General features: G+C 41.5%; 5 protein-coding genes across 11 annotated transcripts in view; 3 read left to right on the forward strand and 2 right to left on the reverse strand.

Moving 5' to 3' along the window:
- Nucleotides 1-1525, reverse strand: part of LOC108936761 (PRELI domain-containing protein 2-like) — a 14589-nt gene extending 13064 nt beyond the window's left edge. Inside the window, exon 1 of the mRNA XM_018756325.1 lies at nt 1319-1525. Within this exon, the coding sequence (XP_018611841.1) occupies nt 1319-1393 (75 nt within the window). The 5' untranslated portion in view covers nt 1394-1525. The remainder of the gene's footprint in view (nt 1-1318) is intronic.
- Nucleotides 1526-5932: 4407 nt separating this feature from the next.
- Nucleotides 5933-27495, forward strand: sh3rf2 (SH3 domain containing ring finger 2). Of its 5 annotated transcripts, none has more exons than XM_018756440.2 (11): nt 5933-6543; nt 7470-7889; nt 13634-13903; nt 14822-14917; nt 16689-17018; nt 21357-21496; nt 23762-23932; nt 24783-25033; nt 25243-25559; nt 25710-25996; nt 26694-27495. In XM_018756440.2, the coding sequence occupies exons 2-11, from the start codon at nt 7503-7505 to the stop codon at nt 26851-26853; spliced, it is 2409 nt and encodes an 802-aa protein (XP_018611956.2). In that variant the 5' UTR covers nt 5933-6543; nt 7470-7502; the 3' UTR covers nt 26854-27495. The 5 variants fall into 5 exon arrangements, with proteins under 5 accessions (XP_018611956.2, XP_018611954.2, XP_018611955.2 ...); XM_018756438.2 differs by having other exon boundaries at nt 5933-6097; XM_018756439.2 differs by having other exon boundaries at nt 5933-6097; nt 24795-25033.
- A 2283-nt stretch (nt 27496-29778) lies between these two features.
- Nucleotides 29779-42998, reverse strand: lars1b (leucyl-tRNA synthetase 1b). Its single transcript, XM_018756436.2, has 32 exons — nt 42860-42998; nt 42558-42673; nt 41381-41468; nt 41173-41253; nt 40950-41087; nt 40698-40859; nt 40372-40484; nt 40201-40264; nt 40045-40112; nt 39708-39933; nt 39421-39508; nt 38959-39035; nt 38807-38860; nt 38560-38700; nt 38391-38468; nt 37945-38030; nt 37090-37155; nt 36781-36863; nt 36413-36551; nt 35980-36192; nt 35460-35517; nt 35287-35350; nt 34329-34512; nt 34127-34217; nt 33889-34029; nt 33339-33479; nt 32498-32608; nt 31906-32016; nt 31559-31663; nt 31204-31299; nt 30424-30556; nt 29779-30236 (listed from the first exon to the last, which is right to left on the reverse strand). The coding sequence occupies exons 1-32, from the start codon at nt 42863-42865 to the stop codon at nt 30031-30033; spliced, it is 3528 nt and encodes a 1175-aa protein (XP_018611952.2). The 5' UTR covers nt 42866-42998; the 3' UTR covers nt 29779-30030.
- A 649-nt stretch (nt 42999-43647) lies between these two features.
- On the forward strand, nt 43648-59607 carry LOC108936738 (RNA-binding protein 27). 3 transcript variants are annotated; one of them, XM_029257538.1, is made up of 21 exons: nt 43648-43830; nt 45576-45694; nt 45853-45989; nt 46150-46229; nt 46637-46854; nt 47443-47751; nt 48692-48916; nt 50550-50681; nt 51124-51276; nt 51589-51730; nt 51858-52011; nt 52154-52357; nt 52979-53101; nt 53849-53971; nt 54143-54217; nt 54446-54613; nt 54795-54899; nt 55445-55636; nt 55876-55959; nt 56407-56517; nt 57461-59607. In XM_029257538.1, exons 1-21 carry the CDS (start codon nt 43772-43774, stop codon nt 57548-57550), a joined length of 3003 nt encoding a protein of 1000 aa, XP_029113371.1. In that variant the 5' UTR covers nt 43648-43771; the 3' UTR covers nt 57551-59607. The 3 variants fall into 3 exon arrangements, with proteins under 3 accessions (XP_029113371.1, XP_018611801.1, XP_018611802.1); XM_018756285.2 differs by having other exon boundaries at nt 46637-46833; XM_018756286.2 differs by having other exon boundaries at nt 46637-46797.
- A 5394-nt stretch (nt 59608-65001) lies between these two features.
- LOC108936806 (POU domain, class 4, transcription factor 3) lies at nt 65002-66596 on the forward strand. Its single transcript, XM_018756383.2, has 2 exons — nt 65002-65261; nt 65650-66596. Exons 1-2 carry the CDS (start codon nt 65142-65144, stop codon nt 66535-66537), a joined length of 1008 nt encoding a protein of 335 aa, XP_018611899.1. The 5' UTR covers nt 65002-65141; the 3' UTR covers nt 66538-66596.
- The last annotated feature ends 3672 nt before the right edge of the window (nt 66597-70268 follow it).

Here is a 70268-nt window from a genome sequence, read left to right on the forward strand (position 1 = left end):
GAGGGAGAGGGGACACACCCAGGACGGGACGCCAGTCCGTCACAAGGCACCCCAAGCAGGACTCGAACCCCAGACCCACTGGAGAGTAGGACTGTGGTCCAACCCAGTGCGCCACCGCACCCCGGAGTTGAAACAATGCGGTGCCAAACTTTTATTTGTTTCCGTGCTTTTACTGACATCTACCGGCTGGCCGCATAAACACACGTTCTGTTTTCGTACACGTCTAAAAGAAATAACGCATTAGAATAAACAAAGTTGAAAATGTTTGTATTTCTGAAAACTGTAACTCAGCCGGCTTTTCACCTACTAATTATTTCGCACTGGTCCGGACTGACGACGTCTTCCATTGTTTCTTATGGGGTAAGAGGCTCCGCTCCCCTGCTATAAAGCGGCCGAACCCTCCGGATCATACTGGCCTCGCAGCTCGGGACTCTCCGCACGCAGGTCTCTCTGAGGTGCCCCCTAGCGGCAGAGCCCCCGCACGACCCGAGCGGGCGGACACCACCAGGGCTACGGGTAGCGCAGCTTGCACGCCGAGGGGGGGGGGGGGCGGGGTTCGGCGTTCGATCGGGCCGCGTAAATCCGTGCTGACGCGCGCGCGTGGACAAAACGGCTCGAGGATCCCGACAACGTTCACCCGCGCGTGCTCGACGTGCACGCGGACAAGCGCTGAGTTCATACTTTGTCAGCAGTGTCGACTTCGACCAGTCCCAGCCCAGTGTGAACACTTAATCTCATAAAGCGATCAGTTAAAAAAAAAGAAAAAATGTAACGAGCAACGTTTGTGCAATCGCAGTACAGCGCGTTGTACTAGTCTAAACCTACCAGCCCGAATTTTATTCACACCGCGTTAAAAAAAAAATACATTTGGAGTTAATATAGAGATTCTAATCCTATGACCGTGTTCATGATGATGGCACTTGACTAGTAGCCGATCATAACTGCTAGATGACTGAAAGTAGAACTTAAAGAGCAATATACCAGGCTGCAGGCAGTTCTTTTACAGTTTGTATTTAAAAAGGCTACAAAATGCAAACCCCATAAAAATAACATACATACCATTAAAAATTCGATCTATATTTTACGTGGACTGGAACACAGCTAAAAACAAGCCTCGGAATATTATTTTAACACAAAGGAAAGCACGTTATTTATCCTTATATATATGTATATCGTCGATTATACATGTTAAATTCTGTCCTGCTTTCTACTTTTAATTGTGCTTTCATGTAAAAATAATCAATCGCCAACAACAGTAAGTCTTAAGGAACCGTACAGTGCAAGATGAAAACCCAGGAGTCCTGCCACGGTACAGTACCTTGTTTAGATGCATGTCTACCACGCGGTCAAACGGATACTTGTATATCTTCCTTATTTCTATCGTGATAACCATCCTGACATGCTGACAGTAAGTAAAATGTGCACGCAGTAAGAGTGTTTGAGAGTAAGAAAGAAAGAAAGAAAAAAAAAACAACAACTCCAGCAACTTTCTCCTACAAGTGGCCACAGTGGGACCCTCTTGGGTTTTTCGTTCTCCAGTAATCTCGCGTAATCTCGTATAACCTCGCGTAATCTCACTGTGGCGGAAGCGAACGTGCGCGCGTGGGTGGTGGTCGAGGCCCTTCCACAGAAAATGGGCTAAATAGACCGGCGTGCGAACTTTGAAAATCCGAAGAACAATATGTACAATATAAGAAACACATTCCTGAAAAACTGTTTCGAGAAAAATACATCAAACATACGTGTTTTTTAACTCAAGGAAATGATGGGACACCTGACTGTTGCTGCACTTACATAAAATCATTAAAACACTAACCCATAGTCCTTAACCTAGGCAGCATACTCATACTGTACTCGCGGGCACTGCACACACTCCAAGTCTAATCTTCATGTTAAATTATTATTCGCCAAACTGACGAGCAGGACTAATGAAAACCTGGCAGGTGTTGAAACTGTCGATATCGTGTCTTTTTCACAGTCTAACCAGCAATATTACTATTTTAGTACTAATATTACATATGGAGAAGAGTGATAGAGGCACTAATTGGCCCCCTGAGCACCGGGACAGTGGAAGTAGAAAAGAGCTGAGTTGTGACAACTGGAGTTACTGCTCCGCTGGGACAGGAAGAGGGCGCGGACACGAGGATCTTCATTCAGCTGTACCTGCATGGCACGGCAGTATTAAAATATACGTATTTTTTGTCTTCCCTGTTAAAATATGTAGCCTTCTGTTTAAGGGGATAAAAACATTTCTTTTTTTTTTTTTTTTGCACTAAGAATAACCGTGACAGAAACGTCCACCTACGATTGCAGCTCTGCACTTTTATTTAACGAATTACGGCGGTGAAGGTGGTTCTGAGTGTGACCACTAGGGGGAGCAGGCACATTAATTTAGTTTGAACGCAGTCCTTTTTTTTAAATTTAACAATTCACTCACACACACACACACACACACACACACACACACACAATACAACAACATTAATCCAGAACAGTCAACCTAGCCAGGGGAAATGAACAAAAAAAAAAAACCCTAAAATTACAAAACACTCCAATAACCAGACATTACATCAACACCTTAAAAAAATACTAGAATAATAAACAGTCTTAATGGCCTTCTTATTATACTCCTCGATAGTGTTTATGTACTGCTCAACTTCTTTACGAAAAACAGAAAATATAGGTTTTTTGTTAGCAAATTTGGACCAGTGTATATGATATTTAGCTAAACCGATTAAGAAATTAGTGCTATATGCCTGTTTCTCTGTACATCTATCAAAATTAAAAATGCCAAACAATACATATTCATAGTGCAAAGCAAAATCCTTACATAGTTTATCAATAAGAAATTTAGAGATGTTAAGGGCCAAACTTCCAAACTGCCAGACTTCCTCCCATGGGATATTGTTAACAAAGGTATTCCAATAAGCAGCGACATAAATACCTGAACACGGTCATCCTCACTCACCTGTGAAGTCCCAGGTTAAACACCAGTTTTATGACACCTTTGGTGCAACAATGTCTTATTGCCAGATAAATTACTATTTATAGTATATTCATATTATTATATTGTTTATTGCTATGTAAAATGCCTCTTTCATCAATAAATATGCTAATATAAATGTTTACTGTGTTAAACATGTTGTTGAAACCAGTTGCTTTCTGATTTTGTATAAAATACAGACAAATTATTAGTCAAAAACTGCAGACATTCTTACTGCACTATTCTGAGCTGACATGTTGAGAAATGAATTTACTGGGAAAATATATAAATAGTACAAAGCATAAAATTGTTAAGATTCTTTTATGAAATATGAGGGAATAATACTATCCATCGCTTTAACCCTCTAATGTTTTGTGCAGCCGAAGTTGGACGGGGCTGACAGTTCTGATGCAGCGTTTTACTGTGAAAGAAAAAAAAAATAGTCCAAATGTGTGTCCACTCTAGAGGAAACATATTACTGTGTCCTCTAAAGTGTACATTCTACAACTGTGAGTCCTAATGCACCTTACTGACACCAGATTTACATTTACATTTATTCATTTAGCAGACGCTTTTGTCCAAAGCGACATAGATCTCAGCAAAAGTACAATTTATGCATTACATTAAGAGAAAGAGACACAGCTGCAGACATGTGACTCAAATAGACCTAGTTTGTTACCTGCCACTTGCTGCACCAAGGTTCATCGTTCAGGTAGGTGCATAAAACGCAGGATAGACAAATCCTGATATCCTCCCACCATTTTTTTAAAAAATATTCTAAGATACACAAATAAGCAACTGCAATGCTGGCGTAGTGGCTGAATAAAGGTTGTATCAGGGGATGCTCATGAAGTTACGATGCGTGAACAATTACACCATAAATGGGCTGCAGAGATCCTGGGCGAAGTCATTCTGGAAAAGGTGAGTTTTCAGACACTTCTTGAATGTAGACAGAGTTTCCGCAGTTCTGAGTGATGGGGGAAGGCCATTCCACCACAACGGAGCCAGAACCGAGAACCTCCGAGCTTTACCTTTCGTGCGCGGGATCACCAAGCGAACAGAAGTAGATGAGCGAAGGGGTCTGGCTGAGGTGTAGCGGCTGATCAAGTCCTGTAAATAGCCGGGAGCAGTTCTATTGATGCATTTGTAGACAATAACCAGGGTCTTAAATTTGATTCGGGCAGCTATAGGAAGCCAGTGCAAAGAAACGAGAAGAGGAGATACACGGGAGTGCTTTGGCAAATCAAACACAACTCATGCAGCAGCAGCGTTCTATACCAGTTGTTGAGGTTTGATGGCAGTAGCAGGAAGGCCACAGAGGAGAGAGCTGCAGTATCCAGACGGGATGTCACCATGGCCTGGACAAGTAGTTGGGCAGAGTCAGTTGTGAGGTACAATTCTGCTATCGTGCAACAAAAGGGCCGCGTCCAATATGGAAAATTAACCATTCGAGGACAGAACATGATACACAAACAAAAGAATCATTGCGACTACACTTGGTGATATGACCCATTATAACATTTTTACTATACTGGCTATTTTGCATATGTTAGATATGATTTCGTGGATATAAAGTATTAACATATCCGGTGAGCAGACTACTTTTTTCGAACTTTTTCTTCGTTTATTTTCTGAAACGCTAGCCCAAATTTTCCCTCACCTTCTTAACTGTGCAGCGCAGCCGCTAATCAGGTTTGCTCCCAACTTATCGCACCTTTGCGTTTATTTAACATTTTCTGTTGACACTGGCTCACATTAGTTAATAATTAAATGGATTGACACAAAGATATTGTTAGAAGTTAGGCAAACAAGAAAATTCAGATTTTTTTTTAAAAGAATAAAATGGAAACTATTCAAAATGCTTCATATATTAGTTTCGTTTGAACGACGTTTGATTCGCGTAAGGCGAACGTGCTTCGACCAGGTGTGCTGTGCGGGGGGGGGGTCGTCCCACCTCTTGGAACAGCCAGGGAGACGATGTCGCTAACTGTATCTGCGCCTTTGTCACCGATAGGGGGCGCAGTGACCAGGCGATGATGTCATGAAATCTTAAAAACGGCGTCTTAACATTTCGTTATATTAATTATTTAGAGTACATATCAAAAAACGTGTTACTTAATTTATTATTCCTATACTGCGTTCATTCTTTAGGCACTTTATAACAGTTTTGGAGTTTTTCTTTTTCCCGATATCGACGTCTACAAACCATTTGCAGTGTTAAAGTGATAGTTCAATGAATGAACGTGTGTTTTGCACCTTTTTCAAAGTTTTAATAAACTTCTGTACGCGCTATTATGTGGTGTCTAGAATAGCGCATAGCTAAATAACGCCTAAGAGAAAACGTAGTTAGAGATGGTGGTGATTTATTTCTTTTCGAACACATTTTTTTGCAGCGTTTGTCTCAGCAATATAAATAACTCGCGTTTCATCACCCAGTAAACTTTACCAAATGAGCTGGGTAGCAATGTTTTAGGGTTGTTACTGTCTATTCTAATGTATTCCAGTCGCGTAGTTATGTGCGCTTAAGATTGTAAGTGTTTTATTATGTTTTTCGTGTATTTACCGTGGGGGTGCAGTGGCGCAGTGGGTTGGGCCGCAGTCCTGCTGTCCGGTGGGTCTGGGGTTCGAGTCCCGCTTGGGGTACCTTGCGACGGACTGGCGTCCCGTCCTGGGTGTGTCCCCTCCCCCTCCGGCCTTACGCCCTGTGTTGCCGGGTAGGCTCCGGTTCCCCGTGACCCCGTATGGGACAAGCGGTTCTGAAAATGTGTGTGTGTGTGTGTGTATTTACCGTGTTTCGGGGTGTGCCAGCAGCAGCTGTGGTAATAATAATGTTTGTGTAATGCATTTAACCGTGTTCAAGGCAGTTTTTAAAAAATATTTACTCATATTTTAGCTCGTCTATCATTCATTAAACCGCGTTTTGGGCTGTGTTTAATGTATTTAGCTGTGTTAGACAGTTTTTAATGTGCTTCTTCGTGTTTAACGTATCTGACTCTGAGGTGAGCGTCGCTCTCTGCCGGCTTCTCAGGGGTTAAGCCTTAGGCTCTCTCTGTGTGTAAAGTGACACCGCTAATGGGAACACACACCTCGGAAACTTTTCACTATGGACCTGAGGTAAAATAACTGGCCATTCTTAGGAAGACGAGGTCGGTCATTGTACACACACACACACTGACTGAATGGTAATGGGTGCGTGTGTGTTTATGCTATTTCCGCGAGCCGCACTCCGCTCGCGGGCCTCGTACTGAGTTGCGCGCCGTTCCCGCGAAGCGCGCGCCCCACACACAGGTGTGACGACTCCGATCTCGTTCGGTCTCGGTTGTCGACGAAGCGTTCGCGGCGATACGGTTGTTTCTGACTCGACCCCCTGGATCTTCCAAGAAGCGCTTTCGCTCGAAAACTGCGAAATCGGTTTTCTCACGAGCTCAAACGTGTGTATTTAGTTAGTGTGTTTACTTCTTCCCACTTTCGGAGTTCACTTCCTATATAAGTGCGGTGCCGGGAAGCCTACCTGTGCCTGGCGAGCAAGGAAGGTGAACGCAGAACGTAGTCCAACCAAAGTAAGTTTTTTTTTCTTTTCTTTTTAATTTTTTTCTTAATTATTTTTAATGTAGCATTTAAACAGGCGTCGCACAAAACCGCAAGACGTGTTTAGCAAAAGTGGGAGTGAAGTTCTGTGCGTGTTCATGTTGTGCCTGTAGGCAAGATTTGTGCTTGGGCTCGACATGATCGAAGGGACGTTGTGCCGGGAGGTTTTGCCAGCTTATGGGGACTTTCTTTTTTTTTAATTTTTTTTTTTTTTTTTTTGAAACAAATACCCTGTTGTGGTGTTTATAGATATAAATACGTGCAACACACTTTTACGGCAGGTGTGTGTCAGACTGACTCGTCGTGCAGCACTGTCAAGGTTTCTAGCTGCTGTACAGGAGATTTACCTGGTGGTGAGAGTCTCCTGGGTTCAGTGTCAAAGATGGCTGTTTAATGTGAATACCCAGGGCAGGGTGCTTTTAATTTTCATCCGCTTGGAAGATTTGCATTTGATCTACGTGGAAATTTAAAGGAATTCTGGAATGTCTGGACACCCGGCCTTTGGAACCTATTAATTTAGTTCACTGTGAGCACACTTTGACCTTCTGCCCTTGCTTTTATGTATGTGCCGTTTCTCCATCGCGTTGCTGTGAAGCTGTGCTGTTCATGAACTAATGAAAGATGGATGTGAGATAGCAAAGTTTCAAAGTGTCGATTTGAAGCCATATAGTAGGTTAGATCACTACTTTAGGGGAAGCGTTATGATGTTGTAATTCATTTAGGTGACACCTTGGTCCAAGGCAACTAACAAAGGCTGTCTGTGAGGGATGTTTATTTAGTGTCTTTGTGAAAGAAAAGTGGGACAAACTCATTTACTAAAAAGGCTCCGATAATGATGTCTGAATAGATTTGGCATTATTTTTTTTTTAATATATATATATTTTAATAATTCCTTCAGCATGCTGAAGTCTGTGATTTGAGAGCTGCTTGGATGGAGATGCCAGGCACGATGAAGGACCTGGCTGTGCTGGATCTTCTGGAATGTCCTCTGTGCTTCGAGCCGCTGGACGTGAGTGCCCGGGTTTTGCCATGCCAGCACACCTTCTGTAAGCAGTGTTTGCTGAAACTTGCGGCGTCCGATGCTGAGTTGCATTGCCCAGAGTGCCGCACCCCCGTGACGGAACCTGTGGAGAAGCTGCCTGCCAACCTGCTCCTGGAGCATCTCCTGGAAGGGCTCCGCCGGGGGCCAGGGGGGACCGTGAGACACAGGACCCTCAGATACAGGATCCCCCCTGGTCAGCACCTCTCTGTAAGAAATAAGGACACACGCTACTCAACACTGAGACAAACACACAGTCGAAGGAAGCACCTTGATGGGGCAAGTATTCAGCTTTAACTCATCTTTGTCTGACTTTAATTTTCTTACTGGGCTAGACAAATTAAGCAAATGATTTTCTGGATCCAGATTAAGTTGGGGGCAATGATGAGTTGCCATGGAGCATCTTTTATGCAGAAATTCCAAATGATTGTCTTTATCTGAAAATTTTCCTGTGTTTAACATTTTTAGTTTGGAGAGGAGACACATCAGAAGATATCTGGGGATCCAACATGTTTACTATTATGGTCTCCTATTGCCCTTAACTCAGTTCTACCCTTGACACGTGGACACATTGGGCTCAGGGGGTGGATGTTAAAAGAGGTGATGTTTTACTTGGCTGTATTAGCGATAGCTCTTGACAGTCTAAATTAGTTTTGGCATATCTGATTGTCATTTCTATAAGTATCTGTAGCTCAGGCACTTCATTGTGATCCAAAATTATAAAGAGACTGCAGTTAGAGTTAATCAAAGTGGAGAAACATCTTATTTTCAAGTGTAAGAACTATATTTTATCTTAGCAATTATTACCTGTTATTTTGAAACTTTGAGATAGACATGGGATCATGACTCTGCCTTGTCTTCCAATTATGAAAACTGTCTTTCTTTCTCAAGTTTTCCCTGTCTGCACTTCTGTTAGTATCCAAAAAAAGGTGTGTCCCCTCCCCCTCCGGCCTTACGCCCTGTGTTATCGGGTAGGCTCCGGTTCCCTGTGACCCTGTATGGGACAAGCGGTTCTGAAAGTGTGTGTGTGTGTGTGTGTGTGTGTGTGTGTGTGTGTGTGTGTGTGTGTGTGTGTGTGTGTAGAATTTACTTCAGTCCACTGTGTCTTTGTTGGATGTTCCCAGGGGCATGTCACTTGTATGGAAGGGCAGTCCTGTGTTCATTGTTCATTCAGTTATTCAAAAGATCTTAATGGAGAAAAGTATTTATGTCCTATATATCTGTTAAACCAAAATGTTTCTGATGAAGATTCAGGACATAGATTACATATCTGGCAAGGAAATTATTTTATTGCTATGCTCTTCACCAAAAGCTCCATCTACAGTACATGGTTGACTCAAGTGTCTTACTTCCATTACAAAAGTAAGCATTCAATCTGCATTGTAACTTTCACAAATTCTGCAAGATTTATTTGCCTTTTTGCAACTTATTAGTGCTACGACTACCCCACTAAATATTATAACCTTCTGTCCTTGCACTGAATTTCCCAGCTTCTGTATGAGTTTACCGTTTTTGATATACTTATTCTCTACATTGTTTAGACAGTTCTGTTACCAGTTAAAAGTTGAGTAAAGTTAGTTTTTTAATGAGATGAGTTTAGAAGTACTGTACACTTTTGAAATACATAGATTTTTAGGAGAAAAGCTCATAAAATGTATATGTGTGGTTTTCACATACTGTACTTGTTTTACAAAAGCCATTCCCTTTGATTTTCATACAGCTGTGACCCTTACCCAGTTTTAAGCATCTCAGGTTCTCTGTGGTGCAACCTAATTGCATGAAATTAAAATCTTTGTGATGGAAGTAAAAGTAAATTTATGAAGCAGTAGAGAAAAACTCTTACCCTTTGTGACCAAGAGTACCTCCAGGGCCTTCAATCAGACTGGATTAAGCTGCAGTCTAAAACAAGCATATGCATTGCTTTGCTGGCAGCTGAAAGCAGTTCTTAATTTCACCTGGAGCCTGCTAGTTTTTGTACAGCTACACAAATGACTATTATTGTGCAGCCTTGACCTACTTTTGTTTTGTAAGTAATATTGTGGGCTCCTTGCAGTTTTGCACGCAATTGTTTATTCATTCACCCATTATTGTTTCAAGTGCCTGGAGAGTGTGATTGCAGTTGATTGTGCTTTATATGCAACACCCACCTGTATTTGTGGATCATAGATCATAGGTAATTTTTTGTGTGTGCTATAAACAGAAGACCCCTTGAGGTGTTTGCATACCCTGTCTGTTTTTATTTTAAAAGAAGGCATTTATGAGATGGTCTCTTTACATCAGCATTCATGGACTGCAGATCACTCACGCAGTGCTACAGGACCAGGCATTTTTATGGTTATTGTAACAATTCCATCCACTGTTAGTCTTTGTTAAACAAATCTGTAACTGAGATGCCAACGTTTGCAAAGACAGGATTCTCATGGCCTGCAGTGAAGCAGTAGGATTTCTGATGTCAAAAATTGTTTTAGCCTTTTTTTCTGAAGAGAGGAAGGAGCCATTTAGTCATTAATTTGCATCTACCTGCTTTCAATAAAGGTACTTTTTTTGATGCTGTCTCAGATCTTGATAAATAAACATTTTAATACCACTTTATTATTAAATTTTGTTTTGAAGGTATATAATTTTCAGCTAATTTTATGGAAGTTATTGTCATGTTGCATTTTCAATTAAATAGGTATACTATTCCTGTTAAAATACCAACTATTCAATTATTTTTTGGGCCAAAAGTTCTCTTAATTAGTTTTGTATATCTCTACATTCATTGATTGAGTTGGTTTTTGTTCTTGGCTGCCTTGATTTTTTACAAAAAAAAAAAAAAAAAAAAAAACACCACCCCCACATGGATCCTTAGGAGGCAAGATAAAAACACTTAACTTTCTGTGATTGAAGCCTGCCATGGCCAGGGTTTGGCCATGTTTTGGTTGTTTAAGATGAAAACTTGCATAGGTTAAAAGGCTTTTTTGCTTCATATTTTTTTTTAAATTTTTTGGATAAAATTAAGAAGGCATGCAGATGAGATTTTCATTCTGGGCTGTTGCCTAAGGTCTCTGCATCAAATGCATTGTCATTGGGACCAACAGGATCAGACTCTTGCAGGCAGCTGTAAGCAAGTTATAAATAGTGGGGTTTTTTTTATGTTTTGTTAGGGCTGCAGGTTGTTTCACAGTTAAGGTGATGGACTTCCAATTGGAAAATGATTGGTTTAAACCCTACTCTCTGCTACTGCTATAATGCAGTTAAGCAAGAAACATGCTCTGAATCTAAAATATTGTAAAATAAGCAACTAATTTGTTTTGGAAGCAGCATGAACTTGCCATGAACAGGTGGCAAGTCTTATTTAGAGGTGTAACAAGGCATTGTTGAAAGTTTTGACATACATGGAATTTATTGTTTACTTTGGGAGAACAAAGACCTGCCCTGGCTGGACACAGAGGGTAAGATAGCTAGTCCTTCTTGGACATGTAAAAATATGTTAACTCTATCAGAAGGAGAGGCCACAGTTTCTTCATTAATGATTAAATATGTATATAACAGAGTGATGGTATTAAGGTGTAACCCAAACTCGCACATATTGAGTGTTCAACTATGGCACATATTGTCTTAACACTGAACTTTAAAGGGGGGGTTGAAGTCGTCATCATCGTCATAAGCTGAAACCACCTGTCTCATACGGGGTTGCAGGATGCCGGAGCCTAACCCGGCAACACAGGGCGAAAGGCTGGAGGGGACACACCCAGGATGGGATGCCAGTCTGTCACAAGGCACCCCAAGCGGGACTGGAACCCCAGGCCCACCGGAGAACAGGACCCGGTCCAACCTCCTTTAACCATGGGGTTAAAGAAAAAACAGCAAAAATCTGTAAAACTGACAAAAGCTCAGCCATTAAAACCAAACAGTTCTGTATTGTTCATTGAGCAATTTGTCTAAACACGTGGTTCAACACCATTTTTTACAACAGTTAAATTGAAAGCACTTTCGTTTTCATTCATCCTGGAATTTAATTAAATGCTAGGCTTTTCAGGACAAAGCACTTTAAATCATGACATCTTAATAGTAAAATAGCATCTCTGACATCGAATAACAATGTTAAGAAATGAAGGTGTCGAGTCTTCACTGATCTAAGGAAGAGACTTTCAGTAAGGCTATTGCAGGATGGGAGCACTTAATTCCTGTCCACTGACCTGAGCAGGAATGTGGCTCGGTGACTACACTGTGGAATTGGTAGTCAATAATACCTATTTGTCTTCAAGAACACTTTCCATGTACCTCACAAGGGACACAGTATTTTAAAATTTACTCCACACAAAAAATCCATGTTTATCTAAGCAACCAGAATGAGATATGAATGTCATGCACAACCCAAATGGAAATAAGCATTCACTGGATAATCGTAGGATCGTATCTTTTATTTCACAGAAGGAAAAAAAAAGAGACATTACTGGAGTGTAATTCAGGTCTTTGAGTTTTATTTTATTTTATTTTTATTTTTATAGAGTGCTCTTCTCACGCAGTGACCCAGAGCGCTTTAACACAGCCATAAAGCAAGAAAAATTGATACAAACAAAGAAGATAGTCAGCTAATGGTTACCATAATGAAGAGCTTTTGTAGAGCTATAAGTTTTCTTTTTTATGGATTAGCTAGAGTTGGGGAAAATTTATTAAATTTTTGTGCCTCTTATAATGGGATATAAATAAATAAACTGCTCATTAAAATATTCAGAAGACTGACTACTTGTTTCTTAGAAATTCTTCCTTGTAAATTTAAGCTTCTATATTAAATAAGATGGGTAACCAAACAAGAAACAAACTCAACAATCTTTTTTTCATGTGTCTTAAACTTTGCAGAATGAATGTTTTGAATTTGCCGATTTACTCAAAGGCCCTAGTTGCTAAAGCCAAATATGAAGTTCAATCTTAAAAGAAATAATAGTGTTGATGGACACCTGTCTAAAGACTGCAAAAGCATAATCATAGATGACCTGCTGGCATCAGTAGAATCTCTTCATATGCCTCTTTAGTCAGTTTAAATGGTGAAATTGCTTTCGGTTGCATCATATTATAGTCTGTTGCTGAGTGGCCAAAACAGATCAACTGCCTGTCCTCATGTGTTGCACCTCCGATGTTCACTGGTCATCATGCTGCTGTTGAAATTAAGTTTATCACAACTTTAAATCTGGTGAATAGATTTTGCTCAAACCTGAGGGCAGGCGGTCTCATCAAAAGCAAGCACAAGTACTCAGTTTCCTGTGTTATCCTGGGCCCACCCTCCGTGAGGTTTCTATTTCCTTGGTCTCAGTATATGGCAAACCTAGAACTTACAGAACAGTAGCTATGCAGTCAAACACGTCTGTCATCATTATCCTAGCACGTAACAAGGGTGGTTGTTAGAAGCTGGTAATTCTGTACTGAGTACTGAGGTGACCTGCTGTTTTCTCTTCCACCCATTCTGTCATTGGGTGTGTTCTCCATGCAACAGTGCATTTGGGAGTGTTTTATTAATGAGCAAAACCTTCATTACTGTAATGCCACTTAATCTTATAACTTTCTCTGTTTAGACATATGTCAGTGGTGTCAGGGGACTAGACTGGTGGAAGGTTCTTGATCTATTCCTCATGTCTCTGATTCTCATTCTGGGAAGGCCGGTCGTCATGTATTCTAGTACGATGTGGCTCTTTGACCTGAATCCCAGAAAGATTTTATGTTTCAGGCCTGTTTCCTCAACTAGTATGAAAGCTGTAGAGTTATGTAAAAATTTGACATGTTTTGATTTGTATCAAACTTTCAGTATTTGTGTATGTGGATAATTTGCATTTCATATTTCACTTTATTTTGTTGTATTTGCTGGAAATGTGTATGGACAGTTTTGTTTCTTAAAGAATATCTTTAAGCTGCATAAGCAGCAGTGTATAACCATTTTTTTCATTGTTCCCAGGTTTTTCCTCAACATTTATAATTGAAATTGATATATATATATATATATATTTTTTTTTTAAATGTGCGTACATTCCTACTATGTATTGCAGGTTCCTTGGGCTAGAGCCTTGCATAACTACAAAGGCAACTTTCCGGGAGAACTCAACATTAAATCTGGGGATGTCATCATCCTGCGTCGGAAGGTGGATGAGAACTGGTACCATGGAGAGGCCAATGGCAACAGTGGGCTGGTCCCTGCCAGCATGGTGCAGGTAGTCAATGAGTTGCCCAAGCCACTGCCCTTGTGCCGTGCTCTTTATGACTTTGACATGAAGGACAGGGGTCAAGAGGACACCAGGGACTTCCTCACTTTCTTCAAGGTGGGTGTTTGTTCAAGTGTAACAAAACTACAGAACAAGGTCATTCAGGCGTGTGTGTTATTGTAGTTAACATTCATTCCACAGTGAAGAGGTGTCCTCTGTGAAATAGAGTTAGGCTGCCGCTTTATTGTATAGGATAATTGGAAGTATATCAGGAGGACACTGGCTCTTTTCACTGTTGATCCTGGCAGTGATGTTTTTATTATTCTTTTTTTACTATGTGTTCATATGAAAGTAGTGTTTTGATGGCATTATTTATTTTATTTATTTGTATTTTTTATTTGAATGACCACAGTCATTTTTCCTTATTTAAATTATGGAATGAAGTGGCTGTGACAATAACCATTTCCTAAATCAATGGGCTGGTTCTCTGCAGTGCAATGCCTGATTAAATTAGATTGTAAACCCGAAAGTCTAATGTATCTTACTGTGGGAGATTGATCCAGGGTGCCATGTTCAGACCTTTCGTGGACTTTTTCATCTGCTTAAAAGTTTTGAGTTCTTAAGTTCAGGTGTTAGCCAGTCCCCCCCTACTGATGACAGGACCTCTTTTTCTGCTCTTAATTGTCAAATCAGAATTGGGATTTGTGTTTTTTTCTTGTTTTTGCAAAGGTTTACCTTCTGAGAATGATCCTCATAAAAGTTGAAAGTACATTTCACTCATTGGACACAAAAGAGTTCTGGTGGAAATCTTATGTTTTGAAATGTGTCAGACTTACGTACTGTACAGTTCCATTATGGCACCCTCTGGCCCATATGTTGTAACAGTGTACGCAGTCAGAAAGGGGCACACACACGATAATGAGAGTCAGTGTCTCCTCTTAGATGCCGAGTGCACATGTTCAGGGAGCTTGTTGTTCGTTGAAGGTTTGACACCCATTTTTCACTCTTTGTTTTTTTAAAAATGTTGCTATGAAGGGAGACATCATCTCTGTAATACGGTGTGTGGATAAGAACTGGGTTGAAGGAAAGCTGGGACAGAAAGTTGGAATTTTTCCTCTGCAGTTCACAGAGGTAAGTCCAAGTAGGAAAATGCTTTAAAGATCTGTGAGGAATTTGGAAAACTTGTTCAGTTGATTGGTCCACCAAACTGTATTTGTAGGGGTAGCTGATGGCATAGTGCATAGAGGTGCTGCCTTCAGATCTGGTCACAGGTTTGGTGTGGTACCCTTGAGCAAGTTACTAATGGAGAAATGATCCAGTAAAAATTACTCAGCTTTATAACTGGATATATAATTGTGGGTGGCTTAACACTGTAAGTTGCTTTGAAGCAAAGCATCTGCTAAATGAATAAATGTTAGAGGGAAATTTTTCTTGTCCTTCATCTGCAGCTCCAACTGGAAAACAAGATAATTGGTATGTCCTTTTCGTTAAACCTCATGCAGCCTCAAGTGTAAGATTACTGTTAGTTTACCAGTGTTACGGGACTTTGCTCTTTCAGCCTGTGATCACAGGTGGCACCTACCTGATCTGACATTTTTGTGGTCGGTGTAAGAGGATGTAACATGACAGGTGTTTGTGCTCTGCAGAACCCTTTGTGTCTGCTGAGTGTTGAACCGTGGAATAATGTGCTGTCATAGGCTTTGACCAGCTGTGTTCTGCTGACTCTTGTGTACCTATGTGCTCTTCCACATCAGCATGTGGAAATTTAGTGCTGATGGACAAGAAAATAATATTTATCTTAGGGGACTTATCATGCAGTAGAAGTTGTATCTTATTTTGATAAAGTAAAAATTTTTGTAACAGATGAAGAGGCTAGTTCATAATGCTTTTGTAATTTAGGACTGCATTAATGTAAGAACAGTTTAAGAAAGTCAGAAGCAGTGCAGTAAACAAGAGGAGAATGGCTTACAGATTATGTAGAATGAGGCAGTTCTGCCAACCAGAATCTAAAGCTTCAGTCTCTGCATATAATTAAAGTGCATCTCAATGGGTTGCTCTGTCGACATGGGGAGAATCCATGCTATACGGGGCAGAAAGAGGGCTCTTCTTTTTCAAGTATATCAGTAGAAATATTCTTTACTTGTTCCAAAAAGGAGCTGTGGATTTGTTTTGAATGCTGCAAAGATGATCAGGCGTTTGGGCCTCATTTCATACTGCTTGCTGGTCTCTCCAGTATGCAATAGTGTGCAATAATGAGGTTTTGCCTAGGGCTATATAAACTGTCTGTCAGATAAATGGGATTAAAAAATTTGGACATTTGCGTTCTGCTGTTTTGTTGCTGTGCTCCCGGCGCGATACACCCATCAGCTGGACAGGTGAACTCGGGACACGGGTGAGTTTATTCTCTCACTTGGAACAGTGGCCACCAATTCTCAGCCAAGAGTGAATGCGCATTGCCTCTGTGTCGGTTCCACTGAAGCAGCCGGCTTCCCAGACTCACATGGAGCACCCAGGCGTTAAGACACAGGAACGCACTCTCTCTCCCTGCATGGCTCACGAAGCAGCGGTGCTCTGTGCCTCCGCCATCTCAGACACATCAGCTTGCCTCACTCAGCCGTAACCGACATGCCATAGAGCCAGGAGGGTGCTGCATGTTATGTAAAAAAAAAAAAAAAAGGCAACCAAAAAAGGCTACCGTTCTCTCTCTCTCTCTCTCTCTCTCTCTCTCACTCTCTCTCTGTGAGGGGGAAACACAAGGAGCACGGAGGCACTAGGTAAACTGGCTGGGGCGGAGCAGTGAAAGCGGTGCGTGTTGCCTTTTGATCCCTCCCTCTACATCCTTTGAAGAAACGCATCATCCGTTTTTTTTTTTTTTTCTTCCCCTCCTCCTTTTCTCCTGCAGCCGAACTCCGCGGCACTGAAGCTCCTGGGGAGACGGAGGCCAGGCGGCCCCCTGGACTCCCAGGCCCGGATTGCGGCGAGTGGCAGCGGTGGTACTGAGGGCACGGTGGATGCGGGTGGCCGCAGGCTTGCCTCCGGGGTCCCCTCCGGCCCTGCAGTGGCCCCCACCACCGGGACCCTCAGCCACGTTAGCCAGTCAGCTCAGGGCCCCCTGGGTGAGCGCCAGCCCTCCTCCATCAGCGGTTCCACCTTTTTGGTATCCAGCAGCTCTGCTGTAGCGGCCCAGCTGTCTGAGCGGCGTCCCGATGGGCTTGGCAGCAACACATCTCAGGTACAGGCACATGTGGAGCTGGAAGCCGGGTCATAGAGAAGGAGGGGGCAGTGGGAGGGGGGAAGAAGCCATCTGCATCTCTGCTGCCCAGCTCTTTTGCTCTGCCTTACACTACTTTGTCAGCTCACCAGCTGTGGGCTTAGTGAGAAATCCAGTGCTTGCTTGTTTATGAAATGCTGTTAGTTTATAACATGGCCTTGTGTGACAGTAGAGAATCCAAATAATTGTTTTGTTTTGGTGATATCCCCGTGTTCTCATTTTGAGAAGAGTCTCTGAACTAAGTGAGCTTAGCCTTTTTCCTCATCTGTTTACACGTGTCAGGTTACAGGCCTAAGGAAAAATAATGTGTGTGAAGTCAGTTTTCTACTGAAGGCTATTTGTTTTTGATATTGATTTCATGATCTTAAGGGCAGACGGCAGCGTGAGTCTGTCAGTGGAATTTAAGGAGTATGTGTAAATATCTCCAATCGGGCGGAGTGTTTTGTTTGCAACTCAGCTTCAAGCAGCGTCCTACTGAGAAGATATTTTGTTGTTGTACTCTACCTAGGCACCCTCTTTCAGTATTCAAACAATAGTGACTTGTCACATCCGCAGACTTTGAAGCAATGGATGGGAAGAGAGGCGGTAACAGGTTGGTATCTGTGCAGTGTAGAGTACGCACGTGTCAGAATTGGCATAATCCCTCACCTACACCTATCACCCTTAACCACCGTGCCCCCCCTTTAGCTGACACAAAGATGTCTTAGCTTGAAAAACACTCAGGAATTTGAAGAGCCTTGACATGCAATCTAAAGACTTTTGACCACTGCTTGTTGAAACCATTTAGGTGGTCTAGTTGGGTCAGCAGCAGTTGGAGGATATGATGAAATACACATGCAGACACTTTGCACTTTAGGAAGTAACTCAAAAGGAAGAGTCAATGGTTATGATTGGTCTTGAAGCGTGTGAAATGGTTTACGTCGTAAAACCGAACTTGTTCGTAACCCCTCCTGCACCTGTTCCACCTACTCCAGAGCCCCCCCACCACCATTTGTTTTTCCTTGTTCCAAAAGCTGCTAGCTACAACAGGTTTTTCCAGTTAGATTTAAAGAAACAGTAACGTAATTACTGCTTTTAACTCTGTGTAATATGTGTAATATTCAGTTAGGCTTTTTTTTGCTTTCCTGAATCACACTGTTAAATTATTAAGGTGGTACTCAAATGAGTGGTTCCTTTTATTCATAGGGAGCATTATCTACAGAGAAAGGAAGAAAACCAAGAACAGGAACATCTCGAATAAGACTCAACCTATGAACAAGCACTTGAGAATGAGACTCCTTTTCCACATGGGAACTATTTGTGGAAGTGTTTGAGCCAGTGATGCGTGTCGTGCTGAAAGGGGAAGGTACATTTAGACTATGAAGTCAAATTGGACCCATGTGACCATCCGTGATTACAGATCTTGAAATAACTTGTAAAATGGTTCAATATTACTGAAAATTAGTCAGCGAGATTACATTTTCTTCCTCTTTTTGAGTCTGATGCATGTACATTGTCACGTGTCCCAGGATTTTGCATTTTTCTCATAGTTACTTATTTTTAGGATGTTGTGGTGAAACCTGTGTTACCTAAGAAAAACAGAATGACTCGTAAATGTAGCAGGAGAATACAGGCATACTCTTTGCCCTTCTTTTGAGCCCTCCTGGACCCGTGACTCACTGTTGTTACGTAACTGTCATCTTCTTATCCGTTCTGAAGCTCATTCCTCTTGGCTGAGCAGTTGACATCCCCGCAAATCAGCCTCTTCCATTATAGACGAGGTAGCCTGGCTCCAGTGGCTGCTCTGCCCATGGGCTCGCTCTTAATCATTCATGGATTTTACTTTCCATTTATGATTCTCACAACAGTCCAGGTCAAGGAGACTTCTCTGCATCCATTTTGTTATGCGTCTGCTGCAATAATCCAAATGTTGTTTGATGTTCTTTCTTTCCTCCCAAGTAAAGAAGTGTCAGCTATGAGGTTCTGTTGTAGTTTTTTTCAAGTTGACACAGTTAATTTGGTAGGACTATCTGATATCCCAAACTGCAGGTGGTTTGGGAAGAGCAGGGCCAGGTGATCTTTTGAGTAAACACCAGACATTTCTGTCTTTTGTGTCTGAAGGGATGTTATTTTCTCTCAGTGAAAGCTGCTAGCTTTGCCAGGTTAAAATCCCCTTGTTATCTATCATTAAAGGTGGCTTCAGATAGTTTATGTAGTTTCAGCGGTGTTGAAAGGAACTGGAAACTAAACTCTATTTTCCTTTTATTACCTAAAACGTTTTTAATGGAGTCAAATGCAATAAATGAAATTACAATGGAGTGTGTGGCTTTAAACCAGGCTAAAGTGGAACGACACTGTAACCCTGTTTGCGGAGGTACAGCTTTGCTGGGAACTTTAGAAAGCTGTGCTTCTCAAATGCTCTTCCTCAACTGTCCCAGCTCTGTCCCCTCCTCCAGACAGTTACAACAAGAATGCATCTGAGACTGGCATTGCCGAATTTGTCCTGGATTAGTGCAGGTTTACAGCATTTTTTTTTAGGCATGCTGCTGCTGAGACAAGCAGGGGAGTTCAAAGTGTGCATCCTCTGAAAGCAGTGTGACATAAATGCAAAAAGCAAGTTGCTGTGCATGTGAATCATCCCAAGCAGCTTCATAAGAGAATTTTTCTTGTTTATATAACCATTTTATGTAACTCTGTACTTTTTTTAGCAGTAGATCGTGTCAGTTGAAATATTGGTGCTCCCAGGCTCTTAACCTCGCAGATGTGACCCGCTACAGGAGGGCTACTGAAACGGACGGTCTTTTCAGACATGGGCATCTGTCTGTTTGCCTTGAGTGGGCTCCCTCTCCCTTCAGGGACCCATGTTCGGGAATGGATAAAGTGAGATGTGTCATGCAAAAGTGAGGTTGCCAGTGCAGACAGACTGTAACCAGATTCACCCAGTTCCACAGTTAACTGTCTGACCTGTTGGTCCTCGCAGCTGTTTCTCCTCTATAATCCCACTGTGGTGCTTGGAACCGATAGGAGGAGAGGCGTGGTACAGACGGTTCTGCTCTAGTAGCTCATATAAATAGCAATGTCCAGCCAGCTCTGTGTGGTCCCTTCCTATCACATGTTGCCCCCACTGTGATTCGTTCATGGTCTGGCTTTGCTGCACCATGCTGACATTGTTCATGTTAGATCAGCCAAAGAGCTCAGGATCCTCTATTTTTAGCACTTGGTATGTTTACTTTTCCTTCAGAGAAGAAAGGTAGATTTTCATTTATCTCATTTTTAATGTAAAAGGGGGGATAAGGAAGCTGATTTGTTGGAATACTTGGCCCAAGTTGGCGCAGACCATTCTCCTTACGTAGTCATCCTGATCCCTGGAAACACAGCACTAGTCACTTAACATTGTTAGCCTGTGCAGTTTAAGTGCTTTTCGGCAAGGTACTTACCCTGAATTTGTCCAGAGAAAAAATTACCCAGCTCTGTAAATGGATAAGTAATTGTAAGATGCTTACAGTTGTTAAATAATGTTTGACTAGTTTTATCTGAGCTGATATTTCCTATAGATCATGATAGGAGATTTGTCTTAAGAAGAGGTTCCAGTCCGTACCTAATATAAACAATAATTCAGAAACAGAAAAACTACTCTGAATATAGATGCTGTGTTTTAAACTGCAAAATGATTGCATGTAGTGAAGCCTCCAGTTTTTTTTTTTCTCCCCCCCTCTCTTCACACTGACTAAAACAGCATTATTTCAGGACCCTATAGTATGAGGTTGGCTACCAGATGTTTTGCTACACTATGGGGAAAACGGGTACTTCTGTGCATTTTGCGAGAGAACCTTTTGAAAGATAAAATCTCATTGCTGCAGAAAGATAACAATAAGTGTGCATTTTATGAGCACACATGGAGTTTGAGATACGGGTCATTCGGAGTACAGTATATGCTTTCAACTGTGTGAAAAGCCTAGGTCAGAGATTTTGTTAAGTAAGCCATGTGCAACTAAACACCCTGTCAGGCTTTTAACTTGGAACATACTCATCTCTGAAGTCAGTGTAAAATCCTGAGACATTTGAGGGATGGTTCAATTATTTAAGGGTGTGCAGTACTAATTGACTGAAGAGCAATTACAGAGCATAGTCTGTGAACTTCTTTGCTTTTGGCAGCGATTCCCAAAAGGTGGGGGGTGTCGAGACGGGCATTTTGGGGCATCGAAGTAATGAAGTGTTTCTGCAGAGCCAAAATTGTTATAGTGAGATAAACCGGAGGCAGCTGGAGCACTGAGTCTATCTGTGCCACAGCCAAACAGTCTGTCCTTGTGCTGTGTCTAGGGTCCCAACTCAGCGCCCAGTGAATGGAGGACCAGCTACGAGTCACCACCCATCATCACCATGGCACTCGTGAACCCCCAGTCCCTCTCGGGCTCCTCTGAGAGCAAGCAGTCTTCCACTCAGCAGCTCTCCATCAGCGTGTGAGTGTGTCACCATGCTCTGGTATTGTGCGGCGATGTTGTGGTGCTCTCTTCTGCTCTGAGGTGCTGCATCTTGTCTGGTACATGCAGTCTTTTTTTTTTTTTTACATTTTTTCATATAGCCAACATTACTTAAAATGTTAAGCTACTTACAATAATTTACCCATTTATACAGCTCAAGGGTACAACAGCTGGAGGTGGGATTTGAACCCCTGACCTTTGTGTCCAAAGGCAGCAGCTCTGACCACTATACTACCCACTGCCCAATGTTTCTTTTCTTATTTTTTATATTTCTTAAATGGATCTTCATATGAAACATAAAGAAGCATTTTGAAAAAGACTGAGTGAACATTTAAAGTTGTTTTTTTTTTTTTTTTTTTTAAATGTCGGCCATTGTTATGACTGGTCTTCGTCCATGTTTGTTATTGTTCGGTCTGTATTTTGATGTGGTGTTCCCTGTTCTGGTTGTGTTCTGGGACTGGTGATCATGTGTCAGAATGCATTGTTTCAATGTTCTGAGTGAGTACCTTGTGCTTGCTTCTCAATAAAAAGGGAGGAAGGACTCTGAAAAAGAGCCAAGGAAGCACATGGTAGCAGATATAAAACTGATATAGCGCTCTCTTTGAGTACATTATCATCCACGCTTTCATAACTGATTGTCCCATATATGGTTGTGGTGTTCTAGAGCCTGCCCTGGAAGTGTAGCACTTGATGCAAAGGAAACTATGGACTGAATGCCAGTTTGTCGTCATAATAATAATAATAATAATAAGTAATTTAAGCAAGAACTTCAGGTTTGTATGCTAAGTTAAATGAACACATCTTAAGTCTCTTCATTTTTAATTGCTGCTAATCCTCAGATTTGCACTTAAAATCTTCGCTCTTTTTTGTGTTTTTAATGATGACACAAATGTTTATTTTCCGCACTGCAAGATAACTATTGTCTATTTATGTATTGAAAGGTTCTTTGTCAGACTGAAAATGAAAGGATTTCAGGGTCCAGCATAAATTTGAAGTATTATCCAACTGCAGATCATTTGCAGATGAAACCAAAGCACAGAGATGTTTCCCTTAGCCTTGATAAACCTTTGGCCAGTAAATTGTAAAATCAGAGTAAAATCTTGATTTTTCACACGGAGCTAGGTAGAACTTTTACAGTACAAGGTCGAGCTCATCCTGCATAATTTTTCCATTCGTGAAAAGCCCCCCCCCCCCCAAATTTACATGTGCATGTTAATGATGTGTGACCTCTAGTCTGCTGGATTTCTGGGGCCTGTGGAGGTATCCGTGCCTGTGCCTTGCAGCCTTCAGTGGCCTTCCAGGTTTTAACTGCCTCCACACGTTCTGCATTGCATTTGTCACAGGTGTCGGTGCCAGCAGCACAGGGAGAGGCGCCACTCCCTCAATAGTGAAATTGTTCCCCATTGTTTTACACTTGGTTACATTGCACTTTCAGTTGCCAGCCTTAAACATTTAATTAGTGGCGCTTTCATACAATAATGTACGTATAAGCTCTTTTTTCCAGTCGCTAGCACAGGGGGATGACCAGGGTACAGCTGGGTTTTGCATTCCAGAAATAGCAGCAGGACTGGAGTGGTCTGTCACCATAGCAAGCCTCGGTTTCATGGCACGATATCACCTCCTCTCTGCCCATTTCAAATATTAAAGCGCTATGTGGCGTACACTGATTGCTTCTGACAAGTTTTCCTGAACAATGTTAAAAAAGAATTCTGTATCTCTAAAGTGCGCGTCCCTTTCTCGCGTCTCCTCATTTGACTGCTGCTGGAGTGATCCGTCAGTCATGTTAAATCACGGAACCCTCTTTTCTCCTGCTGTGTTTGAATCAGTTTTCTTTTTTCCTCTTCAAAAGAGGGTCTCTTTTTCATGTCCTTTTGAAGAGGAAATGTTCAGAATTTCAATGGAAGCCTGCACAGGAGGTCCAAACATGGCTCGAATGTTGTTTCAAAGGGTTTTTTTTTTTTTTTTTTTTTTTTTTTAAAAAAAGAAAAAAAAAAAGACCCTGCTGTGCTCCAAGGTCTCAGATGTTAGGAGGAAAATAAATGGATAAATTAGGAAAGAATTTTGGGGGAGTTTCAGACTGTGGGAATGTTTGCATATATAGTCTGTAAGTATAATTAATGTGTTCTGCATGTGTGTTTTACTGGTAACGTGTTTCTGAGAATGTGTCTATGCCAGTTGTTTTGTGCTCTGGTCCATACCTGTACATGCAAGTGTGGAACTGGTGTGACTCTAACTGTTCTCTAGGTGTGCGGTGCTCTACTCCTATGCCCCTCGTCGGCCAGAGGAACTGGAGCTGCGCCAAGGTGAGATGGTGGGCGTCTATGGCAGGTTTCGGGAAGGCTGGCTCCGGGCCCTGTCTCTGAAGACGGGAAAGGTGGGCATTCTGCCTGCCAATTATGTCACGCCGGTGCTCAGGTGAGTGGACTTCGTCCACAAAGCCAACTGGTGCTTCACCTCAGGTGTGGCTGACTATGTTCTGGTGGTCTCAGACAAGGAATCAAGTCCTGCACCACAGGAGCCCAGGAAGCACCACATTAGGTTAGGAGGAATCATGAGTTGATGGTAGTCATCAGGCATGCCAGGGGGTCCTTGGCTATGGGCTCTGCTCTAGTCCACTTGTGTCTTTGTGGTTCTCTGCCATTTCTCGCATGTGGACACTCAATATTTTGGAAGGAATTGGCTATTGTTGTTCAGGGTTTAATTTGTCTGGGTTTGCCAACAATCAGATTTTGTGCCTCTAATCAAACAAAAGCAATGTCGTCTTCTTTAATAATGCTCTCATGTTAACAGCCCAGGAATTGATTTATCTTAATTGCCATGTAAAACACTGCTGTAGAGGCAATACATGTTATGCTGTGGATTGGGCGCTTGAATCAACTCTGTGAGCTCTTCTGTCTCCTTTGTTCGCCCTTACATATCAAATATGAATTATTATTTTTGTCTGCTGAAACTGAATTTCCTCTTTACTCCTATACTGAGATGAGCTCCTAACTGGTTTGGACCATTGGAACAGTGGAATTACTGTATTAAAATGCTTTTAAATTAGAAACCTAGTTTGCTGTAGCAGAAAAACTTGTACGATTCCACTTCCAAAATTGTTCTAGACCAGAAGTGGCTGTGCAGTTCTACAAGATTAAAGTGTGTGTACTTGGTCTGAACTCACATTTTGCCCCTATAATTTCACTCTCTTATTGCTCATAAAATAAGCTCATGAATGCCAATAACAAATATGGAAAAGGTTTTTGAGGTCACATTTGCATCACAGGACATCTGCTAGGTTCTTGGATGCCAAATCTGCTCCAGCTCAGAGCACGATGGCAGGGAAGGGGTCCATGACATGCAAGTCCCAGGCTGCAGCTGTTGCCATGGACAAAGCTGGCGCCAATGGGACAGTCCGGATGGGTGGACAGGTCCCTACGGTTGCCACGACAACGGCCCCAGTGATGCCCTCTGCAAGCACGTCACGAGCAACCCAGCTGGGCTCCGTCAGACGGACCTTCCATCCTCCACCAAGGGGTGAGAGGTCCTGTAGGCTGACCTGTGTCTGTCCAGCATAAGAGCTTTTCTGGGCCCAGTTCATCAGGAAGCCTTGGGAAACAGTGAGACAATATTGAATGTTAGCTCTGAAACTACACTCTTACTTTGTGTTCCTGCTCAAGATAAGCCCCTTTATTTGCAAGACCTATATGACACTCTGCCATGTTGTCCGTTTCCTTTGCTTTCAGCTCCCACTCTTCAGGGAAGCCTTTCGTCCCGAGTGCCACCATCCTCCATTGTCCGTCCCCAGCCGGCACCTCTCTCAGTGGGCCCTGTACAAAGCTTTGCTGCCACACCTAATACGTCCAAAATGAGGAGCACCCTGCTTGCAAGCTCCAGTAGGCCACCATGCTGGGTTCATGAAGCAACACCTCCCTCTACTGGTGGCTCTTTGTCCCTGGACCTTCAGGAACCCGTTACAAAAGAGGTTTTGGAGAAGCAGGTCAATGCAGGTCCCCAGTCTATTCTGGTCAAACCAGATTCCTACAAGAACACTTCAGACAAGGTGAAACTTCAACATGCTTAATGACACATTTATTTGAGTAATCAAGTCTTCTGTTTGTGTAGTGTGAGGTCCATCAAATAAATCAGCATGTGACCTGTTACATGTTACTTATGCATATTATCCTTTTTTTTTTGTATTTAAACCTTTTAGCCCATTAAGTCAGTGCGATTCCTGACTCAGGAGAACCCCGCAACAGGAACAAGGGCCACCTCTCTGCCTTCAGAAGGTCATACCGGTCCCAGCATTGAACCTGGGTGTACCCCAGAAGCATGGGGGAGCCAGAGTCTTTTAGGGTCTTCGGGTGGTGACTTCAAGCTCTCTGACAACAAAACCCCAGCGCACAAGAAGGGTATGATCCAGAACCCTGTCACAGCAGAAAACCTGCCACCCTCCCATAAAACTGGTCTTTCATCAAACCTGCAGTCCAGCAGCTACAGGTAGGATTTCCTCTCCTGTACTTCAGCTCTCTAGTTTATTCAGTCAGGAGTATCCCTACCACACAATTGAAATTAGTTTTGTGAAAGTGGAGCAGGGTAAACAAGTTACTCGTAGCTGTGGTTATGTGAACAAGGTGGGTGAATATACTGTATATGTTGACTGAAGTAAAAATCAACGTAAGCCACATTAGAGAACGCAGTATGTTCTGCAATGCCAGCTCATTGTTTAAATTGGTTGTAATTTTTCTCTCGGCCACATACACGTAACTTGTTCACTGCTTCACGGTTGGACTGCGGCTCAATAAAGGTTTGCAGTAGGGTTTTGTTTTGCGATTGGACTCGAAGCCAAAATAAATTACACCACACACAAAGCGAGCTTTGCAGTACTAAAAGACCCACTATTTTGGTCTTCATTTCAGATGTAACATTAAGTTAAATAATTTAGTTTACCTGTATTTATTGTGGACAACTCTTAGTGTTTGTGTATTGAAAGTCTTATTTGCAGTCATAATCTTCTCTGCCTGTACGGGGAAAATCAATTGCCAGTAGTGTTAGAAAGGGATTATGTGGAGATCCTTGGTAATCCGAGCGCAGTTGTCTAACACGTGGTACTTAGGGGTGTGATGCCTTTTTGCACACTGGTTTATGCCTGACGTTGTCTGCTGTGCTTTTGGGGGGCGAATGGCTGTATTTGCAGACACAGGGTCTCGGCAGCTGATGCCCACCTGAAGGAGGGTGAGCCAGGGGTGGCGCATAGGCCTCGGCAGGAAACCTGGCTGCCTGCGACCCAGGAGAAGAGTGGGAGGACGGGCCTCGTGCGGGGCAGCATACCGGATGTTCTGGAGAAGCTCAGTTGACTGCCGGGGGGGGCAGTGACCCCGTGAGCAGGGAGGTGCCTTGTCCAGATTGCTGTAGCACGGATACCTTGTGTCTGAGGGATGTTGTAGAGATTAAAAGAAACGTATTTACTTCAATTCAGGTCGGTTCTAGGCACAGAGCCAAATCATCTGAATGCTCCCTTTCACACAAAAGTCAGAGCCCAAACTATGTTTAATTGGAAAAAGGACTTAGATATGAAAACACCGCTTTTAATCCTGTTTGAGTATTTGCATTTCAGCAGTACTTCTCTCAAGTCATACTTTGAGTGTTGTAATATATTTTTTACCACTGCTTATATTGGCAGGTGTGCACCTTGAAATACTTTTAATCCTTACAAAACAGATTATATAGTAATATTTTAGACTTAATGTTATTTAAAACAATTGCACTTTTAAAGAATAAGCTGTCTTAAGTCCTCTAAAACAAATCAAAGTAAAAGGCAAGCAACAGAGTATCTAAACGAAGACCTTGTGAACTTATCCACACTGATGTGTTTATCAGGTGTCACTAGCTCTAATTGCTCTTCCCATCTGTGAGTTCAGAAATGTTAAGTTTTTAATGCAGTTAGCACAACTTCTACACACCTGTCTCTGTACGTGGCCAATGAACCAGTTTTTTTTTTTTTTCTTTTTTAACTTTTCTAAAAACATTTTGGTTCTAATGGCATCAAATGGGTTACTTCAATTATTTAAATGAACAAAGCCACATTTAGAAAGGTATTGCTGTGCATTTGCCAACCGGAAGCTTTCAGAAGTTCCATTTTGATGGTGTAGTACACTCTGCATTCAGACATTCTAGAAACAAATGCAGATGTTACAAGCTTTGGAACAAAGTCAAGTTCACTTATTTGTGATAATTAAAAACAGCTAAATGTGTGTTATAGAGAAACATTTGTGGTGGCATTTTTTTAATCCTGTGAGACAACTGCTGTTGCCAGTTGGTGGAGGTGTTAGCGACTAGTATTTTGAAATGGCACAGTATATGATATATCTTTGAGGAGGTCACAGAGATTGAGTACTTTACACAGCCTCAGTAATTCAGCATGGAAAAAAAACAAATGAGGTTTTATACATTTAATGTAAACTTGACTTATCTGATACAATGTGGAAAGTATCAGAACATAATTGTGTAGTGATGACAGATTAAATGCATTTACAAACGATTAATACAGGACATACTCAACCCACAATATTTATGCCCCCCATTTAGTACTATTTTTATTGAAAGGGTTACTTTAATTTTAGTAAATATGGTTCATTAGTTTGTGTTTCCATGCTGCTGCATCACAGGGGCCCTTCGTATAACCAGATCCTCAAACACACATATGATGTGCCATGCACGAGTACAGTACAGTACATACACACGTCAGTGATATTTTGTTACCAGTGTTCCTTAAATGTCCAGTGTTGTATTCCTCAGCCATGACTTTTATTACCTGATGGATGAAATCAATCCATTTGTGCTAGTTACTGGCAAGTGATGTTTGACCCTTTGCCTACCTTCTGAAATGAATATGATCTGTCCTACTGTACTTAAACTATTGCTTCCATTAACGTTACTTACTGTGTTCTAAGATCTCATTCACTTCAGGCATGTGCATTTCAGCAGAAAGTGGAAAATGAATCTCCAAAACTGAACCTGTTTGCATTCTGACAGCTTTGTGGTATACTCCAGTTGGTTTCACCTCAATAGTTCAGTAATGAATGATCATGATCTTGAAACATTGTGCCAAAAAAGAATAAGCAGAGTTAAAATGTGAGATTGTGGCTCAACTACCTAAAAGACCCAAGAATGTCTTTGGGTTGATGTGTGGCTGATTACCTGCAGCACCGTAAACGTCTGTGGCTTTTCAAGGTGTCAGTGCATAATTTCAGCTTTATCTTCTGATGCACTATTAATCTCATTGCATTTTAAAAAAGCCAAACTTGTCTGCAGTGTTGCATAAGACCTCATGATTTCCCTTCCTTTAAATTTATCATTACATTGAAATAGTTATTTCTGTTGAAACCCATTGCATGTTATTCTTATGGACCTGTAATGTTCCTGCAGCTCTATGTGCCCTTTCATTGCTTGCCTGTATGAGACCATGAAATAACTTCAGAAATAAAACTTGTTCACGCAAGCCAGGGAACTGGGCAGATTTTGTGAATAATTCTTTTCATGAATATATTTTCAAAATGATAGTAACACCAGTGGAGTTCAGTTGTCATGGGACAGTTTCTACATGCTCTTGGAAGACTGCATATCACACCAGTGACTGGCACTTTACTCCAGTCCTTTTTATTCAAACCTGCCACCTACAGAAGTTGTGTGGAGTTTGGAGGTAGCGCTGTAGGTTTCCGCTTGGTTTGCGTGTTCTCCCTGTGTTCGTGTGGGTTTCCTCTGTCCAAAGATGCGGTTTTGGTGAATTGGTGACTAAATCGTCCTCGGTGTACCCATGTGAATGTAGTACATAATGGTAAGTAGCCAAGTGTAACGGATCTAATATGGTCTCCATGAACAACAGTATCACCTAAACATGTAAGTGTTCCCAAACTCATCTTTTTTACTGCAAAAAAGTGGCTGACCATCGGTTACCAGCACGTCCTACACGCACTCATCAATAGCTACGACTCGTTCAGACTGTCACTGTAATGGGAAGTACTTCTCCCATGTTGCCTTGTGATGGTAACTTACTGGGCATGTTAAGGTCTAGAAGGTAGTAAATCTTCCCTCTTCCTGTACCTTGGGCAGAACTAGAACTAAGCATCCTGCATAAGCTATTAAAACAATCTGCATGTCTGTCTTGTCTGCTGACCTTATATCTATGCACAAAAAATGAGTATGTTGCCTTGGACCAGGTGTCAGTTCAGTGAGACTTGATTACAATTTAGGATATGACTAGAAATGAATGAGAAGTCTACTGCAACAGCAAGTGCTTTTATTATATACGACACCTTTTATGAGCATATAGAAAAGAGTAAAATTAGGACAGTTCTTAACGCACAATTAAAGACTAATGTTCTTAGACAAAACTGTCAAAAGGAATTACTTTTGAATGCTCATGTAATCTTTCCCTGCATGACATGATTGTGTGAGGGGACAGGTGTAGTGGCTCCACCTGTAATGTGACTCAATCCAGGCACAGTGCTCAGCAGGAGGATGTCCTGTCACCTTCACTGGACCAGGTAGATGAGTGTGTTCCCCACATCCGCACTGAGGCCATTGTCTGTCAAGAGCACCTTTCTCAGTGCAAGGTCTACATGGAAAGTGGAGTTATCAGAGATCATGGACTTGCCCTCTTCCTCCTTCCCCAGGATGGGAACCCGGCGGGGCCCCAGCACCGGGTCGTCGTACCGCATCAGCTTCACTCTTGCCAGGTCTGAAGAAAACAATGGCACATTGAACTCACAGATGGCCCTGACAATGAAATATTCATTTGCAAGAAAGCCATGGAAGATGTTTCTCCACCTGGCCAGAATACAAAGTAGAGAATGCATGCGTCATCAGCGTATTAATAAAAATATGGACAACTTGCAGATCTCTGCTTGAGCTTTGGTGGGACCCACCTTTGATCACTCTGTTCACTTTGGAAAGCCTTCGAACAACACTGTCCTTGGTGTCCCCCTGGCGGATGTCCACCCTGGTGGTGAAGAGGCCGCTGCCTGGCTGAGGGTTCACCAGGACCACAGAAACGCCAGGCTGGAGAAATAAATGGAACAATTTTTTTTTCCCCCCACTGTAGTAAATTACAACAAAACGATGGCAATTAGTCACTGACAGTAGGCAATAAGTGAAACGGAAATCAAAGGGTGGTGAAATACACTAGCCCCACAATATGACTTCCCTAAACCAATGTTGCAGAATAAAAACCAACAGCTCTATTACCATGGGTGGCACAGGAGCACTGGTGCCTCAGATCCTGGCCTATGGATTTGAACCTGGCTCAGTCTACGTACAGTTTGCATGTTTGCCACATATTCATCGGGGTTTCTTCCTGTGCTCTGGTTGCCTCACTCAGTCCAGTGTTTCTGATGATGCTAAATCGCCACGTGTGAGAGGGAGTGAGTTGAGAGAGCGATCGTGATAAACTGGCAACCTGTCTAAGGTGTACCTAGCCTCACACCCTTCAGGATATGTTCTAGGCCACGGTGACTTTGCAACGGGGAATCAGTTATTGATATGTGATAGGCGAATTAAGTTGCGGTGCCTTTCAGATGTCCAGGACAAAAAGCACTGAACAGTGTTTTGTGTCGCAGCAAATGGTTTCCTCTGTGCCATGTAGTGCTGCACCTCTGCCCACCTGTATCTGCCTGTAAATGAAAGTCAGATCTTCTCTGTCAATTTACCTCTGTTCTGAAGACACAGAATGGCTTTCCAGGACAACAGTCCTCCCTTATTTTATCATCTGCTTCTGAAGCAAATACAACATCCATCTGATCCAGCTGGAACAAAAACACAAGGACCACTGTTTAATTATGAAGTCTAGCAGCATGTTGCGTACATTGACAACAGGCAGACATTTTAATAACTTTTCCATTTTGACACCAATACATTCCTCAGAATAAATCCACTGGTAGAACAAACCTGTTAAAACACATACTGTACTCTCAGGGAGAGAGTGGACATATATGACTTAATACCCCAAACAACAAAGTTTAGTTTTTTTTTTAAAAAAAAAAAGCACAACAAATGTTACTTTACCTCTAGGGAGTTTGTTAAATAGACAATGTTCTCCAGAAGAACTGCTTTCTCATCAAACTCCAGTTCCAGGTCCAGAACTCGTGGCCCATTCTTCTCTAGGTTTTCCTGCACACCAAAGTCATTAGGTAGTCTGGGAGCTTTCGGACTGACCTCTCGAGGTCCTTCAGCCACAAGCAACTACAACTGACCCAAATTTCCAGTCTTAGAGGCATTAATTTATCCAAACAAAATGAAAACGGTGGACCCCAGGGTGGGGTCGGTCTAGCATGCACTCAAATTTAAGGGGCACTTCATATATGAGTAGAGGGCTAAAAATGTTTGAACCTTGGATGCTTGCAGGCTCCTACCTTGATCATGGCCACAAAAGGCATTACCCTCTTCATGTACTTCTTCAGCTCTGGCAGAGCACCCAGCTCCCCTGCAAGCACCTTGTTGTCAGGGAGCTTGCCCCCGTTGGCCTGGACACACACACACACACACACACACACACAGGCAAGTTCTTAATCAAATGAGTGTTCCTCTCCTCTCCACACAGCCAACACCTCACAACTCGTAACTCTTCAACCCCAAACCCTTTGTCATGGCATCTACTGAAATGACAAATGCTAACATCTCCCCACATTCCCCAATACCACAGGAGACAGCTTGGGGGGGGGCAGGTGTAACCAGGGACATCTCCAAACCCTGAAGATGACCCCTGGTTGTCGTCCTCTGCCAGAACACAAGGACACATCTCTGGGACTCACCAAGACCATGCTTTGTTTGATGGACTTGCAAAAATGTACATATATAACCTATACAGATGTACAAGTCTCATCTCCAAGTGCCTGAGAGTGCAGAAGGGCACAGGATACATGCCCGTTTACTGTGACGAAACATCAGCTGACTTTAAGAGTGAACCCCTGGACTGAGCGCTTCTCCAAGCCAGGCCATGCTTGCCTTGTAGTGTTTCCCCAGAAGGCTGAGGGTGCTGTGCTGCCAGGGGGGGTAATTCTTCGCCACGTAGATGGTGCAGTGAGACGGCTTCTCCGGAGGCTTGTTGTCACCCTTCTGTACAATAGACAAAGGCAACTGCGCATCAGTCCCAGCCCTCGCAATACTAGAGCAACAGCCAGAGCCGTAATTGGCTGCTACTGCTCAGAATTGAGATTCTTAAGACTGAAACTGGAGGAAAAAATATCAGCTGTTTAAATCATTCATTAGTGTTTTATAGAATATAGGCTGGAATAAACCAAAAGCATGTTTCCCTTTAAAAGCATTGCGAAAACACATCTTGCTGCGACTGGGGCTTAGGTACCCGTAAAGTCATTTTACATGACAGCTGTCGAGTCCCTTCATGTCACTTGCGAGATGCTGCAGCAGCTTTTCACAGATTGCATGAGCGGGTGGGTGCATGCTCAATACCACATTAAAATGTTCATGGGAGACGCGCCTGTGCATTACGGCCGGAGCCTGACTGCAGACGTACCGCAATTAACTTGAGAAAAGGAAACAGGACCCCAGCGCTTCGGCGAGGGCTGCTGAATTATTCACGCCAAAGCAATGGGAAGTTAATGGCAAAAGAAATACTTCTATTGCCCACTGAAACAAGGAGTGAAAAGACTGCACTGAAACTTACAAGGGAACGCAATCCAATGAGCAAACCACGCCTGAAGGACAAAGTGTCCGAGCCCCTTTAATGCTCTATCCTCCTTCCTGTATGTGTACGTTTCAGTCTACGTTACCGCTGGTAATCTGTCAGCACAACGATCAATCAGCTCCACGGACCACCGCACGATACCTTGCTCTTGGGCGGCTGCATGTACGCTTTGAGCCTTAGCCGCAGGTCATGGGCGGTCTCCATGAGGTACTGGGAGGAGCGGATAAGGACCTCGTCCACCGGGCCGGCCACAGGCCACAAAGCGTTCATCAGGGATCCGGGCTGGTGGGAAACAGCAAGGCCAAGGCTTAAGCAACGGCATCAGGTCTATCTTATGGTGAAGTTGAAGTGCAAAAGTTAACCTTTCCTCCTTCTTCGCTAGTGGATAAGTCATATCAGCACTGATCAGCCACCATTATTACTACTACTACTGGTACTTTCCTCCAAAGCCACTTAGTGTTACATTTTTATACTAACTTACTTGCAATGATTTACCCATTTAACTGTATCAATTCAGGGTAAGAACCTTGCTCAAGGTACAACACTGGGAACAGGGATTAGAACCCAGGTCCTACACAAGCCATATACTGTGCTGTGATGATGATGATGATGTCCCTCAGTGGCGCACGCAGTCGTTTTTGCCATGCTCAAAATGGCCACTGGGTTCCATTCCCATGAGCCTCAACCTCACCTTGCCCAGAAGTGTCCAGATGTGCTCACACAGGTGAGGACAGATCGGAGCCAGCAGTAGAGTCTGATTCTCGATGAACTGGAACACAAGGTCCCTGTGCATGCCCTCCATGGTCAGCTCCCGGTACTTATCCTTCACCGCCTGCCAGCAGATGTTAACAAGACACACATGATCCACGGCTCCAGGAAACGCAGAGCTGCTGAGAAGCCAGCGCTTGAAAAATACAACTGGGCAATACCTGAAATTCAAAGAAACCGCTTTTCAAAGCCTCCTTGTACATCATCTTCTCGTACTGCTGCTCTGTCTTGATGATGCCGGCATTCATTTCACTACAGAGGCAGACAACAATGGGCAACAAACGCTTTGATTTTCAACGCTGAACTGCTCTGAGCAAAGCTAGAATACATTCAGTACTGCACTAGAGGCTAAAGTCTGTGTACCTGATGAAGACTCTGTCATTGAACAAGTCTGCGGGCCCCACCCTGAGGCTGTCCCGGTTGGCGATCATGTCCTTCACCCACTCCAGCCATGCGTAGAGGCGCAGAATGCCTGCATCGGCCATCGCCTCCACAAAGTTGGCATCCTCCACCGTGTCGCCGGCATCTGCCAGTGCGAGGCGCATTCCTGACACAGGACACACACACAACCAGTGGCGAACAGGATCCACACAGACAGGAAGGCAGAAGTGTTGGCTGGTATGAGAACAAGATTTTACAGCTCCGTTGTGTGTCATACGAGTTCCTAAATACCATGACACTCCATCGTCCCACTGTAGTGACATCACCTCTGCAGAATGAGTACAGGCTACTCCACCAAACTGCCCTTTTCACTTGCAACACATGAAGTGCACACATTTACATCACAGAAGGTTTCAACAAGTGGAAAACGTACAATGAACCCCTTATTAAGAATGTATATAGTAGCAACCAAAAGTTCAAGTTCACTTGCTGGAAAGCAGTTTCCTCCCATATTTTATGTTTTACATCCAGCTCATTAGTTTGAGTTGCTACACGTTCCTTGTTCACAAGACAGTTCTTGCCTAACTCCGAAGCGTGTTTCAGACCACTGTCTTGCAAATAATAGTTATCTTCATGGAATGCTGTGCTTCTGAAGTATGCTATGATAGCCACGCTAGCTGTGCATCCATCGCCATGAATGTGGTTGATATCACCGATTCTGAACCATATAGGCAGAACTTATGTGGTCACCCTCTCTGCATCTAATACTCAGTGGTTGATTCTAGATATCCTAGATTTTGACTTATCAGTTCATGAGCTGAGTTCCACACTTTAAATGTACATTTTCAGTCCCTCCCCTCCCCCACCAGGCAAGCTTATTTCAAGGTGTACTCAAACTTTTGACTAGTACCGTACAAAACTACAAAATACAACTGTTTACCATCAGCTGAGAACTTGCTGACTGCTTGACTCAAGGTCAGAAAATTTCCAGTGGACTTGGACATCTAAAAAAAAAAAAAAAAAAGCATACATGCAAAAGCAGGTCAGTAAGTGATCCAGAATTGTGGTTTACATTCCGTCAGTAACAGTGGCAAAGCGGAGAAGCTTCCTCACCTTCTCCGAGTTCAAAAGGAGATGACCATTGGCTCGGACAGCCTGCGGCCACTTCCCGCTGCACAAAAATGGGGCAAAGCAAATAGCAAGGACTCAAATACAGAGAACATAGTCAGCCTTGCACAAAAAGGCCCTTTCATCATTTACTCCACTTGTTCTTTAAACAAAGATGTATTATGTACTGCTCTCATACAAAAAAACAACTCAGAATTTGATCTTCGAGTAACTGGCTTCACTGATTTTTTTCTCTTTCTATTATGTATTTGCAGTTTCATCAGCTCAATATAAATGGCCAGCCATCCATTTCTATTTAATACAGCTACTGGTTTCATCTACAAAGGCACTCTGTTCTTCTAAATGATTTGTCCATGAAAAGTGTTGTTAAAAATTGAGCAATCCCACAAAATAAATCTAAAAAATATGACAAAATGGTTTTGATTTCCTTGTGTTGCTGGTGGAAACGCAAACTAATGACTCCCAGCACTGTGTCAGAAACTGGGAATATTAGGGGTGCTGATACCTGTCGTTGGGCCACATGGCTACGTGGTTGTACAGGTAGTATGACAGATGGTTCGGTACCAAGTCTTTCCCAGAGACACGGACATCCACCGGGTACCAGTACTCAAACTCCTGTCTCAGTTTCTGAAGGCTCTCATTGCGGATGCTGGTCTTTGGGAAGGGTGCATCCTTGAAGAAGATGAAGTCCCACACTTCTTTAGTCATCTGCTCTGGCCTGAGATGGACAAAACAGGAGAGCTTCATAAAGAACTACTTAACAGTGATTTTGTGTAGTTACAACCAGTTTACCAGAAAGAAAGAGAAGCAACATTGCACAAAGTCTTCGCTGAGTGAACAACACTAATATGCAGGGTAGCTCAGAGAAGGAAAACAGTTATTGTTTAGAGTACCACTGTTAGTAAATGTCAATACAAAGAAATGAGTAAAAGACATACCTGATGCCAAGAGGGGAAGGTCCCTGACCGTTCAGAACACCACCCTGCAGTAAGTGAGCCACACTGTAGTAGGCCATGTAAATAGTGGAGTCTGAGAGGGACTCTATCAACCACTGCTCATCCCACGGCAACCGCGTTCCTGTGACAACAACATATCATACAGACTCTGAAATGCACAACGTTAAAATCCCTAAGTAACAAATAGCATCCAGCTTAATTCAGGGACTGAGCAATTTGAAGCACATAAAATAGGTTGAAGAGATGGATGTAATTAATACGTGTGAAAAAGAACAGCTGCCACATATGGAAGGAACAAATCTGTTTCTTGGGCAGATTTTTTTACTTTAGGATCCCACGCAGGATCTCACCTAGGCCGTAGGTTCGAGAGCATGCGTGTTCCTGAAGCCAAGCCAAAGTTGCTTCAAAGTTTTTCCTGGTCTCATCACAGAACCTACAAGATATCCAGTAAACAAAGGAAGTGAACACACAGGATCATCTATAAAGAGAAGGAAACAATCAGAATCAGAGAAGCTGGGTCATCGCCGTTTCACAAAAAGAATTTATAATAGTAATAAAACAAAATACAAGGAATCACTTCACAGCTTAACATTCAGTAGTGAGCTATGCATATTTCTCACTCCACCGGGGGGGGGGGGGGCGTCAGTAGAAAGGCTTACGTCTCCATCTGCTTCAGGACATCCGAGGCCTGCTGCTTCCACTCTTTGTCTCCATAGTCCAAGTACCTGAGTGTGTACAAAGTATCACAAGGCTATCTACAGCCATACACTCAAATTTTTCACTAAAATAAACATTACATTTATTCATTTAGCTGACACTTTTCTCCCAATCAACTTATAATGTTAAGGTACCAACAACTGTTTACCCATTTATACAGCTGGGTAATTTTTATTGGAGCAATTTAGGCTAAGTACCTTGCTCAAGGGTACTATAGTCGGAGGTGAGAATCGAACCAGCGACCTTCGGGTCCAGGCAGTAGCTCTAACCACTACGCTACCAGCTATCCCCAGACACACACCAACTGTAACAGTTTTTCCCAAATCCAAAATTACATGCAGAGAAGCAATAATAAACTGGTAACATGGCTGGGCGGGTTATAGTTTATGGACATCGAAGCGTTTATGATGCCTTTTCCATGTCTTATATGTTTGCATATAATGAGAGATTATTTGTTTCAAATATGCAGAATGAACAACTTATCTATATCACAGCCCAAGGCTTTGTCATTTACAAATGTGGAAAACTGGTGACTCCTGTCTTATTTTCAAAAGTTCTAGGCACTTAACTGTAAAACCCAAGGAATACTTAAACACTATATTACAACAGCCTGACAATACTGCTTTTTGTTAAAAGTCATAAATTCCCATGCAACACCACCTCACCAGCTGATAGTAAATATTTAAGGCAAACAAATTCAGGGAAAAAAAATAGAAAATAATATTTAAAAGAGAGAGAGAAAATGGGTTGTGGTGTGTATATCCAAACCCATACTGGGGAACTTTTCCTGAACTCACCACTGGTCACACAGGGCCACCACACACTCATCTGATGATCGTGACATCACTTGTTTCTCTGGCTCCATATAGATGAGCGCTTCACCCTGAAACACAGACAGGCCAGTGCTTAAATGGAAATATTATTATTAAATGATTCATTCCTTTCAAAAATCACATCAACAGTAAAAAAAAAAAAAATGTAAAATTTTATTCAGTTCATTAAAAACCCTTTCAGATAAAAAAAAAAATGAAGCAATTTGTTTTCTGCTGATACTTCAGTTACCGATTAAGATGACTATAATTGTCCAATCATTTATCAGTGAATATGAATGCATTTACTAGAATAATTACACACAGCTGCCCTGTAACAGAAGAGACACAAAAACCAGCAATTAACAGAAAAGGCCTGATGTCAGCTAAGATATTGCTGGAACAAACAGGATGGCACAGCAACATCTGCTCACCTTTTCCACCATCATCTTCTGGATGGGTTTCTTCACATCTTGAACCTTCTGACCCCTGAACCCCTCCACCAACATGATCTACAGAGAAGAACATGATACAAGCAGTGGTTCAGCATGGCTATCATGTCGTTTACAGTGGATTATGTTATTAAGGTACTATGGTCCTTACGCCTTCGTAGAAGCCTTTGAGGTAAATCTTCTCCTTGGCCTCAGCCAGCTTCTCCCGGTCGTTTTGACTCTGGATCTTTAGTTCATCACACAAAAGGGGAGCTGACAGGTTTCCGTAGTCGGGAATTTCAATGATGGGGACCTGGGTTACAAGGGCACGGATCAAAGGCAGAAAGACAGAGGCCAGAAACAAACTACACAAACAACTTACAGGACTAAAAGTGATAAAAAGAAAGCAGGACGTGTACCGGTTCAAATGGCAAAACCATGTCGTCTTTGATTCCATATTTTTCCCTCAGTGCCTAGGTTAAAAGAGAAGAACAAAAAGTTGCTTTTGTGGGTACTTAATTCCATTCCACTAAAGCAGATTTATTGAATGAATTGGGATGATTCAAAGCACCTGCTTCTTTTTTATATCCCGGAGAGCAGCAATGTCATCAGGTGCATCAGAAGGAACACTGGTGACCACTCCAGTTCCTGATGTTACAGGAAGAAACATGTCTTGTATAATAAAAATTCAGCTTACATAATTTTCATGCAAAAATTTTCATTGGACAAAAAAAAAAAAAAAAAAAAAAAAAAGTTGAAAGACTTCACTAACACGACTCACTGAAAATTATTTTAAACATTTAAGGCACATGGCATAACAATATGGAAAGAGTTTAAGGTAACACATAAAATACTGCACATTAAATCAATACATGAAAACTGATTTGGTTTGTTTAGCAGCATTTTCTGATGTTCCTAATTTTATCAAAACATTATTATTCACTGTGACAAAACACAGATTATAGGGATTAGATTATGGGGAAAACAGCAATACTTCCTGGCATCATGTTAGAACTGTGCTTGAGAAGAATACCTTTATCTTCTTTGATAGTAAGCATTGGCAACGCATAGATGACCTTGTAGGACGTGAGAGGGGCACTGAGTGCACAGCCAAGAATATCCTGGAAAGGACAGACCGTAAGCACAGAACAGAGGCATTTTTCATAATCACCATGTAATTAAAATACATGTGGAGAAACCAAATTAAAAAAGAGAACAGAAAACTATTACAGAATGGAAGGAGCTCCACCAGAACTTGTTTTACTGACAATCTCAGAAGTTAAGACCTGTAGCCCCGATAAGCGGCTCATAGCATCACACCTGTCCGAGCAGTTCCATGAGCTGTGGAACCACCCCATTCTCCTTGGTAAAGCCTTGGTAAGACATGTTTCTGGCAGACCTCCGTGTGCAGATGAAAATGTCTCCGCTGGCTGTCTCAAAGGCGATGTACTTCATATCTGGCCTGATCCAGCAGTTGGTCTGGCCAAACATGGTCTCTGGTCTGAGAGTGGCTGCCACCAAGAAGATGTTCTTACCCTTCAGCTCACTATAATTAATGAATAAATCATTCACAGAAAACATATCACTGTTAAAAACTGATCTCCTAAATCAGGACATATTTTCACGTGTGATCTTTTTATCAGTTTACCAAGTATACCTCAGTTTTGAAGGGTATGGCTCAACGATCTTCATTTTAATAAGAGTGTATTCTTGTGGACCAACACCCTAAAGAAAGGACAGGTCCAATTTAGTAGGGGGGAAAAAAAGCTCTCCATGCTAATCTTGAAGCAGTCATGCAATGGCATATCCTCACCTCTCCTGTTTGTCTATCATGGTCCATACACGGCTGGCCATCTTTGGGAGAGTAGATGGTGTAACTATATAACAATAAATCAGAGTAATTACCATAGGGAAAAAATATGACAAATTGCTTTTAATGCAAAAAAAATCATAATCAAACTGCTAGAAAATAGCTCCATCTCACCGTTTGCCAAATTTGATTTTCTTCCTTTCTTTCAGCGTTACGAACTGCCATTTTACAAAGGAGTCGTAAAAGGGATTGACATCAGTTGTGATGAAGGAACGTCTCCAGTCCACCTGCAACAATACATACAGTAAAAGAAGAAGTGTCGACTCACATTCTGCCTTTAGAATAAATCACCACTTGTTTTCCCCAAAAGTGTGAAGTAACATGGGAAGGTTAAGCTGGTGCTGGTTTGCAAAGCCAAGTGTCCACAGAAAAAAATCCACTGTAGCACTTATTTTATATGGATATATGGCTCTCCCATAGAAGTTTGATGAGCTTGTCACCTTGACGCCCATGCTCTTCAAGTCCTCAACAGCCAACGGAGGGAAGTAGTCAAGCCAGTGGGCTGCATCAGCAAACTTCTCAATCTCACTGTCCTGCAGACCAAGTGACTTCATGATGTCCCACTGATACTTTGCTCCTCCAGACTTGGCGACAGCTTTGCTCTGAGGGTCACAAAGCAAAGGATATGCGGTAGAGATTTTATAGACAAGAAAATTTATAGAAATCTCACCAACCATCCTCAAACTCTGTACCTTTTTGCCTCTTGACTTGTCTTTGACTATGATCTCATCTTCTGCTTTCGGCTTGATCTCCTCCTCCATCTCATCATCTGGAAACTGAGGCGGATTGCCATAAAGTTCCATCTCTCTCTTCAGCTTGTCTGCGCAGGCCTAGGCAACATAAAATTATGAGGACCTTTTCAAGTTCTCATGTCACGACAACCAAGTCAAATGAAACAGGAGACCAGTTACCCACTTTGATTGGCATTCCGGTGCAATGCAGTCCAAATGGAAAGAGGCACCTCTTCCCTTTCAAACGCTGGTATCCCATTGCAAACTGAAAGGTTAGACCAAGTACCATGTCACGAGCAACAAATCATACGAAAAAGTCCAACAGACTACTGGTTTGTGGTTCATCAAGAGCCGACAGCACGCGCACACACAAACACAGCTGTGAAGGTTACCTCGCATTTTGACAAGCAGAAAGTGTGGCCCAGATGGAGTCTACCATTCATGTACGGGTAGGGGAAAGTCACTAGGTACTTGTCCTTGCTACAACAACAGGAAAGCAGGGATTATTGACAGCATTATTTATTTCTTTATAAACAGCACTGGGTCACAGAAGCATACACATAGAAACTGTATACCAAAAAAACCACACATGCAGACTGTCCTTGATATATGACATATGCAACTTACAATGGTCATCCCACTAACCTTACTATATTATTTTCAAGTTTCAATGTTTGATCATAATGTGCCATAAGAACTGCTTCACATGCTATTCATAACATTGCCCTATTATACAATACAGCATTCAAGGTGGTTAACTGTTCATGTATATACCTTGTTATAATGCAGTAGGTAATACAGTGGTTAGAGTTTCTGCATGTGGTTTCAAAGGACTCTGAGGACCCAGGTTCGAATCCAATATCCTGCTGTAGTACCCTTGATCAGGGAACTTAGCCTGAATTGTTGCAGTACAAATTTCCCACCTATAGAACTTGATAAATCATTGCGTCGCACTGGGAAAATGCACCAAATAAATGGAAAAAACATAAGATGTGCACATCGCACGCTAATAACTGGTAAGCACATGGTAAGAATGTATGTACACCCTCATATATATTCTATTTTACTGTTCATTTCTATTACATTTTCTTTTTTGCTGTAGTATGCTTCTAATTTCTATTTTATTTGTATTTCCTTATTTTAAATTTTCTCTGCTATCATCGTTGTAATTGTGTAAAGGCCAGGACAGAACCATCGACCGTACTGAGGTGCCTCCAGGGGCTGCCCTGACACTCGGCGAGTGTGCGAAACGCGGTGGCGCAGTGCGTAATGCTGTTGTCTCACACGACCTAAATGGTGCGAGAGGACATGGGTTCCATCACCTCTCAGCCTGTATGCAGTTTGCACAGCTTTCCTCGGGGTGCTCCGGTTTCCTCCCACAGTCCAAAGACGCGTTTCAAGGGAATTGGTGACTCTAAATTGCTCGTAGTCAGTGTGTTTGTGTGTGTTGCAGGTAGTGTCCCTAGCACTAACTTCACAGGACGAAAAGATGTCAGCAAATACTAGTACTTGATAATGAATAAATCAAATGTAAATGTGATTTAATCATGTAATTTATGTCAGACTCACTGCGAGCTCTGCTCCGGCGGCGCGTCACATTCAAACATCTTCTCCGCCTCCCATTTCTGCTGGATTTCCTTCTCTATCTTCCGCAAGTAGTCCAGCTTTGCAGTTCCTTTTCTTTCCTAAAACACACACGCATACCTTGAGATTAATGACCTTATTAAATAATTAAATTAAAATTGCTGCTTCCAGAACAAACGCGTCAGCGCTAACTAGCGTTGAAATAAGTGCAAACAACGTCGTGAGGTAACGACTCTTCTTCATTTAGCTGTACAATGCTACAACTAATCCACACACAAATAACTTACAGTCATTTTTAACGTCCTTTAGTGTTTCTTTCTCAAACGATGAAGAAACTTCAATATCTTTCACACGCAACCAAGCAGCAACCCCCAGCGCGGCGTGGAGGAAGAACGAGCCGGACAGAGACGTCAGAATGCCATTGCATGCCGGTTAAAAAACTGTCATCATTAGAGAAGCTATAGAAAGAACTACATTACCCACAAGCCATAACAGAAAAGTTGAACAAGGAGCGAGACTATGAGGTTATGGGAAATGTGGTTCATTTGTAATAAAGACACGAATGCCTTCCTTATACGCTTCCCATGTGGTACACATGTTCAAGTTTCTGATAGCAGAGGGATCATGGAAAAATTAGATCTATTTTTAATACATACACGTCTACTATCCAGAAGCCCATTATATCCCTACATATTCATATATGCTCAGCACAGTAAAATACATAAAGGATTGTTCTTAATTTTTTATAGTTTCACTTTAAATTAAAATAAAACATAGTTATATAGGGTTTCTAAGGTCTCGATATAATTCTGTAATGTCGCCAATAGTACAAATGCGTTTAGCAATACAATAGCACTTTTTTTGTGCCCCACTTCGGACATCCAGCCACCGGTACACGCTGTCGGATGTAAACTACAGTAGTACTTACGCTACAGGCAGATTGCCATAAAGAGCCCGCCCAAAGCATCCGCCTATTGGCCAATATATTACAATCTCTTTGTTCTAAGAGTTGATTGGCTATTTTTCTTGCCGTTCCGCAGGCCGCCGTTTCAGTGTCAAGTAGTTTGTTCGACCCGCAAGTTTCTGGTTTCTAGGCCTAAACTGCGTCTGCAATTTTGCTACTCTGACGATGAAATCTGGGATTACCACAGTATACCATTGATTTGCAGTCGGTGTTTCGCAGCAACTTTGGAAAGAAGATGATAATTGAGAATGTGGAAGCTCTGAAGTCGTGGCTGGCTAAACTCTTGGAGCCAATGTGAGTGGTAGATGAGTGGACTTGTCATTTTTGAATGTTACTAGTGGCTACTTGTTTTTTGGAAGCAGCCCGTCGTGCTGCTAACGTGACACATAGCTGGCTAACTAACTAACTTTCTCTGGAAAAATGTACCATCATAACCTAATTAGGTGCCGTTCACGGTTTTACGCGAGGCGGGGAAAGAATTGCACGTTTAAAATTCAGCTCTTCGTGTGCGTTTATTATTGCCCTGTTTTATTCGAGGGGTCAGTCGGTGTGCAATCACTGCTAGCAGTGTGCTAGCTGGCTAGCCTAATGGCTGTCAGTCAGTGGGAATTTGGGGGCTCCTCACTCTCTCTCCATTCCAGTTACACTTACAGTTACCTAACCTTCCACACTCGCTCAGCAAACAAAGCATTTTTCCAGCTCGTCGTGTTCAGGAGGGAAAAACTGAGCGTTCCGGCCTGTCTCGAGACGGACTGAAAACTGGCGATGTACCTGATAAGATGGTGGTGGAGGACGTTGGGTTGGTGCGTCCATGAGGTGGTCCAGTCCAGGTTGACAAACATCTAGTTAGTAAATTTAAAAAAAGAAGAAAAAAAAAAGCTGGATTTTTGGGAACAAAATGGGAGGGAGTCTTAAATTAATAATAACTGTACTCTTTTAACTGACTGGACTCTTAGTAACTGCTTTAAGTCTTAAGTAAACTGGATTCTTTAGCACCTGAGGAGGAGTTGTTGAGACAACAAGCCAGAAGGCCGCACAGAGAACACAACTCCTCACCAGTCATCTAGTAACGGGATTTCTTTTTATTTATTCACTTATTTAAGCGTAGACGCATTTACTATATCTATTTCGCATGAAGATATTATTTATTACCGGATGATTAGTATTGTAATTGTTGTGTGACTAGATAATTTTTTGAACTTTTTTTGTAGGTGGTTTTTGGCTGTTTGTTTGCCATATGTCATATATATAATATTTTATATATATATAAAATGTGTGCGTGTGTGTGTGTAAGGCAATAATAAACCACTTTCATACACACTCCCTTACCATGATGGTTGCCATGAGTTGAATTTGACTACTTTCCACTTAGCCTTCTAAATATGTAGTTTTTTTTAAAACTGTAAAAGGGTCCCATGAAGGGGACAGCTGGCAGCGTACATGTTGGAGCTGCTGCATCTTGAACCCAAAGATCGCAGGTTCGAATCCCACCACCAGCTTCAAAGTATGCTTGCTTGCGCGTCAGACTTTACCCTGAATTGCTCCAGTAAAATTATTTGGCTGTATAAATGGGTAAATAATTTTAGATAGCTTAACACTGTAAGTCACTTTGGGGAATAGTGTCAGCTAAATGAATAGATGTAAATTTCATGGTCATCAACTGATTTTACCATTCTGGGGAAAGCCAAAGACATCTGTGACAATGCAGTAAGACACGGTTCGGTTTTGCCTCTAGCATACTTACATCGTTTGTTAAATGTGAGATGATTTTTTTTTTTTTCCTTCTTCCCCAAGCATTTGGTTTGTGGTATTTGAACTAAACGCGTATCCTGTTCACTGTATTAGTCTCTAATATTTAGAAATCAACTTTTATTTTGCCTTACGTGTTTGACACAATGAATACCCAGTTTGAGTTACAGGATGGTGATCAGCGGGACAGATGTGGACTTTTCGTGATTTGTTCAGCGATGAAGTGGGCCATTCTGTACTACTCAGTGTGCAAACTGACTGCATTGCTTTTGTCTTTGTTTTGTGATTAGATGTGATGCAGACCCCTCAGCACTGGCCAACTATGTTGTCGCTTTAGTGAAGAAGGACAAGCCGGAGAGGGACCTTAAAGCACTCTGCGCTGATCAGTTGGATGTGTTTCTTCAAAAAGGTAGCTTTTACCTGCCCATAAGACCTGTTGATCAGTCTTTTTTGTCTGCATATGGTTTTGTGAGTTGAAAAGGTAACATCTGCTTATCTAATTGAGGGGGAATTCGTTATTTTGAAGTGTTTGTTACGACCATGTGAATTTGTTTGTTTCACTTCCAGAAACAACTGGTTTCGTAGATAAGCTCTTTGAATGTTTAACAACTAAAAACTACTTGGCAAGTACGGAACTGCCTGCAAAAGAGCTCCTAAAATTGGATACCAAGCCTTCTGCACCAAAACTTGAAGAGAAAGAAGAGGTACCATTTTCCTTGATGTTAATGCATTTTGTATTAGTAAAGGAATATGTTCAGTATTCACTGTTTTATATTTTTTCCAGTGCAATACACAGAACATCCATTAATCTATCCTCGACAATAACAAGTGATGTTATGGTTCACGGCACCTTTTCTCTCCCAGCCTGTAAATGCCGAGGAGGACCGAGATGGCCGCCGAAGACGGAGTCCATTAAGAAATCGATCGGACCTTAACGAATCAAGGCAAGTGTGAAAATCCTGGTGATACCCTCTCAGCTAACTGTTGGTAGAAGAAAAAACTGGTAATCACAGTAAAAACTGGGCTACATTGGGTTCTCATGAAAATTATTTTGTATACTTGTATCTATGTACATATGTGGAAACACACTCATCTTTGAAGAAGTATCTGAATTTGTTTGACTGGCCAAGTGTCAATTTTTTCTCGCAGAGAGCATTATAAATGATCAATATAAAGTGTAGTCAAATTTACTGACCTGTTTTTTTTCTTGACTAGAAATGATCTAAGAATTAAATTTCAGCCACAGTATCAAGGACAGTTCTCCTATTTAACTATCCAGTTTAAGGATTACGTTGTGAAAATGATTTCTTAAAGTCTGATGATTGTTTGCTTTCACTTTGTGCCTATCCAGGGCTCGTGATGACCGCAGAAGGGATGACCGCAAAAGGCGTGATGGTGACCGCTATGGGAAGGGTGGCGAGTCTTACAGGGACCGCCATGACAGGCGGGCAGGAAACGCTCGAGGACGTAGCTACAGCTGCAGTAGGAGCCGCAGCCGCAGTGGGAGCAGAGGCAAGAACGGGGACAAGGAGCACAGCCGGGGCAAGGGTCAGTGGCGCCGGGGCAAGGGTCAGTGGCACCGGCAACACTGCAGAGTAGCATGGAAGTCACTGTTGGTCCCAAAGAACTGTACAGTCCACCAGGTTCTTAGTGTATATTTGTGTGTATTGTTTGTATGGGCACAGCAGGTAGTGTAGTGGTCAGGGCTTGTGCTTTGCACTCAAGGATCCAGGTTTGAATCTCAGTTCGTGGTGCGGCACAGGTGGGCTGTATCTAAATAGAGCTGGTGCTGCTGTATTAGAACGACTAAGTGTGATTGGGTGTTGTATGTGTTATTTAGGTGTTATTGATCTGTGTGGAGTTTGCATGTTCTCCCTATGTCTGCGTGGATTTCCTCCGGGTGCTCCGGTTTCCTCCCACAGTCCACCAACATGCTGTTCAGCTTCCCACATAGTGTGTGAGTGACAGAGAGAGTGAGTGTGTTCCACTGATGTATGGATGAGTGACCCGGTGTAAGTAGCAATGTAAGTCACCTTGGTCAATAAGGTGTGTGGGCTGATAACACTACATACAGTTCATTGGAAGTCGATTTGGAGAAAAGCGTCTGCTACATAAATAAATGTAGGTTGTATTTATTTTTGTCCCTGCTGGTCACAGAGCACAGGTCCAAGTTTGAGCAGGAGAGGAAGGAACAGGAAAGCTACATTCCCACCACTCTGGCTCCCTGCGGCACCCTGCAGCCGCAGCAGCAACAGCCCCCTCCGCCCCTGCTCCCTATGCTGTCGCCTCACCACACTCTGTCTTCTGGGGCTGCTGCCACCACCCCCAGCTCCGTTACCGTGGTTGCGCCAGCACACCTGCCCGACAGCACCACAGAGAGCTGGTCCAACTATTTCTCGAGCCACACCGACGGGAAGACGTTCGGCAAGGGCTTGGCACCAAAACGCCGCTGTCGCGACTACGACGGTGAGAGCCATCATTCCTGCTCGGTCCATTCTGTGGGTAAATGGACTGCCTTTAAAACTGTCTGTAAAGGGAGAGATTTGCCAGCAAGTGAGGAGTAGCTTTGGCTAGCTTTTCTTGTTATCTTTTATTTTTTTGTTATCTTTACTCAAAAGTTATGTTCCTTTGTGTATTTGTTGTATGTCTGTTGTGGCAGACAAATATGATCACACCAGATGTCACTATACCCAACCAGCTGAAGAATATTAATTTATTTGCACAAAAAATGTAAAGCTTATGTAAATGGAATTGCGTTATCAGGGCACTGATCAGACAGACAGTGACAAATAAGAGAAGTGAAATGATAAGTTGCAATATAAAGTAGGCAGTGTACTCTTTGGGCCAATTCAAATTAGAAAGGGGACTTAAAGGGAAGGATAACTTAAGTCTTCAGACTAAGTGACAATTGCATACAATAGTGTGTTAATTTTATGCCTCTTTATCCATGTGCAACTACAAGGTTTAATGGTCTGTCATTATTGACTGCTGAGTGTGTTTTATTCCCCTCTGGGTAGTTAGGCCTCAAAGGAGTGTCTCAAAGGGTGCTCTGTGTGTTTTCCTGAACTGTCTTATTTGCCCTGAGGTATTTTTCGCATATCTACTGTGTAGGGAATTGTTCCAGCTTTGGCACTGTGTGGATTGCGTTAGAAATAGACACACAAGGGGAGACTGGACTTTGCCAAGTCTCTTTCTGCTTTCTTGAAAGTCTTTGTTTGTGTGGTTTGTTGCCATGTTGCGGCCCCTAGAAACTTACTACAAGCTGCTATAGTTGTATATCACTAAGCCCTCACAAATAATAATTGAAATCAGTGTTTCTTGTGATTTAAATTAGATTTGACTTTACAGAGGCAGTGTGTTTTTCACTTTTTCATTTAAATTAATTCATTTGTTTTTCTTTCCTCAGAGAAAGGCTTCTGTGTACGTGGTGACCTGTGTCCTTTCGATCATGGCAATGATCCATTGATAGTAGACGACGTTACCCTGCCCACCATGATCCCGTTCCCACCACCACCTGGCATGCCACCCCCTCGCCTTCCCATGCCCCCTATGACGGAGCCACCCCCCAGCATCAGAATGCCCATGCCCCCACATGGACAGCCTCCTCTACCAAGCCTTTTCCCCATGCCAGGTAAGACTTTTCAATTTTCTCCATAACCATGTCAGTATTCTCTCTTTCTTAAATACTTGTTTTTTTTTCTTTTCTCTGAAACATTTTAGTCTTTGAAATAGAGCCTCTGAGACACACACAGCCTGTCTTCTTAATCTGGAAATGCAATTTGGACAGGACGTCTCTTCGTAACTTGATTTGTTTGAAACTTGAGAATCACTTTTACCACTAAGTCATAATCAAAAAATAAACAGTAACAATAAAGACTAGACTACAGACATTCTTCTGTTGTTTGTACAAAACCTGACTCTTTTTTTTGTCGTCAAGAACTGCTTGTGCAAAGCCGGCTCGTGGTGGTCCAGAGAATATCCTAGAAAAACAGGGCATGAGGCAGGGTACACCTTTGATGGGATGTGTATCCATTAGAGTCTAACACTTTATTCTTTCTAATTGACTTTGTACTAAATTAAAATTCAATATATCTGAAAATGAAAAAACATAATCTCCGCAACTTCCTATTCACTCCCAATTACTTTCTAGTTTAAAAGCATGTCCAGCATTTGTCATATTCTGGCCACTTTCAGCTTTCTTTATTATCTGCACAATCAATAAAAGTTTAATACAAATGTCCCTTGATTTATTTAGGGGTTAGGTTATGTGAAAATGTTAACTATAGCTATAATTTTTTATTAGCTTTCACTCTGACCTCCTATTAATTATCCAAAGGCAGAGTTGCTGTGGTCTGGACTCAGTTAAATCTCATTTAAAATGCCTGAAAATAAAAGGTACCTTCTCTCCACAAATTTCTCCTCAGTGTCAGTTTACCGCTTCATCCTGTAAATATATACAACAAAATCAATCTTGAAGAGTAAACAGCTAGAAAACATTTTCCAGTTTTTTTCTTTATTTATATCTTCCAAAATTCGTAACTGAAACATTTGTAATACATGGAGCCAGTCTGCTTCTGTACTTGCGTACAGTGGAATATACATGAATAACATATCTTCAGTACCAGTCTAAAGTTTGAGTACACCTGTGCAGTACTTGTATGGGGTGAACTGGACAGGAGACTTAAATCAAAGCAACCCACAATATGTTCCACATCTCTGAGAGTTGCTGCAGAACATGTGGGAAGACATGTTGACTCGTTTCATCCTGGAATTTAACTGAGAGCGTGATGTGGGGGGGAGCTAGTTTCCAGCCTGTGTACTGTCACTTTTGGCTACTGCCATATAAAATATGTATATAGGTAGTGCTTGTATTTCAGTGTGACTCGCGCGTGATGCAAGTAGTGGACAAGATGCTGTTAGTGTGTAATTTAATGTATAAGATTAATAAGTCATGATTGATTAACTATTCCACTTTAGCAGTAGTGTTTTTTTCAGTCCCATGATATTCTTTTTTTTTTTTTTTTTTCTTTAGAACTAATTTTAGTTTTTAGAGTATATAGGTTGCCAAGATTCATAATGTGGCTTATATAAAGATTTCTTTTTGTGCCATTGTGTAATTTTCATTTTATAACAAGTAGTCGTTTTTAATATGTGTTCAGTCTGATGTGTGCTCTCTAACTCTGTATTGTTGTGAAGACTTAACTGGGAGTGTAGCATTCTACCAAAGGTCCAGGAGGATTTGATATTATATCCTGCTTCCATAGGACCACCATTAATCCCAACAAGTGCAGTAGATACTCGTGATCACTCTGGAACGTGTTTGAATTCTACTCTGGCACCACCGGGAGTAGGACCACCTCCTATACCACCTCATCCTCAGTATACAATGTCGGAATGTAAGCATGTGTAAACTTTTCTTCTCCAAGAACCGTGGTGTTTTCTCATCAGTAATCAGATCATCAGAACTGAATTATAGATGTATTTGTTGCTTTTAGGTTTAGATTTGAAGTACTGCAATTTAAAATGAGTTTGCTTACTAGCATTACATTCTTGAAATATTTACAAGTAGTGCTGATGATTCAGGGAGAACTGTTGGTTCACTGATCTGGCTGTGTTTCTAGATGTAGTAACAGCTGTTACCAGATGGTAGTGCTGTTTGAAAATAATGAAAGTAATCAGTTTTTCTCTCTGCAGACTGCTTTTTGTCCAAATAATATATTGCATAATGTTGTTAGCCTTTCATACTTTAATTAAATATTGTGAAGTTTTCAATTTATTAAATTTTATCATAGAAAAGATCTGTGCCTCGTGACTACTGTGCTTTGCTTGCGTTGACAGATAACTATGACCAGGAGGCGTATAACCCCGAGGCTCCAGCCATAACCACCTCAGGCCGCTCCCACTATCGCCAGTTCATCCCTCGCATCCAGACTCAGAGGCCCAACCTCATCGGACTCACTTCTGGGGACATGGACATCCAGAGTTCGCGCGGTATCAGGCTCATGGCTATAGATTATATAGGTTATATTTTGTTAGAGGGTTTATTTCAGGTCTTAATTGCTTTCCAACTTCAGCAGTTAATAGTAAAGATGGTAGTACTAATGACAATGATTAAAAACAATTGCTGACTTTTATTTTTGATCAATGTTTTGTAGTACTGCAGTAAATCTTGATTCCTTACATTAGAGTCAGATGAGGTTAGGCCTCAGAGTCTAGAACTGATTTCAGTTATGCAGAGTTGGACCGAATTTTTTATATATGTATTGTGTTTAACTCTGTTTTATAAATATTTTCCTTTCTTAGCTGCCAACATCGTGATTCAGACGGAGCCATCTGTGTCAGCTGTCACCACCCATACCTCAAGATACGTTGGTGAGCAGGAGAGTGGGAAGAGGCCAGCAGGCACCACAGAGGGCCCTCCAATGAAGAAACCCTGGATGGAGAAGTAAGACCTGAGCTGTGTGCCAAATTGTGTCTAACAATGATTTTGTTACACTGTAGGCAGGGTCTGTTAAATGAGAAGAAAAGACATTAATTGCATTTTATAACATCCAGTGTTTGGTCCATTTCAGGCAAAACTTCAATAATCAGCATAAGCCCGGATTTCAGAAGAAGAATCACTATGCCAACACTAAACTTGAAGTCCGCAGAATCCCCCGTGAACTGAACAACATCACAAAGTTGAATGAGCACTTCAGCAAGTTTGGCACTATTGTGAACATTCAGGTCAGAATCATTTTATTTATGTCGTGTGTATGATTTTAATTTTCATGTTATCCTTCAGCATTTACTCAAGACTCAGGTATGCAGTGGCACCAGTGGAGTGTGAATTCAGAAGAAATAGGATAAGAAATTATCTGTTTCTTAGGTTGTCTTTGGTGGCGATCCCGAAGCAGCACTGATCCAGTACACAGCCAATGAAGAGGCTCGACGGGCCATTTCCAGCACCGAGGCTGTACTCAACAACCGCTTCATCAGGGTGTACTGGCACCGGGAGAGTAGTGAACAGCAGCAGGCTCCAGGCCAGGGTCTGAGTGGCCCACCAGGGCCGCAGCATTCAGGCACCCATAAGGTAAAGCCTTCTTTTACTGCTGGTGACCTAGAATGTATGTAGTCTAGAGTGTGTTGTTTGCATTTTGAGTATAGATTCTTCTGTTTCTGTTTAGTCTTTAATGCAGTTTTTGCACATCGGTGTCTTATGATCTTTCCAGAGGTCCCTTGAAACTGCATGATATTCTACCCTCTTTATTAGCGAGTTCATTTAATTCCACCTCTAGCGTTAGAAGGGAAATATTCAGAACATTCATATAATGTGCCATCAATACAGGGAATAGTATTCAAGTGTTACGGAAACTTCTCTTTTTTTGTGTGTGTTTTTTTTTTTTTTTTTATTTTTTATTTTATTTTTGTTTAACTGGAAGTTAACAGAAGGTGTTTGAGCAGTTTATATCAGTAAAGGGAAAGTAAAATCTTATTTTTCCCTTTTAAATTTCTTAAATATGAACATTAGCAAGGAAAATTGACTTCCTGGTCACTTAAAATTTAGGTAAATTTTTACTTAAAATGTTGTACAGACTTCACAAAAAATTAAATTCAAGGATGTTGTGTGAGGGAAACCTTGCTGAGCACCCACTGCAGGTGATGGGCTGGAACTGAGGTTTGGTCCTTCCTTCCTTCCTGTCTGTCATTAAAGGCCATCAACAAGCAGCACAGTACTGGCCCTTATGTGCTCTACAAGATGACAGCCAAACATCCCCTCGGGGGAGTGGCAGGGGGCAAAACAGATTCACTGCAGCCTGCTTCAGAGGCCCCGCTGGTAACTATAACCACTCATAAAATTCTCTTGTATAAACATGATGTGGACTGTTATCAGTATCCAGTGGTCACGTTTTCTGCAAATGTAAATGTAAAAGTTTTTGCACGGTTAGTATTCCCAGTTGTTATTCTGAAGGCTGCTACTGTACAGACTGTATATTTTAATCTTTTAATTCCAAATTATGAAGGATATATGTGAAACATTACTCTTCATGATGGTTTTGTTGCATACTTGACCCTACACTACAGCTCTTCCAGCAATGTTTATGTAGTCTACTTTTAAGACTTCTCCTCCCTTTCAGAAAGCCACACATTTATCTGCTTTAATAAGAAATAATTCTTATGAATATTACACAGTGAGAACTTCAGTGACATTTTGACTTTGAGCACATCTCTTTGCAAAATGATTTGAATCCTTTGTATTGATATGTGACTATTTGTACTCACTCTAATAAAAGTCCATATCTTTCAATAATTAATTTTTTTTTCTTTCACAAGAAAAAAATGTCTAGTTAAATTAAGTTTGAAGCTTCAGAAGTCTTTTGTAAAATGTAAATAAGGTCTAGACTTTCAGGATGAAGAAAGTGAATTTTTCCAGCTAACTACTAGATTATAGTAGCTCCATCTCTGTGAATTCTGCAAAATTTTACATTTCTGAGCTGTGAGACAAGACTGCTTGTTATTTTGACTGAGGAACAGAAGAATTTAGATAATCATTGCATGTTTATGTATTTTGGTGTGGTTTTAGGCTACATCTACTGCAAACCTTCAAAAAGGAGCCTACAGTTTGCCGGCCGTAAAAGTGCCTGCCAAAACCGTAGCGAAGGCAGCTAAAGCGCTTGAAGCACATGAAGCCTTGAAGAAAAAGCAGGCAAGTACTGACCCTTAGATGCTCTGCTGTTCTTGCTGACATCCAGTGCATTTCTCATTTGTGCACACAGTACATTTACATTTATTTATTTAGCTCATGCATTTCTCCAAAGCGACTGACAATATTAAGCTACTTACAATTATTTACCCATTTATTCTGCTTTTATTTCAGGAAGCACTAAAATTACAGCAGGACATGAGGAAGAAAAAGCAGGAGATGGTTGAGAAGCAGATAGAATGCCAGAAGGTTTGTTTTCTTGCTGAGTTTCGGGTATCTTTGTGCCTTACATAGAGGTAAAAGCATCGAAGCCTCTGAAATCGCAATTTTGATCAGGACAAGTATCTTGTGCTTCATACATTTGTCCTTGGTAATGAAGTTGAGAAGCAGTTGCACAATTAAATATTACCTTTAGGATTCAAGTATCTCCCAGATTCATCATCTTTTGCTTCACCACCATATCCAATTTTGCTAAAGGTGCTCATAAACCGCCTGGAGAAAAACAAAAACATGAAGCCAGAGGAGAGGGCCGAAATCATGAAGACACTGAAGGAGCTCACTGATAGAATCTCTCAGCTGAAAGATGAGATGAAGCCAGTGTCCAACTCGACAGCCAAATCTGTCCAGCCCAAGACTAAGACAGATGTAAGCCTCTTTAACAGATATTATATCTTTCACATGAACAAAGGGCCCAAATACTAGTCCTGGTTGCAACAAAAGTGCAGTAACATTGAAAGTAAGGAAACACTGTTAAGATCTAAAACAAGAACTAACCCGTTTACAGAATTTCTGTCGACATTGTAAATGTTTGTACTTTTGTTCACAGGCCCAAAAGGAACTTCTAGATGCAGAACTTGATTTCCATAAAAAGCTGAGCTCTGGAGAAGACACAACAGACCTGAAGAAGAGGCTTAGTCAGCTCCAAGTGGAGGTAAAATAGCCCCTTTAACCCCCAGCTTTTCTGAAATCAAATGACATGTCCTCAATATCATTCTCCTAACCGTAGAAGACATGGGTTATTGGAAGTCCAGTGTGAAACACATTCTTACTTTCAGCATAGCACACATTAAACAGGAATTGGTTTTGTTATACTGCCAGCTGAGTGACATTGTGCGACTGGGATGCTTAAATTAGCTGAACATGAAAAATGGATTGGCTCCCCTCCCCTAGCCTCCATCAGCATGCACACTAAACCACGGGCGTTTCACAGGCCCAGAGGGGCATGGACTGATGAATTCAAATTAAAAAGATCCTACCCCTGATGCATTTCAAGACATTAAAGTTGAAGGTGATGGGATTTTTCAGGAGAGGAGGTGGGGTCCTATGTTGTAAGCCTCCTGGGTTGTTTGCAGTGCTTGACCATGTGCATTATAGGTATTAATTATTGAGCACCCACAGAGCTGCTCCAATGTACAGGAATCGGAAGCACAGGACTACAATGTCCTAAGGTGTGATCCACATTTCTGTTGTCCCCAGGCTGCCCGTTTGGGGCTTATCCCACCTGGAAGAGGCAAAGTGGCTCTTTCCCGGGGGCGGGGCAGAGGACAGGGCAGAAGTGCGAGGGGCCGTGGAGGGGGCAATCACATGGTGGTTGATCACCGTCCCAAAGCTCTTGCAATTCACGGAGTGACCAAAGAAGAAAAGGATGAGCTGATGTCTCACTTTGTGGTAGGTTTTGAAGGGTAAAGGTGAAATTCGTAGGGTCTGTTACTAACTCTAAACCAACAGTTTGAGGTAATGGTGTTTATGAAGGAGCAAGACTTATCTTTGGTCATGTAATAAGGTGATGTACTTGGTGTACCTCATGGTTTTATGCTTGCCTCTTTTTGAGAATTTTACATGTTTTGACATGGGAATACAGTTCAGTGCTATTCTTGATCAATATTTATGTGTTGTTTCTGTTGAAGAAATTTGGGGAGATTGAAGAACTCCATGATCACGATACCGCCAGTGTTGTTTTGACATTCAAGACTCGAGGTGATGCAGAGAATGTAAGTCAAATAGTAAAAGGTTTCTGCATTCAGTAACAGTGAACACTTTCAGAAGCACACAGCCTAATAACCACTTGCTGGATTAACTAATGTTTTTGGCTAAACTATTAATTTTATGTCTTTGAAAGACTTCCATGACTTCTCAAATATGTCAATAGTAATGTGACTTATGGTCAAAATAAGGCTCAGCATCTGTGTTTGTGCTGATTTCCAGGAAAATGAAGATTGAGTTTTTGTGATTTTGCTTTTGTTGAACTGATTTGCACTATAATGATTATAAATATTTTAAATGTTAAAAGAAAAGAGTATTATAGGCAGCATGACATACATATATACTGTACATGTGATATACAATGTGATATACATACATTTCAGTGCGCTTTATGGGTTTGTAAATTATTTCAAAGTCATATAAAAGGGATTTTTAAATAAACATTTCTGTCTTAGGCTGCAAACCAAGGTGCCAAGTTCAAAGGTCGCACTCTTCAAATGTCATGGTACAAACAGAAAACTCCATCTGTATCCACTGAACCAGAAGAGGAAGAATCCAAGGAAGAGGTTAACTTCTGCCTCTCATCTTGTTTCATTTATTTATCATCTAGTTATCAAATATTTCTAAGTGCATAGTTTTGTACTGCTTTCCCACATTTCTGTATGACCTGCTATTTATATGTTGAGTCCATGACTGGTCTTGTTCAGGATCTTATAGTCTTGGAAGTGAGTTTAAAAAGAAAGCTATCTGTAAGCCACCTTCAGCCTATGACTAATAAACAAGTGATCAGATTCAGAAACCCCTGCATGAATAGGTCAAGAAGCAGACACTGGTGAATTTTTTTAAATAAGGTCTTTTTCTTGTGTGTGACTACTAAAGAGTCATCCTGCCTTTGTCTGGAGTCTTCTGGGTCACAGTACCATTACCGCCTCTCATCATTTACTTGTTCTTTGCCTCCAAATGTACGGTTTCCGAGCTCATTCTTTCCAAAGGTTAGAACAAAGCTCTTAAAAAATCATGAGTGTATAATCTCGGACTTGACATTGAACTTAGATTGCCTCTCAGCCCCCTGGAATCTGATCATAGGTGGTAGTTTTGCAGAAAAACTGTTTAAAGCCCATTCCTAGTTCAAATCTGGGGCTGTGAGCAAACTGTTGGGTCTGCTGAAGGTGGGGTGACGCTATCAGCAGGATTTGGCACCATCTCCGTGGTGTATGATTGCAGTAATTGGGTGGAAGTGGTGAGGGTCATTTCTCCTCTGGTCAACACTGAGCTGAATCTCCTGTGGTACTAGCTGAATGACACCTGCCAGATTCTCATACCCAACTTGCTAGTGAACTATGTTCATGTTCCTTTTTTATTGGATTTGCTCCATATGTGTTACTCTGGATAGTAGTGTCAGTCGTAGAAATCATGTTGGGAGGACATTTAATGCCTTAAGAGTGCTGCTACTGTTTGCAGTCACTAGTACTCATTTATTGTAACTGCTATGTGACTCCTTTTTCACAGGAGTCTGAGAGCTCTCTCCTTCCTCCAGAAGAAGAGGAGGAAGATGATGATGAGGAAGATGAGGATGAGAGCCGTTCGTGGAGAAGATGAATAGATTCTTAGACAACCTTTTTTGTGAAAAGGACTGTTCATTATTTTTAATTAAAATGTACCTCTATTTAACAAGGTGGAAATCACTTTTTTAAAGTTTCAAGTTTTTTGAGACTGAATTCATGTAGGAGAATTATCTAGGAAAGGATATGCATACAGTAATACTAGTAACGGGAATATGAGGAAGAAAGGACTATATTCAGTCCATAACACGCAAACAGTTTAACTTTGTACTAAATAATTCTAAATATCACCTCATGTTCTTAGTTTTTGCTGAGATTAAATACATCACTTTTCTAAATGTTTTGATTTAAGTGTGAACCCACTTGTGCTTTACTGGTTTTAGTTTCACTTAGGTTGAATAGAAGACCGATTCCCTTTTATAATTCAGCAGATGGTTTTACTTTTGTTTAATGTTCTGGCACAGTTATATTTTTTTTTAACAAAAATTCAAATGTATGTAACATACTAAAAATAGATGCTTGTCACCTGTAAAAACAACAAATTATTATTCTGAGAAGTTGCTCCTTTGCCCTTTGCTTATGGTTTTCATTGTAAATGGAGCTCTGGTTTGTTCATTTTTTTTTTTTTTTAAAGAAAAAAAATCCAGAGCCGTAGATATACAGCAAGCATGTAATATTGTAGCTGGTATGCTGGACCTCCAGCAGGAAGAGGTCACGGGCGTCAACTGCGTTAAATGCTAAGTCTAGGTCCGAAGTTATTGGTTTCTTACTGAGAATATAACATGTTACGCTTATCCACTTTGTCACCTTATGTACATATCAACTTCCGAATTGAAAGGCTGATATTTTTTGTCAGTATTTCTATTTAATGCAGGTGTTGGTTATGTATAAATATATATAAAGATGAATTTATCTTTTCCCCTATGTTTTAATTTTCTTCCCTCATTATCATCCAAAGATTTACTTTGGCCTTAGAAAAAGATTGGGGGGGGTTCTTAAAAACAATAACACATTTCTTGTACCCCTGTTAAAGAGAATGGATTATATTCCAGGGGTCAATTACACATCTGCTGTATGCAGAAAAGGTTTTTTTTTTTTTTTTTTTTTGTATATAATTTTGCCTTATTGTCGGTTTAATTACATGTGCATTTGTTTTTTGTATGTTTAGTTTTTTAATGTGTATTTCCCTGTACAGACCTCTGCAATAATAACTACACTCTAGATTTTATTTTTAAGACTAGTTTACACGAATGTCAGATTTATGTGACAGCAAAAAGAAAGTCCCTTTCACATGATATCAGAGCAAAAGAGCTTTCAATCTATGGTCAGTTTTGAGTGTTGCAGATGTTTATAGTTTACATGTAGTTGGTCGTATCTAGTCTTTGTACCCCACCTGGAAAAATGGAAGAATGTTCTGGAAATATTTGCCTTACTGAATGATTTACCATACCTGTCAAAGTGGTAGTGTTCCAGTACTAGTTTAAATTTCCTTCAGTCTAATCTTAAAGAGCAATTTTTTTTTTTTTTTTTTTAATTATTTAAAGAAATTGCTTATTCCCAAGTGTGGGTGCGTAGATTAAAAGTCCCCCCCGTCCCCCTCCCTTTTTATTAGCTTCAGGATCCCTCTTGCACTATTAAGTTTAAAAGGCATTTAACCTTCAGATAGGATTTCTTTGCATAGTAGAGAAGAAATTGGAGTATGGCTGAAACGATAGTCACAGCAGTTTTCTAAGTAAGGTGTTGACACTCTAGTTGTCACCTGCAGCCTCTTTATTGCTCCGATAGGACTCTGAACTCCTCGTCTCCAAAGGGTCCCTCTGCAATACCTTGAATCATGTTCAAAGAAGTTTCCCTCCTCTGTACACATAGCAAGCTGTACATAACGTGTTTTACATAGTGGTAATGTGTTATTTCAATAAGTAATTGAATTTGTAACTGTTTATATATGGGGAATTGTGGATGTATCTTTTTGATTTGTTGTTTATATGATCGATTTCTAACAAGCATGTTGGCTTTTACCAATAAAGATAAAGGAATGGCAAAAAAAACAAGACCAAAAAAAAACAAATAGAAAAAAGTCATTTGAAAAATTGGGGGGAAAAAAGATTGGGAAAATCAAAAAAAAGAAAATTGGGGATATAAAAAAACCATTCCAAATATATCACCTATAACGGTCTTCTGTCATTTATTTGTCACTGTTTTTTCATATAATGTAGTGTATTTTGACATTTTTGCTACAGAAATGAATTTGCACATTTTGTGGGAGGTAATTTTTCCTAAAATGCAAAATTTTACAATGTTCTTTGAAAAATTATGCACACATATATAACATACATTTGTATAATAAGTGTCACCTGGTTTGTTTTTTTTCAAGATGTATACATAACAATTTAGTGTTCACTCTTTTTATACAAAATGGAATTTTCCTTGCTGAACTATCATCTGTTGCCACTTTAAGATGTTCAAGAGCAGTAAAATAGCCAAAGGAGTTACAGGGACTGGTGGAAAGGGTGTGCGATCTTTAACTCTAGATACTTTCAACACTTACATTAAGGGCCTCTTGATAGTGGTTTATTTGACTCCTGCAACTTTGCAGCGTTATAACTTGTAACAGAAGTTCTACAAAAGAATGTGGAAATCCAGCAGACAACACAAAATGTCCAGCAAGTTAAGGTGGTGTGTTTAGATCTTGCAAAAATTAACTGTATATTTCCCTACTTTACAGGAGTGCTTGCATTCAAAAACTGTTCCATGACCGAGTTCTGGATTCTCAGGAGTTTGCTAGGTATTGCAACTATTTTGTGTTTAATTTACATTCTAGCATAACATATTTTTTACCCAATGATTTATAAAAAGCTGATTGTACCAAAGACTCCAGGTGGAACTTTGCAATGCGAGCTTCCAAAGTAGCAGTTCTTCCTCTCTATCTGCCAGAATTCCAGCACAATGTACAACTTAATTTGGCTTCTATGCATTTTGACTTATTCAAATTCCCTTAAATTATGCATTTGTTCCACTTTGGGAAGTCATGTGAAAAACACTCTAAGTCAATTTGGTTTAGTGCAGCGATATTTGGCCCCCTGTGGCAAAAGACATGTCAACTAACAACTTCAGCCACTCGTCACTTTCACATTCATTGTCACTAAAGCGATTTGGTGCTTTCTGTGCAGGCACCGGAACGTTCCCCATGATAGAAAAAGGGGAAGAATCATTAACCGTAACTCTTGATGCTCTAAGTGAATAGAACATTTTTTTTTTTTCTAAAATGTGCAACATTCTGTCAACAAACACAGTAGTACTGTTTACAAAAACAAGTTTCTAAGAGTCAAAATAACCTTAAATTGTTGTGAAGTCGTCGTGATGAGCATTTGGTGCTCAAATGCAACCCTGATATCTGAAGCTGATTTGTGAGACCTTCTAATGTTTCACATCCATGTGTTCATGGCAGAAGACACAAAATAGACACAACAGTTACTTTCACGCATGAGGCAGTAGAAATCTTGTGTCTCATGTCTCATAAAAATGAGGAGAGGTGACAGGAAGGGAGGGGTTGCTATCTTTTTCTAACTAAATTGCAACAAAGTAAGACAAACTCAGGCCTTGTGTTCACTCTAACTTTTAAAGCTTCCTTACTAGTACAAGTGAAACTTTATGGTTATTGCACATTTTGATGGGTTTTTGCTATTTTTCCTACTCAGTATCGTTCTGTATTTTTTGTCATGCTCCAGTTGTCATATTTTCTTTAGAGGCCAACATATAGTGAGCTGCCATAGAAATTATTCCTGATTTACAGTACTAATTATAATTAACAAAAAATTATTTAAACCTTTCTATGCTTTACAGACCTCATTTGCTAATTGATCTGTTTTTCAGCAATAATATTGCTGTCATTTTTATTAGGAGTCAACCCACAGGACGTCTACATGAATGTGAATAATTGAGCGCCCAAAAACCCCTTGACAAGCTTCTTTGGCTCTTTTTTTCTTAAAACATCGCTAGTGATCATTTCATTTATCATTTAGCTCATTTCTGTAAACACCCTGTGAAAATATGCTACAATCAGCAGGTAATTCATTCATATTGAATGAACTGAAATTTATTCAAGAAGTCATTTAAAATCCCTGTTTCAAAAAATTGAGTCATGCCATTTATTGGATGAACTGTCTCACAGCCGCACATTCTCTGCTCAGAATGTGCTGTCTAATCTCCTTAATGAATAGGGAAATACAACAAGGTAATGGATGCCTGCCACGTCGCCACTGAATTATTCAGTGTCTGGGTAACTGGAGAGTCCAAGAGGATCGGATTTTGCAATGGAACAATCATGTCACTGGCCTGGTCAGCTTCTTCTGTGCCTCCCAGCTTGGAAAGTGCAGCCCGTCCACAGACAGGTGGGCACTTGGTGCACGGAGTAACTGTCCTCAACCCTCTTTTACCTAGAAAGTAGTAGGACTAGCCCATATTAAAGTAGTTTGCATACGAGTCCACCAAGGATTCGCCCACAGTCAACAATATGGGATGATAAGTAGTTACAGTAGAAAAAATTCTGTGCTCAAAATAAATTGTCCTTTTTATTCATAGTAAACACAGCTTTTTTTTCAGAAATTACCATTCAACTTCATATTTGACTGGAGAGCTAAATTGATTGAAAATGTTTCATTGCGGGTTTTATTGAAAACCATAAATCAGAATCTGCTGAGATACCCCTTTCTCACAACATCTTACACTTCACCTAACCCTAACCCTTGTCATATGCTGAGGTCCAGCTCTCTCCCTTATTTCAGTATTGGCTGAATCAATACAACTTCAGTCTCAAAAAGTTGGTGACTGTCACAGATCTGGTAAACTTGCTGCATTCCTGACTGAGATATAACTAAACACGAATACGCCAGGGCAACAGCCGTGTTATCTGAACTTACATTCCCAACGACTTCTCAAAACACACGATTGTCCAAAAGAAGAAATGCACTTTCACTGCTAATTTGTCGCTCTTTTTGCTCACAGTGTTAGATCAAGCAACTGTGTGAAATAACCTTCTAATGAAATTGTACAAACCATCGATGTTTTTATATCTTCATGGTGCTGTTTTGGTCCTGAATCAGGTTTATTTTAAATTTCTCTCAGCATAAGTCTATGCAACCTTTTTAGTGAACGGTGCAATGAATAATTAATGATGATTTGTATCATGGCATGCTGCAAGTGCAGGACTCCCTTCTTAGTGGTTTTTATAAGGAGGGTCGTACTTTTTCTACCTTCAGGTACCGCATATTCCCAACACACGCATGATGAAGATTGCTAGCGGAATTCATCGATCCATGTGTGTAGAAAGGTGGCGGTGTGTCCCTCTCCACAATGTCCACTCAAGCCAAATTTGTCTCCCAGTACTTGTGTACCACTCTAGAGAGGTATTGCTGATTTTTGTTTAGTTCCTGCAATGCCTGTTGTTGTCGTGCTACCAAAGTGCTTCAAGGGAGTGTGGTGGCACAGCGCGTTTGCCCGGGTCCTGCTCTCTGGTGGGCCTAGGGTTTGAGGCCTGCTTTGTGATGGACTGGTGTCCCATCCTGGGTGTGTCCCCTCCCCCTCCAGCCTTCTGCCCTGTGTTGCCGGGTTAGGCTCTGGCTCATCGCAACCCTGCTTGGGATGAGCAGCTTCAGGAAGTGTGTGTGTGTGTTTCATCAACTGTCTGTTATGCTTTGAGTTGAAAAGGAGTTTCTTTCGTTCTCTTTTCCTGAATGCGACTGACGCCAGTGTTGATAACTATGGAGGCCGTATAGAAGGTCGCTCGATTTCACAAATCCTGCAAAAGATCACTTCCAATTTTCCCGCTTGCTGATCAATTAATCAGGCAAACCGTTTTCTGCTCAGACTGATAGATGGACAGAAATGAACTCCTTAAATACAGATAGATGGCACCACGCAGCGATTATTGCCATAGCTAGAAACACGTTGAATTATTGAAAGGAAAGCCAATACAATTTATACATCAATTAATTACCTCGCAGCAATGGCCGGCTTTAAATATAGTGCCACTTTAGATAAAACTTTCATGTCACTATTTAGGCCGCTTGAAATATAAATGATTTGCTTTAAATGATTTATGAAAATGAGGGTGTGTATCTGCGACAAGACGCTTATTTCCCCACTTTGAACCGAGACTGGCGCGTTCAAAGCCTCGCTCGTGTTTGCGCCGTTTCCCGCCACATTCCCGCCGACACGTTCTAGCACGTTTTTCCCGTCGCCAGCCATCACCCGGGGATCTCATAAACACACTTGTGATGCGTCGAGGGGTCTCAAGAAGAGGCCGGGAAGGAAGAGTTTGGCGAGGAGCCGCGAGCTCTCCGAGGTTCTGAGCTTGAAGCGGCTCGGCTCGGCGCTGCTCAGGAGCGTCGCGAGCTTCCCGCGCGAGCCCTTTCAGGGAGGGACACGTGTTCGTCCCCTTTTCCCCTCACAGAAATCGTAGAAATCCACAGGTAAAGCGCGGTCCTCTGGCGAAGTGAGGCGGCTCAGCCCTGTCTGCGTAGCGCTGCCCACGAGGCTCAATTTTGCCTCATTTTTGTGCCGCTTCACACGTGGATTAACTATATAAAAATATAGGAAATATAAAATGCTGTGTGGGAAAGTCATTAGAGACAAACAAAAATAAGCAGTCATTTGGCAATGGCAAACGGCGGTTGCACACGGACAGACAACATTTTATTAATGCTTTGGAAAGCAGGATGTTAAAATATGAATAATAATGTCGTATATGAAATGATATAGATTCGGGTGGGGGTTGCTCTTCTCGCACGCAAAATCAACACACAACGCATTTATTGTTCAGTATGTTTTCAGTGACGATACTTAAATCATCAAACGCAGGCTTTTGCAAAGAAAAATTATGAGCTATTATTTTTGTCACGTGAATGGGTGGATCACAAACAGTTGGTTACGGAATTTTGTTCACCTGTTGAGGAGGAAAATGTATATTGAAAGTAAATGCCGTGTGAAATTTTTCTGGACCTCTGTCATAAAAACAGGTTTACTACAAGATTTTGCCACACTCCTACTTTACCTATTAATTTTAAGTTTTCACCGACACTGTTATTTTGTCGTTACAAATACTGACACACCAAAATGAACACCATACATAAGTTAATTAAAGAGTGGAGCACTTGAAAAAGTTGGGCAATTGATTGAAATAAGTTTGCATTATCACAGCATGCGAAATAAAAAAAAAAAAAAAAAAAAACTCCACAAGCTGGGATAAATCAAAAGAATCGAAAAGGGTTTGTCACATGGGTTGTTACATGCGTGTTAATCACCTCCGACCTTGTACTAGTCTGATTATAAATTTTAAAAAGTTAAGAAGCCAGGTTTTTCAAAAAAAAAAAAAAAAGAAAGACTCGAAGCTAAATGGCTGTGGCCCCTCCGGCTAATTTCCTTACTTTGCCGCGCGCACCACGCTTGCGCACAGGCTGCCTGCCATTCCTGGCGCGCGCCTCTGTAAGATGAGTAAAAGAGCAGGTGGGGAGAGATGCGCACAGAGAGCCTGTGTCACTGGAAATAGCGCTCACACTGACAGGAGCGAGCAGCAGAGTCGCCCCAAGCATCTATGTCAGGACTACCTACCCGCAAGGTGCGTGAGCAAGATGATGGCCATGAACGGCAAGCAGAACTTCTCCATGCACCCCGCGCTCCAGGAGCCCAAATACTCGAACCTGCACTCGAGCTCGGAAGCTATGCGCAGAGTTTGCTTGCAGGCCCCTCAGGTACGTACATCTGCATAATTACTGCTTTTAGGCACTTTTTTTTTCTTGAAGGACATTAGCTTAATGTTTTTTTCATGTCGGCGAAACAATCAAATAGATCTCTACCTCTGTTTCTCACTGTGTTTCGCTCCCTCACTTTCACCCCCCTTTTTGCCCCCCTCCCCCGTTTCTCTCTCTCTCTCTCTCTCTCTCTCTCTCTCTCTCTCTCTCTCTCTCACCCTGTCTCCCTCTCTGATCCACATGTCTATTCAAGCAAAGCCTCTGCCTTCATATTAATTTTTATGACCTGTGCTTTGAGGAGGATTCTCTCTGTGCTTTTGGAAATGTTTTTTAATCCTGAGTTGACAGAATTCCCCGCTGACTCCAATATGCGCATTCCTGCTCGCAGCTCCAGGGCAATATATTCGGAGGCTTTGATGAGAGTCTGCTGGCACGCGCCGAAGCTCTGGCGGCCGTTGACATTGTCTCCCACGGCAAGAGCCACCCTTTCAAGCCAGACGTGACCTACCATACCATGAGCAGTGTCCCCTGCACCTCTACCTCCTCCGCAGTGCCCATCTCTCACCCATCCACGCTGACGTCCCACCACCACGTCCACCAGACGTTGGAAGGAGATCTGCTGGACCACATCTCCTCTGGCTTAACGGTGAACGGCATGGGGGCACCGGATCCGTCCGTGATGTCGGCGCAGGTCCACCAGCATCACATCCAGAGCATGGGTCACCTTCACCAGGCCATGAGCATGGGCCACCCGCACTCGCTGACCACGCACAACGGCATGACCTGCATCAACGACGTGGAGTCGGACCCCAGAGAGCTGGAGGCTTTCGCAGAACGCTTTAAACAGAGGAGGATCAAGCTCGGGGTCACGCAGGCAGACGTGGGCTCCGCGCTCGCCAACCTCAAGATACCCGGGGTCGGATCCCTCAGTCAGAGCACCATCTGCCGGTTCGAGTCCCTCACCCTGTCCCACAACAACATGATCGCCCTCAAACCCGTCCTTCAGGCTTGGCTGGAGGAGGCGGAGGCGGCGTACCGGGAGAAGAACAGCAAGCCGGACCTTTTCAGTGGCAACGAGAGGAAGAGGAAGCGCACCTCCATAGCCGCTCCCGAGAAGCGCTCCTTGGAGGCGTACTTCGCCATCCAGCCGCGGCCCTCGTCGGAGAAGATCGCAGCGATCGCCGAGAAGCTGGACCTCAAAAAGAACGTGGTTCGAGTGTGGTTTTGCAACCAAAGACAAAAGCAGAAGCGAATGAAATACTCTGCGGCGCATTAGATCGAAACACGCGCGTGACTCTGCGTCCCAACCAGATCTGAGATCGTGCGGCTGGCTGGGATCTTTGCGTACCTTCCGCGAGCCTGGATTCGAGTTTTAAACAATGAATCAGTGGGTGCTTCCTTTTCATCTGTCCCGTCCAGTGTTGCTTTTTGCCCCCCTTTTCCCGTCCCCTCCCACAAGTTAAGCGTTCTCTAATAGTTGAAACTGTGTCGTTCACCAAGGTAAAACTATTCTGTCACTTTAATGAAGTTTGTTGCTTATTATTATGCTATCTAATTGTTTTGCTTCCATTCATTCTTGCAATACTACATAATGATGCTTTTATTCTCCGGGTGAACTGCGATCAGTGCGGCTGGAGAAGGCAGAAGGATGATAGCCATGGCATGTAGTTCACAAAGCATCCTCGTGAAAACGTTGTAAGACTAGTTTAAAAATGGACATAATTAGATCTAAATGGTTTACGGTTCACCATCTTCCTGATTTATTCATTCAGCCAGGCAGTTCCGTGTTTATGTTATACTGTCCTGTACATATGTGTGATCGGAGCTTCATATATACAGTTCATTCTACGTATTTATAGTGAGAACAGAGTAGCTACAGCACTGTGGGCATCACGTGACAAAAGTGCGTTTTAATTTACCGATTCATAATTGAACGAATGCATATTAAATCCAAAACCCACACAAGCCGACACGTTTTTTTTTTTTTTACATTTCTTTTTTAACCCATCAGTATTTTCTCTTCAATCTTTCCACATTTTCACGCCTAATATGCATCATCCCTTTGGGAAAATAAGCACGGACGATAAATACAGTATAACTAAGTATGTTGGAACATATATTAAACAATATCTTTATTTAAGGGATCTCCTCTTGGATGTATGCAACTATTATGTCTCATGACATACAGCACATCAGTATGAAAAATAAGTGTTATGTATATTGAAATTCTTCTTTTTTTCACGGTTTAAATTTTACCTGACCAAATGTGTAATAGTTTTGATGTCATTCAATAAACAATTATAATTTTTAAAAATCTTAAACTGATTTATTCCCAAGCACCTTAGAAACGTGTTTATTCCTAAGACTTAGAGATTTGTTGAAATTTTATATATAAAAATGTTATTTCTATCAGCACTGACATTTCGTTTACTGCTCATACTTGTCGCAACTTAAGTGTTTCGTCAATAATATCCCTCATCACCTGTGACAGAACGTAATGATACACTTTGCTGGACCGCGTACGTATATCATGGCGAATGAAAGTGAGAAGTGCAGTAAAAACCATTGTAATGCTGTAAGAGAACTTACACTATTTTATTTATGAATCCCTCAAGCGGCGCGGCGATTAAAAATTAACGCACAGAGTATTTTCTGAATATTTTACTGAAGGTTTTTCGATGACTGACACATCCAAACTACTTAGAAAATGTGAAATGTGGAAGAAAAAAAAAGAAAAAAAAAAGAAACCCTTCTCGTTAACCCCCTTGTCTGCAGAAATGTTCAGATCTGGCAGGTCCTTGTAACTTCTGGGTGCCTCATTTCCAAGTCTTTTTAATCAGCCTCACCGTTTTTTTTTTTTTCTCTCCCCGCCAATAACACATTAAATAATGAATGATCGTTTTTCAGTGCATTATATTGTGGTTTTTGAGAAATTTGAATATTAGTGATGCAATATTAATCGCCTGTGGTGCCGGAGAACGAGGCAATGAGTCGCTCAGGCAGAATAACTTGGAAAGGAGCGGATGACCATGGATTTTACTGGAATTATTATAATGGTGCCACTTTTGCGCTTCCCAGTAATAACGTCTTCTTCCCTCCTATGAGCTTCATTACTGACATCACTCTCATTTCGATGTATGCCCCAGCACGCTGCATTTGTTTTTTTTTTTTTTTATTTTACACTTGGCCTTCATTAAGATTTGCACATATAATATAACGAAATGCCGTTAATAGCGGTTAGAAGGTGGCGCAGTAGTTACAGGTGTTTCCTCCTCAGTCTGGAGGTTCCCGTTCGTCCGTTGGGTGCGTAACGGTACGTGTTTATTTGCAATAAATGTGTAGGCTGCAAAATCCGCAAAGGCAAAAAACGAAGATGTAACGCGCAGTAAGTGTTTGTGGAAAGTGCGCGAACGTGGCCATGTGTCGCTCCGGCGTTCCGTTATTCCCGTCTTCGGAAACGGTAAAAGGACGAAGGTTGTCGCCCTGTCCCTGTCTGTCACTTACCCGCTTTAAAGCAGACCTTCACTTTCTGAGTTTGAAAACATTTCATTTTGTACTTCTCGGGTGTATGTTCATGTTTTTTTTTTCTTTTTTTTTTTTTTTTTTTTTGAGCTCATATCGATCCTGAAAGAAACAAATCTCAGATTCAGCGCCGGCGCCCTAACAGAGTTTCCATAAATTAAATAATCTTGTCTAAATTTACCCTATTTTATCCTACTTTAAAAGCTGGTGGTAGGAAATTGACTGGATGATAACTGGACCATTACTCGTAATTGCTCGAGTTTCAGCTGAATGATTGGCTAGTTTTAAAAATGTATGCAACGGTTTTTTTTTCTTCTTTTTTTCGCCAGCAGATGATTTCAACGGAAAAAAATATTGGGGAGTAAAATTAAATTCTAATTCCAGCATCATCTATTATCATGAACTCCGTATAAATGGACCGTGAATCAGTTGAAGTGCTCAAAAAAGTTAAAGGCAGGAAGGATTAATGTCATTATATATATATATATATATATATATATGTATAGATAGATTCTCAGACCACCTGAACAGTTGCATTACACACGTTTGTCAAAACACTTCAATAACCTTACAGCAGACACTTTAATGCACCTGTTTTAAAAAGACTTCTGATTATTTAATTTAAAGAGTTAAGGATTCAGGTCTGTGTTAAAAAGTGTCACTACTGTTTTTTGTAGAAATATGACTAAACACACTAATTTCCACACAACACACACTTAGGGTGGGTGACAGGTAACTATGACGATGGAAGAGCAGTAACTCTAATTTCATCTTTAATGGTGATTTATACATATGGGTTTTTAAACATACAAAGAAACAAAATATTAAAAATTAAATCAAAGGAAGGATTAAATAAGTAATCACAGTGCATACTGGGAGAAATTTCTGCCATTGCCTCATAGTCCTCATATTAAGGATCAGACCTCCCGGACCACCCTGTGGCCCGAAATGAAATCCCACTGCGAACACGAGATGTAAGCATTGTGTTGCCTAGTATTTCGATGCTGCTTCAGAGTCGGAGGTGACCAGCTGGTGTCAGAAGGATAAACTGAACACATGCTTGCTGGGCAGCTAGTTCAGTGGGCCAGTAGCTTGGGGGTCTCGCGATGGTGCAGGTCTGGTTGAGAAACCCTTAATTATATAGTTGCCACCATTATTTTTGTTGTAAAAACGCCACATTCGGTTCCCTTCTGAGCTTATCCTTAGCGCAGCTGCGGTGCTGTGTTCACTGAAATTGATTGTTTTTATTTCATTTTGGTACTATGGGGCATATGTAACAAACCTGATAAACTGCAGAATTTACAAGAAAGGTGAAGAAGTTCTGTATTAGCTTGTCGGTGATCTTTATATTTTATCTTTGCGAAAAAATTTTCATTATTGAAAACGGTGTTATTCTATTATTTATTTCCAGTCCACCGACCTCATATCTTTCACCTCAGAAACAATGATTCTTATTTTTGAAAATCCTATTATTAATGCTATTGT

This window comes from Scleropages formosus, chromosome 13 (genome assembly GCF_900964775.1).
Source record: "Scleropages formosus chromosome 13, fSclFor1.1, whole genome shotgun sequence".
Classification (NCBI taxonomy): Eukaryota; Metazoa; Chordata; class Actinopteri; order Osteoglossiformes; family Osteoglossidae; genus Scleropages; species Scleropages formosus.

What these genes read in the sequence shown, in the direction of transcription:
- LOC108936738 (XM_029257538.1), top strand. Translation starts at nt 43,772, where the DNA reads ATGATAATTGAGAATGTGGAAGCTCTGAAGTCGTGGCTGGCTAAACTC. An exon ending in TCGGACCTTAACGAATCAAG is followed by an intron (nt 46,230 to 46,636) that starts GCAAGTGTGAAA and finishes GTGCCTATCCAG; the next exon opens with GGCTCGTGATGACCGCAGAA. An exon ending in CCGCTGTCGCGACTACGACG is followed by an intron (nt 47,752 to 48,691) that starts GTGAGAGCCATC and finishes TTCTTTCCTCAG; the next exon opens with AGAAAGGCTTCTGTGTACGT.
- lars1b (XM_018756436.2), bottom strand. An exon ending in TCAAAGGCTTCTACGAAGGC is followed by an intron (nt 38,469 to 38,559) that starts GTAAGGACCATA and finishes TCTTCTCTGTAG; the next exon opens with ATCATGTTGGTGGAGGGGTT. An exon ending in CTTTTGTGGCCATGATCAAG is followed by an intron (nt 31,664 to 31,905) that starts GTAGGAGCCTGC and finishes TTTGGTGTGCAG; the next exon opens with GAAAACCTAGAGAAGAATGG.
- LOC108936806 (XM_018756383.2), top strand. Translation starts at nt 65,142, where the DNA reads ATGATGGCCATGAACGGCAAGCAGAACTTCTCCATGCACCCCGCGCTC. An exon ending in TTTGCTTGCAGGCCCCTCAG is followed by an intron (nt 65,262 to 65,649) that starts GTACGTACATCT and finishes TCCTGCTCGCAG; the next exon opens with CTCCAGGGCAATATATTCGG.
- sh3rf2 (XM_018756438.2), top strand. Translation starts at nt 6,056, where the DNA reads ATGGGAACACACACCTCGGAAACTTTTCACTATGGACCTGAG. An exon ending in CTTTTCACTATGGACCTGAG is followed by an intron (nt 6,098 to 7,469) that starts GTAAAATAACTG and finishes TAATTCCTTCAG; the next exon opens with CATGCTGAAGTCTGTGATTT. An exon ending in CTGCAGTCCAGCAGCTACAG is followed by an intron (nt 25,997 to 26,693) that starts GTAGGATTTCCT and finishes CTGTATTTGCAG; the next exon opens with ACACAGGGTCTCGGCAGCTG.